Source organism: Etheostoma spectabile, chromosome 2, assembly GCF_008692095.1.
Source record: "Etheostoma spectabile isolate EspeVRDwgs_2016 chromosome 2, UIUC_Espe_1.0, whole genome shotgun sequence".
NCBI classification, from domain to species: domain Eukaryota; kingdom Metazoa; phylum Chordata; class Actinopteri; order Perciformes; family Percidae; genus Etheostoma; species Etheostoma spectabile.
The window spans coordinates 122,118-175,821 of NC_045734.1; the positions used below are offsets into that span (position 1 = coordinate 122,118).

The 53,704-nt window shown below is 39.7% G+C and overlaps 1 protein-coding gene and 1 long non-coding RNA gene across 2 annotated transcripts; one reads left to right on the forward strand and one right to left on the reverse strand.

The window, feature by feature from the left end:
* Positions 1–6,180: 6,180 nt before the first annotated feature.
* Positions 6,181–38,229, reverse strand: LOC116694584 (zinc finger protein 638-like). Its single transcript, XM_032524383.1, is given in 25 exon segments — positions 6,181–6,476; positions 7,604–7,692; positions 7,695–7,724; positions 7,831–7,956; positions 9,523–9,774; positions 11,222–11,738; positions 11,858–12,040; positions 12,141–12,590; positions 12,697–13,107; positions 13,274–13,435; positions 13,643–13,780; positions 15,004–15,045; positions 15,210–15,341; positions 17,305–17,424; positions 17,637–17,671; positions 18,385–18,431; positions 18,556–18,593; positions 18,707–18,805; positions 19,272–19,487; positions 22,774–22,967; positions 24,494–24,696; positions 26,781–26,810; positions 28,269–28,330; positions 32,412–34,072; positions 37,983–38,229. Coding segments are annotated over 24 exon segments (4,980 nt in total). The 5' UTR covers positions 33,759–34,072; positions 37,983–38,229; the 3' UTR covers positions 6,181–6,419.
* Positions 16,459–38,416, forward strand: LOC116694867 (uncharacterized). Its single transcript, XR_004333298.1, has 3 exons — positions 16,459–16,538; positions 21,939–21,944; positions 38,406–38,416. It is a non-coding gene; the product is annotated as an uncharacterized LOC116694867 (long non-coding RNA).
* The last annotated feature ends 15,288 nt before the right edge of the window (positions 38,417–53,704 follow it).

Consider the following 53,704-nt stretch of genomic DNA (forward strand, 5'->3'; position numbering starts at 1 on the left):
AGAGGAGTCATGGGAGAAAGTCATGTGGTCAAATGAGACCAAAATAGAACTTTTTGGTCATAATTCCACTAACCGTGTTTGGAGGATGAAGAATGATGAGTACCATCCCAAGAACACCATCCCTATTGTGAAGCATGGGGGTGGTAGCATCATGCTTTGGGGGTGTTTTACTGCACATGGGACAGTGCGACTGCACTTTATTAAGGAGAGGATGACCAGGGCCATGTATTGTGAGATTTTGGGAACAACCTCCTTCCCTCAGAGCATTGAAGATGGGTCGAGGCTGGGTCTTCCAACATGACAATGACCCAAAGCACACAGCCAGGATAACCAAGGAGGGGCTCTGTAAGAAGCATATCAAGGTTCTGGCGTGGCCTAGCCAGTCTCCAGACCTAAATTACAATAGAGAATCTTTGGAGGGAGCTCAAACTCCGTGTTTCTCAGCGACAGCCCAGAAACCTGACTGATCTAGAGAAGATCTGTGTGGAGGAGTGGGCCAAAATCCCTTCCACAGTGTGTGCAAACCTGGTGAAAAACTACAGGAAACGTTTGACTTCTGTAATTGCAAACAAAGGCTACTGTACCAAATATTTACATAGATTTTCTCAGTTGTTCAAATATTTATTTGCAGCTGTATCAAACAAATAAATATTTTAAAAATCATACATTGTGATTGTTTTTTTTAGATTTATGTCTCTCACAGTGGACATGCACCTACGATGACAATTTCAGACCCCTCCTTGATTTCTAGGTGGAGAACTTGCAAAATAGCAGGGTGTTCAAATACTTATTTTCCTCACTGTGAGCTGCAGGGGGGTTGTGACGCTGCTACCGGGTCTGGAGCTCTCCGTGTCCCACTGGAGATCCAATCACGTTGAGGTCGGCAGCGGAGCTTTCTAGGGATGTGCGCTCTCACATTTGCATCATATTTACCTTCATAGAAACAGAGACAAAGATGTGCTAGGTGTTCAGATTGGATCGGAGCTCTCCTTCATCTCTTGGTTGCAGAGACCGTCCATGCACACAACGACTGTAACATTGTCCTTCAGTGGAAATAATTTCCAGCGAAAAAAAGAGCATTTAATCAAGAATGGACAGATTCTTACATGTTTCTTCCCACGGGCGGTTCAAAACCGGTGGGCTATTTTTCATATGTTCAGAGACTGTCGTGATTATAAAAAGCAGCAATGTGAAGCACCACTATGAGACACAGCACAAATCTTTTGACCAAGCATAGGCCTACCCACTGACATCCGGACCAAGGGCACAGAAAATAAATTATCTAAATTTTAAGCCCAATATGATCAATCCAGCAGAATCCTAACGCATTCATTCACTGCTCAACAACGTGCTAATGAATGTTCCCTTAAAATTGCCTGGATTTTGGGTAAACATAAAAAAACATTGTCTGATGGAGGGGTTGTCAAGGAGAGCATGAGTGCTGTAGCTAAAACCTTACTTGAGGGAAAACAAAAAGAAGATTTTTTTGCGTCTGCAAAAGTTTAGGCATCGCCACCCCCTTTGGAAAGCTGAGACCTGACAGTGTCATGGATTGTTCTTCAATCATCAGGCTCGTTTGGGATGAACTGCGCCTCGCCTGTAAAGTGGACAAGAGCAGGCGGCAGCAGTCAGGGAGGGGACAAAAAGCTGTGGTAAAGTCGGACAGTTTCCAGCCGATTTCAGCAGCCTTCAGGCTGAACAGGAAGTGACAAAAACACTGTTGTGTGATTCCGATTCAATAAAATGTTTTCAGACCCACATATCAGCTTGTACACAGTCTCTAATTATGACAGAGTTGCTGCCAATGCTCTACATGCAATCTGTTGCTGATGTTAATTAACTAATGTAGATGGTCCGTGATCTGATCAGATTGTCTTTCTGACTTCTAAACGTTATCTGCCACATGTGTTCTGTACAGAATATGACTTTAAATCAGACAAATAGCAATTAAAATCCCTCCGATTCAAAAACAATAAAAAGTTTTTATAAAACGTCATCATGTTGAGCTGTTAACTCAGCTAAGAGGCCGGCGTTTCCCAGCATGCTCTGGGTCCGCCTGGGTCTTGCAGTCGGTGAAAAGCAACTGCGCTGTCTGCGTCTCAGAACTGCAGCCACCTTGCTCTCATGAGATTATCGTTGCCAACGTGTGCATGACATCAGAGCAACTCGGGATCAAGTCGGACACAAATCTAACCGGCATGCAATGGGCGCCAATCGCCTGGATCGATTCTGCGCAGACCTGGCTCATTTCGAACGAGTCTATTGTCTAGAAAGACCAGGTGATGTCAATCTTGAGGTTTTAAATGCCCAGACTCATCTGACCTCGCCCCAACAATCAGCACCATGGCTTCTTCTAAGCAGTTGGCTAGAAAACTGAAACTGAAAATAGCTGACGCTCACAAAGCAGGAGAAGGCTATAAGAAGATAGTGTAACCAGGCCCAATGGAGGGCTTAGCCAAACTTAACACTGGACAACGCCACCTTGGGACTTTCACCCAAAGAGTTTAAAATATGAATTCAGTTGTTACCAATCCCAGGGACTCCCACTAGACAGGCAAGGCCACATCAGAAATCAGAGACGTGGTTATGTAAAGCTATGGAAAATGATTTATTACAAACTAAAAAAAAAACATTTACTTAAACATAACTATAAAAGAACAATTAATTGGCCATACAATAGTAAAGAAAGCAAAACAAACAAATATTTAAGGCCCGGGAGGAGTGATGTTCGTTTAGTTGAAAGGTATTTAATAAATTTGAAGAAACTATTTAAAAAAAACTGGTTGCCACAGTTTTCACAGGTGGATTGTAAAACCGGATTGAAACAACAAATGAAACACCACATGCAATTTCCACCACACTAAAATCATGCAATATATTAATAAAATCAAATAGTTATATGTCACCACCTATTAACTACCAAATTAAGCACGTGACCAAATTTTAACCAACCAGTTACAATGGAAAGGTGTTTTCAGATGCCAATATCCTGTGTTTGGAATGTAATTAAGAAATGGCCGTCATCAGGAACTGTGGAAGTAAAGCAAGATCTGGAAGACCAAGAAAACATCAGACAGAACAGCTCGCAGGATTGTGAGAAAAGCAAGTCCAAACCCACGTTTGACTGCACGATCCATCCAGAAAGACCTGGCAAACACTGGAGTTGTGGTACACCATTCCACTATAAAGAGATACTTGTACAAATATGGTCTACATGGAAGCATCATCAGAAGAAAACCTCTTCTACGTCCTCACCACAAAAATCGGCATTTGAAGTTTGCAAAAAACACATAGACAAGCCTGATGCATTGCGGAAACAAGTTCTGTGGACCGATGAGGTAAAAATAGAACTATTTGGCCGAAATGAGCAAAGGTACATTTGTAGAATAAAGGGCACAGAATGTAATGAAAAGAACCTCTGTCCAACTGTTAAGAATGTTGTGGCGGATCAATCATGCTTTGGGGTTGTATTGCAGCCAGTGGCACAGGGATCATTTCATGAGTAGAAGGAAAAATGGATTCAATAAAATGTCAGCAAATCTTTCATGCTAACTTGATGCCATCTTTGAAAAAGCTCAAGTTAAAGAGAGGATGGCAGAAATAATATGATAATGATCCTAAACACACCTCAAAATCCACAGTGGATTACATCAAGAGGCGTAAACTAAAGGTTTTGCCATAGAAAATGGATAGACCTTAAAAGAGCAGTGTGAGACAGACAACCCAGAAATCTCAAAGAACTGGAAGACTTTTGCACAGAAGAATGGGCAAAGATACCTCAAACAAGAATTGAAAGACTCTTGGCTGGCTGCAAGAAGTGTTTCCAAGCTGTGCTACTTGCCAAAGGGGGCAGTACAAAGTATTAACTCAGAGATGCAGATGCCATTTTTTAGTTTGTTATTTTGAAAGTGTAAATGAAGGAAATACAATCCAGTTTTGTGACATATTTTACAAATAAGTAATCTGTAATATGAAGATTTTTCCATCTTTTCTTGGCTTCTTTTTTATGCACATTAATACAATACATTAATAATTTTTTACCTGGGATGCCCAAACCTTTGAGCCCCACTGTCAGCATCATCAGCCACAAATAAAACCAAAATATTAACCCAGGATGTGCTAGCTCAGCTGGATCAAGCCATTCACAAGGCACCATGCATAGGCTTAACTGTAGATGAGTCCACTGATGTGTCTGACAGTGCTCAGCTGTTTTTGAAAGGTTATTCAACAAGGACAAGGAAGAGTTCTGTGAAGATCTGTTAGGTGTCACACCCTTTCAGACCAGTACAAGAGGCCATAAAGGAGATGTTAACAAAGAGGGCAATAGAGCTGAATCAAGTGGTTTCAATAACCACAGATGGCACCCCTACCATGGTAGAGAGAGGAGGAGAGAGAGAGCGAGAGAGAGTAGCTGTGGCAAGAATGAAAGAGGACAATCCTCTTACCATTGCATAACTCATCAATCAGTCCTGTGCTCTGCCTTTTCAGACAAGTATGCTGAGATGATAAAGACGATGATTAGAATGATAAACTTTCTCAGAGCGTCCTCTTTCCATTGGCATTGCATTCTCAGGGCATTCCTCAGAGAAGTTAATGCAAATGCCGATGACCTTCTGCTATACAACAATGTAAGATGGCTCAGCAAAGATAGGGTGTTGGAGCGCTTTTGGTCCATCCGAGGTGAAATCACAGCTTTCTTGGCACAGCTGGTGCCAAGAAACACTGCTCTCACTAAGGAAGATAAAGTGGGGCAGTGGGATATAAAAAGGTAAAGAGAAAAAGGAGGTGTTAAAGCTTTTGAGATTATAAAATTTGTTAGGAACTTAGGATGTGCAAAGGAGTTAACTAAAAAGTAAAAGGGAAACTCAAGCTATGCTTATTTTTTATAAAATTAAGCACTTTATTTTGATCTTCTCTGTTGTTTTATGTATTTACAATTTGTTTTTAAATTAAAACATTTAATTATTTAAATTGATAAGTACTCTAATTATAAATTATTTATGATCCCACAGTTCAATATATAAACTGACAATGTTGAAATATTATTGAATTGTACTTTTATTTTGACAGTAGTTTGTTGATTGATACTTACATATTTTCATACAACTATTATTCTGTGGTACTGAATAGTAACGCAAATCAGTCATTGTGATGTTGTGAACCTTTGCTTGACGAAATCTTCTGACTGGACCTTAGAATTTTAATTGAATACCCTTGGACTAAACTATCTATGAAAGAGAACTGATAGACTGAAGACAATATGGTAAGATGGCATTTCTACCCAAATAAACATGCCTTACCTGTTCTGAGGAGTAAAGTGATTCCAGAGAATTTTTTTGGCAGGAAACAGATGCAGCATATTTCCAATACTTTCTCAGGCCAGACTGTCACACATATTTTATTATATCAATCACTGTGTCTGAAGATGGCAAATTCCTCTCCTTTTTCTTGCTTCTCCCCAAAACAAACAATCTTTACTTCTCTCTGTCCACACTTTTCTAGCACAGTGACAGTCCTCTGCTTTTTTTAAATCACTAGACCAGGCCAAAAAACACAGTAAATGATGCATGCACATAATTTACATATGAAAAGACGCAATTAAGAGAAGATATCAGAAGTAGGTTAAGCAAACTATTCTATGGGATTCCCTTCCAAATCGAGGGAAATTTTGAATCTATAGAGGATCTAAGAACTACTGAATTTTTTCTGGAAAAGGCAAATAAACTTCTTTTGTAATGGACACAATAGAATGAGATCAGATCAATTAACAATGACTGTAGAAAGTTTTAAAACTGTAGATAGTGAACAAAAAATGGAGTCAGCCTAAGTTACTCTTTAAATTGAGACATATACAACAAGACAAAAGCTGTGTGAAGGTAAACTCAAGTAAAATGTCAGCATGAACAAAAGGCAAATATAAAGCCACTGGTAGAAGAACATTTACCTTTACTACAGGTAGTTTCCTTAATCTGTTCAGGTAAAGTAGACAGTGAATGAAGTTGGTCAAAACAGCTGATTATGCCCCAACTGATTAACAATGCAGCATTGTGTGTAGTCAAAACTGCTATAAAAGTGGCTCCGTTCCTGAGCTGAGAAAGACAGACATGTTGAGCAGTGATGTTAAAAGCCCTTATTTATGTTGTTTCCGCATCAAAAATCTAATCATGCACCAAACAAAATTGGGAATAAGTGACAGACAATTTAGTATGTTTTATTGATTGTGCACACTTCCTACTGCCAGCCATCTTCCACTGTACACAGTTTCTACACATTTCTTAATTGTACATGAAAGTCTAGAACAGATATCCATTAAGACATGAGACTAACCTACAGAAATGATAATCTGGACCCTTTGTCAGAAATGAAGAGACAAAAACAGGAGGGGAATGGTGAATTCAGTCAATATTTCACATCTCTATTCAGATGGATTCAGGTTTGACTATCACATTCACTGTCTTCATGGTCTGCAAGTATTTCTAGAAGAAAATAAACAAGAAAACTGGATTAGACCTGAATACGGGCCTTTTTGTGGCCAAATGCGTGTCTAAAATATTTACACCTGTTATGGGGAATGCCCAATGGGGCATTTGACAGTAAAATATATGAATGAATTAACCTTAAACTTAAAGGATTGAAAAACTTCACATTTGCTTTGCTCACTCAATACTTATGGTGAAAAATTCCTCCAATTTCTTATTACATTGCAAAGTTCATGTATCAACCATACATGAACTATGCTACAAACTGACTTGTACAACCACCTCAGGTGCAGGTGTGTCCCAGTAAGGATGGGTATCGTTAGAACTGTAATAAAATATACAAATTTAAAGACATAAAAGGATAGTAGTGATGATATAATAGTTTATTTTTACTTTGTTGCAGAAATAAGTTGAATTCTTTCCTGAGTTTTCTGTATACAATAAGGGAAGAAATTGCTACGAAATTTGGTCTGACAGCTATACACAATACAACATTGTTTTTATTTGCATGTCAAAACAGTTCACACTAAGTTCAGCTGAGCAGCTCGTTACAAAAATGATAATAGCTGGTCCACCCACCTGAAGTTTGAGAGCCTGGACTACTTTAGCTTGTGGCTAACGTCAGGGCTAACCCCTAATTCAGCTGGGGGGAACTTGGCTTAGGTCTTGAAGGTTGTTTCAGTTTTTAATCAACAAAATAGACCACCCACCAACACCCACATCCCACACACGGTGAGTGCCCAGTGGCGTTACATAAGTACATTTTGTCTAGGAGGTTATCGATACTTCGGTATTGACCAGTCTGGAACAAGTACCAGTGGCCGGTTCTCAATACCCATCCCTTAACATCAGTAACTACACTTTAAAACCATAAACCTAATGACCACTTAGAGCCAAAACAGATATTTGGGAATACTTTTAGTGAAATGGTTACTAAAAGTTATTCAGAACATGTTTTTTTTTTTCTCCAGACACTATCAGAATCTGTAATGGCCCTGTTAAGAGTAAAGTGGTGTGTGTGTGTTTATGTTTGTTTGTGTGTGTGTGTGTGTGTGTGTGTGTGGGGTTGTGTGTGTGGTGTGTGTGTGTGGTGTGTGTGTGTGTGTGTGTGTGTGTGTCCTTACCTGTATGTTCTCGTAGTGTTTGAGCGTTTTGCAGTGGTTTATCTCTGCCTCTTTGGTTCCGCTAAAGAACCTATTACACACCTTACAGAGAAACCCGTCTTTGGGACCAAGAACTCTATACCTGTGGAGACACATAACACCTCAAGTGAACTGACGCAAGTGCAGATAAACACAATAGTGAAAATACAGTAGCAGACATAGTGAACAAAAAGGAAGGGAATTCTTACCAACTGGGCTGCTAGGATCAAAAGGAGGGAGGGAGTAGTCTGTACTTATGGGAGTGCCTGTTTTTAATGTCATCTTCACACTCTCCTCTTCAGTGTTTGTTTGATATTCAGACTTCTCACGCTTTACTGTGAAAAACAGAGTCAGCGGAGAATTAAATGGCAGTGTGTAAACCTGGCCCATTATATGAGAGAGAGAGCGAGAGAGCGAGAGAGAGAGAGACGAGAGAGAAGAGAGTGTGTCATATGGTTGTTAACCAGCAGAGGTGTTTATTTCCGTACAGGTTTAGTGGTTTGACTAAAATGCGGGGGTACTTTGGCAACAGTGACGTTATTAGTGGTGTAAGTTAACAGTAGACTTAATTAACCCGAACCAAGGTGAGGCTGGTGAAACTGCTGTGTCTGCCCGGTTCAGTTCTGAATATTGCATAGCGCTGTGAATGAATAATCTCTGATTATGTTACAGAGATGGAAATAAGTAGTTGATCCCCTGCTGATTTTGCCACTGATTTGGCCACTGACTAAGAAATTATCAGTGTATACTTTTAATGGTAGGTTAATTTAAATAGTGAGTGAAAGAATAACAACAACAAAATCCAGACAAACACATGCCAAATATGTAATAAATTGATTTGCATTTTAATGAGAGAAAAAAGGTATTTGACCCCTCTCAATCAGAAAGATGTCTGGCTCCAAGTAGTCCTTTCTGCAGGTAACAAGCTGAGATGAAATTAATGCTTCTAATCTAATTTTGTTACCTGTATAAAAGACACCCGTCTACAAAAGAAATCGATCAATCAGATTCCAAACTCTCCATGGCCAAGACCAAAGAGCTGTCCAAGGATGTCAGGGACAAGATTGTAGACCTACACAAGTGTGGAGTGTGCTACAAGACCATTGCCAAGCATCTTGGTGAGGAGGTGACAACAGTTATTGTGATTATTTGCAGTTGAAAGAAACACAAAAGAACTGTCAACATCCCTTGGTCTGGGGCTCTATGCAAGATCTCACCTTGTGGAGTTGCACTGATCATGAGAACAGTAAGGAATCAGCCCAGAACTACAAAGGAGAATCTTATCAATGATCTCAAGGCAGCTGGGACCATAGTCACCAAGAAAACAATTGGTAACACACTACGTCGTGAAAGACTGAAATTCTGCAGCACAAGCAAGAACCCCTGCTCAAGAAAGCACATATACATGCCCGTCTGAAGTTTGCCAATGAGGAATGCTGCCTATGAGCCCAAGAACACAATCCCCACCATTAAACATGGAGGTGGAAACATTATGCTTTGGGGGTGTTTTTCTGCTAAGAAGGCAGGAAAACTTCACTGCATCAAAGGAACGATGGACGGGGCCATGTACCATCAAATCTTGGGTGAAAACCTCCTTCCGTCAGCCAGTGCATTGAAAATGAGTTGTGGATACCCATCCAACAAAGGAGTGGCTCGAGAAAAAGCACATTAAGGTCCTGGAGTGGCCTAGCCAGTCTCCAGACCTTAATCCCGTTGAAAATCTGTGGAGCTGAAGGTTTGAGTTGACAAACGTCAGCCTCGAAACCTTAATGACTTGGAGAAGATCTGCAAAGAGGGGTAGAACAAAATCCCCCCCACAACAGTCACCAACCACACCCCCAAACACAGACAGACAGACAAACAGACACGTTTTATTTCAAACTAAATCAAACCAACCATACCTGTCCCCCCAGCTAGAGCTCCTGTCTCTTTGTCCTCTTCATCCTGCACCTTCTCCTTTTCCTCTGTTTTGTCTGACACCATCTCCTCTTTCTTAACCTGACTGTAATTAAGAGCATCTTTCTCCCTCTCGTTCTCTGAAGTCACTACTCCTGTTATTGGGCTGTTTGAGGAGGAGTCAGCTGGGTGAGCTGAAGCTGCAGGAGCAGGTTCAAAAAGGGGTTCAACCTCAGTGGTGGAGTCCAGGGTGGCTTCTAAAACATGACAGATTTCAGGCCAAAATGATTTACACACTCTCAAACAAAAAAGTAAAGAATACATATTTAATCCCTTTTCCTATCAAAATACAATGCAAGTAAAACAGTAGAAAGAGGAATTGAGGCCAGTGACAATATTACAGTTGTTACTAATGAGTTTCTTTCAAACTCAGTTCTGACTAATATGGAAAGATATTAAATAATCATATATTCATTTATATTCAATATTCAGAATACGTGGCCGAAATAGCATTGCATAAGGCCAGAAAAGGAACAAAAATTTGTAATAAAAAAATTGTTGTTCTGCAGTACTCAGACTGACAAAGCTGTGTACCAAGTTGACCCTCCCAGCTAATGCGTGCTAACTACTGTAGCCAATTAAAAACCTCTGTCTGCACTTTAAATAACTACCATATTTATTTTTATTATCTATTATCTTAGAGCCTGACCAGGCATAGCCTCTTTTCCTTCATCTCACTCAGAATTAGGCCTGCAGGATACTGGAAATATCTGACATTGTGATATTTTTTTCCCCTGCGATATGAAAAAAGAAAAAGTCCTTTTTAAAAGATGACATAAATAGCTCTATTTGGAAATAATAAATCATTCTCAGCTACCGTGGTGATTTTGTAGGGGAGGCATCTACATAGAAGAAAATAATTAAAAAGGATCTTTTCTAATGTGAACCATTTAATGCTTTGCAAACACCAAAGCAAGTAAGCGCTGTGACTAACTCTTCTGAAGTGGTTTTGGAGAGGGAAATTATGTAGAAATACGCTGGTTGATTAGCATGACACTATTGTATTCATATAATACTATCAATCCAGGCTAACGTGAATGACAGTGACTGCATGTTGCTTCCTCTAAATTTCAGGTTGTGGTCGATTAGCAGGGCCAGCTCGTTAGTGTGTGTGACATGCATGTCTGATCAATTTATCAAACTAGCAACAAACTCTGTGTATCCAAGAACAAATAAATCTGTGAAAATGACGTTAGATCAGACACAGACTTCTGTTGTAGATTAGTGTTACGTTTTCAGTGTCGCGGCTCCGAACCGTAATGTAAGTTGGGACAGAAGGACCCCTTGGTTCTTTAGGCTAACTATATTAGCTTTAGCCTGGCGGGTAGCAGCTTTCTGTGAGGGGAAATGGCCAGGAGACGTTGTGATTATGTTGCATTAATCAGGTGATTTAGTTTGTATTTGCAGCACTAAAACACTTGACTTATTGAGTGTCAATCACTGCTCATGCACACGCATTCATTCTCCCTTGTGGGGGGAGTGCCTTTAGAGAACATTTTGGGCTTTAGCAGAAAGGGGGGAGGGTCTGGGAAATTGTTGACGTTTAATTTTTTTGGCTAAATCCTGGATTTTCCCAATCTTACATACAGCACCTTTAAATTTCCTTCATTTCTTCTAAAAGATTAAATGAGTGTGAGGACATACCTGTGTCAGTTTCGATGTCAGTCTGAGGTGGGATCTCAGTCTGAGCGTGGATCTGAGTCTCAGTTTTGATCTTAGTCTGAGGTGGGATCTGAGTCTCAGTTTTTATCTCAGTCTGAGGTGGGATCTCAGTCTGAGGCCGGATCTGAGTCTCAGTTTTGATCTTAGTCTGAGGTGGGATCTGAGTCTCAGTTTTTATCTCAGTCTGAGGTGGGATCTCAGTCTGAGGCCGGATCTGAGTCTCAGTTTTGATGTCAGTCTGAAGTGGGACCCGAGGTGCTTCTGTTTGACATGTTGGCACACGTGTTTGGCTGGGTGAACAGTCAGCTTGTGATGCTGGAGAGGGGGATGTTGCAGCGATAAGGACCAGTCTGGGTTTTAAATCTGATGACACTAAACCATCTGAAGTCTCAGCAATCTGCACAGCCACAGGTTCAGACTCTGGTACGTGTTCAGACTTCACCAGGGTTGCTAGGGCATCTGACATTGGTGATTCTGGGGTAACCTCCATGGGTGTGTCCTACCAACAAGAGAACAGGAAGAGGACCATGATGACACTGCAATAACCATTCGGAAAAGATGTTTTATGAAAGAGACAGACAGACAGATAAATACTGTATATTAGATGCTAAATTGTACCCCTGAAGCGTTCTGTTGGAATGATGTGGGAGCGTCCTCCCCTCCATCTGTGGTTTCCATGGGAACAGAGGGAGAAGGAGAAGAGCCAGGAAGGTCAGTCACATCTCCAACTTCATCCACGGTCACAAAGTCACTCATGTTGAATGGGAAGTCATCAAACTCCTCCTCCTCTACCTTCTCTACCTGATAGGACAAAAAAAAATATCAACTGAGGATAAGAAAAAAAGAGAAGAGATTTAACTAGCCAGTTCCAACACTTTCTCACCAGACAGTGCCTTCTCACCATTTCTCTCTCCGCTTCAGAGTTATTGTACAGTTCTTCCATCCAGGAGCTTTGCTTGTACTCGTCCAACCTGCAAGACAACCTTGACCCTAACAAACTTTCCCTGTGTGTTCTCTTCCTCTCCCTCCTCTCCTCCTCCCTCTTCTCCCTCTCCCTTCTGGCTCGTTCCTCCCGTTCCCTCTGCCGTCTGTTCCTCTCCTCCTTTTCCCAAACTCTTCTCTCCCTCTCCTTTCTTGCTTCCCTTTCTTTTCGCTCCATCTCCCGCTTCTTCACCTCCTCAGTGTGGTTCTTTGCTGGCTCTTTTATCCCCTCTGTGGCTTTTTCACCCTGCTCTGTCTCCATTTGTGTCCCTCCCTGTTCTTTATTGGTGGAAGTGGCTGTGTTGTTGGGATTGCTAGCAGTTCTAGTTCGGCATTCCACAAGCAGTGCTTTAACCATCTCTTGAGTAACCTGTTAAAACAGAGATGTCAAAACTCATAGATATTAATATATGGGGTTTCTGACTTGGGGACAAACCACATTAAAAATCACAGAAGCAGATGTTGGGAATATTTACCTTAGGGAGCTCTTGAATGGCTGCTTGGCCATCAGAGCTAGATGGCTTTGTCTCTTCAACGGCAGGAGTCTTGTCATTTCCTTTTGTGGGAGCAGTGAAACATATGTTTTCTTCTGCGGTTTCCAAAACAGCTGGTTTGTCCCTTATGTCGGTCTCCGAATCTGCTCCTGGTTTGGCATGTGGTGCAGCCAATGAAAGATCAACAGCAAGCTTGTCTTTTGTTACCTTGTTGTCCTTGCTCCAGTAATCTTCCAAAGCTTTGCCTTCACCAACCGTCTTATCAATGTTCGTCTTCTCATCCTTCCTGTCACTGGCTTTTTCAATCGCCTCCAATGGATTTTCAGAATTCTCTTTGTCTGCAGATGCTGCTGCTGTTGCCGCTTGGCTGCCTTTGCCATTCACAGGTGTATCCTACAATCAGAGACAAAGAGGAGTTGATTGGCGTCACCTCAAACTGATGCATTCAGGTGTTTAATATGAGTTAAAGCTGCAGGAATATATGTCAACTGTAGATAAAGTGTGTCTAAATGGATGTCCCATTGATAACTATTGCAAACCACTTATTAAAGATACCCACCTCAGATGAAACAGGGTATGTAATGACTTTGATCTGTGTGTTAGCTTTGGGGTCAGGCTTGCGGGAGAAAAACAGAGGGTTGTTCTGGATGATGCATGGAAACATCTGGAAACGTTTGTAAACAGACAAGGCCATAGCAGCAGTTGCCATCTCACAAATGACCTGAGCAGGATGAGAAATATCATCATGTCAACAGCGTATGAGATGTATTAGCCTGATAAGTAAACAAGGTGAGACATGACAGATTTTGAGAAAATTCCTTGTCAAACCAGGCCATACGGTGACAGAAGGCACACATTCTCAGGACACAGCAAATTCAGGAGATAATGGATAAGCATGTTGGCAGCTGCACAGAGGAACAGCCCTCACCATATTGTTGAGCACAACGGTCTTGATGACAGTACCAAAGCGTCGCACCAATTTCTGGACCTCAGAAGCACCGGTTGGCGTGTTGGGAACATTACTGATGACCAACAGGCAATTCCAGCCTACTGGATCAGGACTCTCCTGCAGGAGGCAAATGAAAATTCTGTTACCTATTAGTAAGCGGACAATAACTCATCCATCACCAGTTTAGTGATGTCAGTCAATCAGTTGAAAGTATAGAGACTATTCGTGTATTCTTTATATCTAATGTGTGTCACTTCCTTAAATAAACGGAAGTGAGGCAACACTATATGCCTTATATGGGCGACAGCAAAGAGTAGAGAGTCGGAAAAGATAGTTATCCTCCAAGTCAAACTAGTCTAATGTGATCAAAGAGTATATAGTGAACAAGAGAGAAAACTACCATTTTACAGAGGAGAATGGCGTCACTGTTTTGAGATTTGGCATATATTTGGGCCTTTTTTGAAGAAATGTAAATAGTTTTTGCTTTATATGAGTTATGTTTATTATGTTTATTTTGCATATAGGATAACTGTTTTAGACAACACAAATGCTTGTGTAGCATTACTGTGGGTGTAATATCAATAAATATGACATTTTGATGTTGATTATTGGCATAAGTAAGTATGATATCAATATCTGAAAGATTAATGTTCCATTTTAATTTATTTATTTGTCTTTAAGGTCCTACAACCATTTATAACATTCAAGTGACCTCACTGCAGCACAGATATTCTAATAGCCCAGTTTGTCCTGAAAGAAATTATGTTCATATATTGACTGTAGACAACAGGGTTGATGTTTTACAAGCTTTTTTGGAAAATAAAACCAGACAAAGAATTGTAAAAATGACCTTAGGTCTCTGAGGGTTAAAGACTGCGCAGGAACCATGACTTAAGAAGAGGGTCTTTGCTTATCTACATCTAAAGAGAGTTTTCCAAAGGTTCTTTTAAACTGCTTAAGCCAAACAGTAAATAAAACACTGCATCACAGAGACAAATGACAGCTGAATAATTTAATGTTAAGCAGCTACAGGATGTGTTGTAGAGCACAGTCGCAGTGCAGTAGCTTTATTAAGGTTGGTTAGTGTACTAAGAATTTCATGTAAATTTAACTTTGGATCTACAAGACACACACAATTTTGTATGATTAATTAGCTGAACATTGTCAAGGGACTACAGATGAAAACTCCCTTTTGACTTACTTTGGCTCATTTACAGCTAGGTTTATGAATGTGCACCATCCCTGTTAAATCAACAAACCAAAAAGGAAAGGGGCTGTACTCTATATTCACCCCTTTAAAAATAAATTGGACAGAGAACTGTACTGGTAGAAATACTCACTAATGGGTCCACTGATCCCATCAGAAGGTTGTAGAGAGCCACCTGTGTAAAGAGTTTTTTGGTATTAATCTCACTGATCATTGTTCAGCACAGTACAATGTCAAAGAACCAACCTCTCAAAGATGAGCTCAAGGACAAAGAACATTAGACAGCAACAGAGAACAAAAGATTATTAATATACTGTGGGTAAGTGATGAGAGCCCTACCGGTGTGCTGAGACTGATACGCTGTTTGAGATGGATCATCTTCAGCTCGCAGTTGTTAATCTTCGCAGGCGTGAAGGTGTAGATTTTTACCATCTCTTGAGCAATCTCTATGTCTGGCACTGACACCAGTACCTAACATACAAAAATAATTTCACAATTTGTTGTAGGCATGTCAGCCTACTGTCTTAGTGTTTTTAACTAATACAGTTGTTTGCGTAAGTTTACACACCCATGCTTGAGTTGATTAAAAGGTGGAATAAAAGAAACATCTATTGGAAATTTATCTTAATGCCTTCCCCTTTGCAATTAAAATAGCCCCAAACGTCACATACCCTTCACAATACCTAGAGATTGGTATGGTTTTATTTCAATTAACCTAAAAGCCGTTTTGATTTGCATTGAGAGATGAACTTATGGAAAGTACCCCATGCCATTTGTGAAAATCAGTGTCCTTAAAGGTTGTATTTTTCCTAATTGTTTTAATTAAGGCAATTTCAATTTATTATTAGTCAACTTTAGCATGGGTGTGTACACTTAATGCAAACCCCTGTGTATCCTTTAATAGGAAATAGTCATCCAAAGACGAAGATCCATTAGCCACCCTGAAAAAGACATCCTGGGCACTTTTTCACTGTCAATCATTATTATTAATTATTAGGGCTTTCAAAATGGATGTACTAATAACGAGTCAACACAAATTCCTGTTTACGCCCCTAAACACGCAATTAACGCATGTACTGTACGTTCTGTGATTTTGCTCCGTAGATATAATGAAATCAAGAAGATGCACCAGTAACATTTTGGACAATGTTTTTCCTGCAAGATGTAGCAAATTTTTAAGACCCTCTTGGCAACTTATGAATGTATTATTTTCTATTGTCATTCATTTCCATGCACGCAGTCCACAGATCCTTAGACACTAAACAGCGCTGCTCTCCCACTTGACAAGCACCACAAGTCGGGTGGGGGGACGGGGCGTCCTGCAGGATGCAGTGGAGACGAGCAGCGGAGACAAGCAACGGATCAGGAGCGCGTCTTATAATAAATCTATGAATGGGAGTGGAGGGCTAGCAGAAACAAAGATCCTTAAGCAGAAATGGATAAAGAAAATGGTCTTTTAAATGACATGTTCAGTTTCAAAGACCTTCCAGTAGGTTCTGAAATCTGACATCCCTTTTGAAGTACATTTAGAACAGATTAAAAAAAAATATATATATATATATATATATATATATATATATATATATTACAACAGTCTTGTATAAAGTACTTGAAAGAAATACTTAAGTAAAAGTGTCTTAGCAGAAAAAGACTTTGGTAGAAGTTAAAGTCCCCTTTTAGAATATTACTTGAATGAAAGTCAAAGTATTTAATATTTACTTTAATTAAGTATCAAAAACTGATTCTCATGTTAAATGTACTTATAATTGAAAACAAAAATTAATTACGAACTTTATTGTGCCTCCTTAATGTAAAGCATAATAATCAGGGTTTCCAAACCTTCTTAAACAACTGATTCAAAGTCTGACATCAACAAAGAAAAAGGAAAAAAAACACAATTTTCACTTTTTTGTGAGGAAGAATCTTTCACTCCCATGTACAAAATAATTTCTTGCAATTACAGCCACAGTTGTGTAACGTTATCTTCATCAGTACAGCATTCACCACTGTAGTCGGGGTGGCCATCGTCTATGCTTCTTTAGTTTTAGTCTATGGTTTTGGCCCTTGGCAACAAAGCCATTATGTAACCAATTACAATTGAGTGTGCATTAACTTGCAATCTAGGAGCAATGATTTGCCAAACCTGTTTTTTTGCAGTCAATCAAATTTCTTCAGATTTTATTTTGTAGCAACAAGTAACAAAGATACTTCGGGGAAATATATCAAAGTAAACGTTATCAGAGATTTAAATAACTAAGTAAAGTAGAGAAAATTCTACTACAACACTAGTTGTTTGCACTGGTTTGTAGCCTTAACTTAAGTGAAAGCCAACAATCTTGCAAAAAGGACTCAGGACTTGCATTAGCTTACTGCTGTCCAATTGTCTTCTCCACGAAACAGTACAAGCTTCAGCTTAAAGTGTTTAAACACCAACCTTTCCGATTTGTGGTGCCTGGATGATGTCAGAGGGCGTTCCAAAGGGCTTGACTAGGTTGATGATATCATTCTCTGACCAGTCACTCTCAGGACAATCTGTGATCAAAACCAAGCCCTTCTGTAGGAGAAATTAGGATGTAAAAGGGAGTTTAAAATGTGCGATTACTGATATTTTGTTACTAGTGACAAAGCTCAACTTTAAACAGACATTTACCCTAACTGCAAATTTGATACAAAAAATTTGCAAATCTCATGTCCAATTAATCCCACATAGGCCCCAGGATATGGTTGACAACCCTCACCAGCCCTTTATACAATGTTTAAATGTACCTCATTATATGTCTTCTGGTCAGCGTCACCTCCTGCTGAGTTGGGGGGCAAAAGTGCAAGAAGAGCTACAATTAGTGTTTTGAAACCACAAGCACAAGCCATGACAACACAAACCTGTCTCCATGTGCTTTAGCTACAGAAGTGGCACATGAAGCCACTAGCCTGTGGGCCCACCACTTGCAGGAATAGGCACTGGGATCATTGTGAGTTGGATGGAAGGCAAAGGTGGGGACCTAGGTGTTTTACTTCTGGTAAACCCAAATGTAAATGTAGTGAACTGTTCTTATTCTTCTTAAAGACCATTCAAAGCGCTTTTATATAGTACAGGAACCATTCACCATTCACACACATTCATACAGTGTGGCTGAAGAACAGCCTTTTCTCACCTTCGAAACATTGACAAAATTAGAAACATTCCATCTCAAAACAATACTGAAAAACCAGTCCATGCATTTGTTACTTCCAGGCTGGACCATTGTAATTCCTTATTATCAGGATGCTCAGATAAAACCCTTTAGATTCTCCAGCTGATCCAGAATGCTGCAGCACGTGTTCTGACAAGAACTAAGAAAAGAATTCACTGTTTAATGGAAACCCTATGGCCAATCAGAATCGAGTGTTCACATAGACCATGGTTTAACACTTGATATAAAGAGCATTTCTTGAAAATTATAGATTTGGATATATTAACACTATGTTAGCATTTCATTAGTGACTATTGCAGACTCCCAGTTTCTTGGTTACCTACCAGGGTCTTCCCCAGTAGCACCTTTGTCCTGTCCTGAAGAAGGATTTCTGTGAAGACAGAAATATTAATAGTTGAGTGTAACCAGAGCAGTTTTTCAATTGGCAGGGTGACTGCACAGCATTCGGGGTTAAAAAAGGAAGGACGCTTGAGTGGATGATAACTGTGACAAACCTGTTGTTAGAGTCAGAGGACTGTCCTGCTTCAACTTTCTAAAACAGATAAATAAATAAGGTGTTAACTGAAAGTGTACATGAGACTACATAAATGTGGTACAAAAAAACAAAAGAAAAAGAGGCAGTTATTTTGTAATTTCGCATGGTACCTTGGCTTTTAAAGCAGTGATTTGTTGGTCTCTGATGGAGAGATTTGGGGAGTTAGCCAGAGCCTGGGCATCGTCAGCCTTCACCAAGCATACAGATGCCTGCAACAGTGGAGGATGACAAAGTTATAATGTGGGACTATGATGGTGTTCTGCAACACAGAACTGTTCCTGCTAGCATGTTATTTTGTTTTGCTAAATATATTAAATAAACAAACTTCAACAGTGGCATAAAACGCATTAAAACAAATTCTAAACTTTATTATTGTTATTTGTACTATTGCTACATAACAGCAGCATATTAACTTTACAAATGAATCAACAAAACAACTTTTGAATTGTGTTCATTCTAAAGTATGTATGTTTATGGGTTGTTAAACTCCGCCAAGAGTTGCCTCTACACTACACTGCCTGCAGGTTCTGTTCTTCTTATATCCAGCTTACCTTTAATGCAATGTATTATTTTATTATGTTTTCATTTTTTCATTTAAATTGAAATCTATCAAACCAAATCAAATAATTCCCTACATAATTCATCAATAATCAGTATATTACACTTAAATAGCACCTTTTGTCCTTCACCATTCTCACTCTCTTCCTCTGAGCATGGCATGAGGATCACGTTGTTGATCTTGCCAAAGGACCCCACCAAGTCAGTAACTTCCTGCTCAGACGCATCCTTTGGAATGCCCGTCAGATAAACCAGACGATCTCCAACAGATAAATCCTGGAAGGCTGGAGTCATCACTTTTTTCTTCTTCTTGGCTGGTGGAAGCTTGGCAGACTGGGAACCAACAGCATAGATTTAATGTTAGTTTTAGGCGAAATCATTTTGAGAACAAGCAAACCAGTGCAAAATTCTACTAATTTTGTCAAGTACTTATACAGTATGTACAATAAAATATGTAATTCTTCTGCTGCTAGGGGTCTCTCAACCAAAACAATAACAAAAGACAGACTTGATGACAATGAGACAATAAGGTAGCATGGAATAATGGGAGTGTTTTTCTTCTTTGTAAAACAACCACCATTTCCACTGTAGATCTATCAGACATGACTCAGACACAAATAATGTTTAAGGTCTAGTTAATGTATTAAAATTGTATTCCCATTACGTTTCATAGCGTTTATTTATGTCAACCTAATGAAATAGCTGTTTTCCCCACAGAATCAGATTTTATTTGGGTAGCAAGCTACGGTTACCAGGAAGCTGCAACTTAACAACTGCATGAATCTGCTGTTAGTTGCTTCGTAATGTTGGATAATAAAGTAATTTATAAACGAAAGGCTAGCCTATTTACCAGCCAGATGAGCCCCGGACGTATCAGTTGACGTTATCCACTCGAGACAGTATTTTGCTTCATTACTAGCTAGCAATTTGTCCGTGTTAGCAAACAAGCTATGAGCCATCGAAAACCACAATATAATGATATATTTCACATGCCAGTGTCTCCTCTAGGGGTTTTTGCAGGCTTGGTCTTGAATTGCCAGACCTATCTCCACAGCGCAAGGAGGATACAGACGTGAGAGATCAGCCACATTAACCTAACGATATACCAGACATTATATGTATTAGCTTAACTTAGAGAAATGTAGTTAGCCTAAAACATTTGGATATATAACTTGGTAACAAAATGCTTGCTGCTAATGTTATGTTGGGAATAGGGCTGGGGTAGTATGGATTATGGAAAGCATGAAGTTCCCATGGTAGTGCGGTATACCACGGTAGTGCGGTATACCACATGTACCACACATATTTCTACATGTGATCTGTTGCTGATGCTAATGCTGTTAAATCAGCATGCTCTGGGTCTGCCTGGGTCTTGCAGTCGGTGAAAACAACTGCGCTGTCTGCGTCTCAAACCTGCAGCCGCCTTGGTCTTGTGAGATTATCACTGCCCAGGTGTGCATGACATCAGAGCAATTCATGCAATAAAGGAGAGCCAAGAGTTGCTTCTACACTACATGGAGATAACTCAGCATATTCATATTAGGAATGGTCCAATGATAATTTGATAGGAGTCAAACAACATTTGACTTTCACCACCAGATTTTAATTAGTTTATTAAACTGCCATTAAACTCTAGGCCGAAGGTCAATGATCAATTTTATAATTGTTTCATCTGATCTAAGGCAGTATGTTTTGGACACTCAGGTGAAGAGAGGGGCGGAGCTGTCAACTGATCATCATCTGGTGGTGAGTTGGGTCAGGGGATTGGGGAAGACTCTGGACCAGGTAAGCCCAAACGGGTAGTGCGGGTAAATTGGTAATGTCTGGAGGAGGCCCCTGTTCGACAGAATTTCAACTCAACCTCCGGCGGAGCTTTTTGTGCATCCCTGTGGAGGTTGGGGCATTGAACCGGAGTGGACAATGTTCAAAGTTTTCATTGCTAAAGCTGCGGTGGAGAGCTGTGGTCTTAGGGTCTTAGGTGCCTCAAGGGGCGGTGACCCACAAACACCCTGGTGGACAACGGTGGTTAGGGAAGCTAAACTAAAAGGAGTCTTTACGGGATATGCTATCCCGGAGAGATCCAGTGGTAGTTGCAAGGTACCGAAAGGCCCGAAGGGCTGCAACCTCTGCTGTGAAAGAGGCAAAGCAGCGGGTGTGGGAGAAGTTCAGACAAGACACAGAGAAGGACTTTTTGTTGGCACCAAGGTGCTTCTGGAAAACCATTGGCCACCTCCGAAGGGGGAAAAGGGTAACCATCCAAGCTGTGTACATTAAGGATGGGATGCTGTTAACCTCAACTAAGGAGGTAATAGGGCGGTGGAAGGAGCATTTAAATCCAGCTAACGCCCTCTATGGTAGAGGCAGAGCTGGAGAATGATGGGGGATTGTCAATTTTCCTGGTGGAAGTCACTGAGGTAAACAACTCCACAGTGAAAAAGCTCAAAATGCTGAAAGCTCTGGGTGGGAAGGGGCTGTCTTGGTTGCCTCTTCAACATTGCGTGGAGGTCTGGGACGGTGCCTAGGAAGTGGCAGACCGGGGTGGTGGTTCCCCTCTTAAAAAAAGAGCCCAAAAAAACCAAAACAGTAATTTGGACTTGGAGGGTTGGCCTCCGCCAGGGCTTTGCTTTGTCACTAATCTTGTTTGTAGTATATATGGAGAGGATATCGAGGCGTAATCGGGGTGGGGAGGGGTTGTGGTTCGGAGGACTGGGCTTTTTGCGGATGATGTGTTCCTGATGGCATCATCGACCTGTGACCTTCAGCACTCACTGGATCGGTTTGCAGCCGAGCGTGAAGCAGTTGGGATGGGGATCAGCACCTCTAAAACTGAGGCCATGGTTCTCAGCAGGAAACCAAAGGAGTGCCTTCTTCAGGTAGGGAATGAGTCTGTACCCCAAGTGAAGGAGTATAAATACCTTAGGGTCTTGTTCTCGAGTGAGGGGACAATGGAGCGGGAGATTGGTCGGAGAATTGGCGCTGCAGTATTACATTCAATTTATTGCACTGTTGTGAGGAAAAGAGAGCTGAGCCAGAAGGCAAAGTTTTCGATCTACTGGTCAGTTTTCATTCCTACCCTCACCTATGGTCATGAAGGCTGGGTCATGACCGAAAGAACAAGATCCAGGGTACAAGTGGCCAAAATGGGTTTTAGGAGCTTGGTTCTGGTGCCTCCTGGGCGCCTCCCTATGGAGGTGTTCCAGGCACATCCAGCTGGGAGGAGGCCTCAGGGAAGACCCAGGACTAGGTGGCAGGATTATATCTCCAACCTGGCCTTTGGACCCCCTAGTTAGAGCTGGTTAATGTGGCTTGGGAAAGGAAGTTTGGGGTCCCCTGCTGGAGCTGCTCGATACAGAATAAGCGGACAAAGATGGATACATGGATGGATGGATGGAACTGCTATTTAATCAACAAAGTGGAACAAAGATACACTAGCAGGTGTTTTTTGTGGTTGTGTCAATTTTTGCGATGCTCACTCAACACATATTTAGGTGGAAAAGTGCTTGTCTAGATAGAACACAAAACATCACATTACTATTGTTGCCAAACACACAAAGGTTCTGAATTATCACACTTCAAAACATCTGTATCTGATGATTGCATTTTGGTCTAAAACACCCACTCTGTCAGCAGCCTTGGCAATTCCGATCTTAGTCGTCTTTGTTCCAGGCTTCTTCCCGCTCTTGACCATTTTGGATTGTAATGGTCCATGTTTGAAAGTATGACCCGCCTTAGAGGAGGATGGATGTCTTCTGATGTCAGTGGAGAACTTGGTTGAATCATATGGACGCTTAATACCACTGCGAGAAGACCCCCCTATGGAGAAGCCGTGAATCAGAAGGAGGATGGGGAGCAAATAGAAATGAAGACATTTTCAAAAATAGAAATTTAGTAAATTTACAATTATATAAAAACAATTAAATCCTTGTTTTTTTGGTTATTTAAAACCCTTGTGTGTCATTATGAAAAGTTCTACCTGACCCTGGCTTCTTCAAATTTGGGATGAAGTCCTATACAATTTTATGAAACCACGATATATTGTTTACTTCTGCAATCTCATTAAATGGGATAATCCATGTCACACATACCACATAATTGCAACATCCATGGTTTGATTCCAACTGGGGACCTTTGTTGCATGTCAAGCCACTTTTATCCACTGTTTCCTTTTGTTCTACACTATAAGCTCTCAAACTCAAAATGCCAACAAATAATCTTGAAATAAAAATCATCCACACTGACTAACCTGATGATTCCCTGTCCCTCCCTTCAGGCCAACGCTCTCTGAAGGCCACAGAAGTTAGATGTGAGCGAGGGCGACTGTAGTCCAGCTGATGGCTGTGGTCTTAGGAAAGCAAATGAAGATGGGTTTAATAGTGGACATACTAGAATAGACATTTTTTCTGATCAAAGTAACCTAATACCAAGTGCAATGCATGATTTCCAACATAATAATGCACAGTAGACGTATACCCTACTGTAAGCCTGTATCAAAATAAGCAATGCCATTCAAATTTAGCTATGCTTGAGAAATAGATTATTCTGTATTAAAAGGTGCAGTAAGTGATTCTGCGCAAAGATTGTTATTTGAACTCAACTGCCAAACAAATACAACCCCCCATTCAGAAGCTCCGTCTCCCAGTTCACAGACAGTACTACTGGTAGGCACATTAAAATGCTGGTTCCTGCCCTGCTGCCTCTACCATCAACTGTTGCTGCAAATAGTGCTTGGCTGTAATAGTGTTTTGTGGTTTGTGCACTCCTTTTCTGTTTGTTTTCCATTTAGTATTACCAGGACTGTTTATAAAGACCGTTTTTCTTTTCACACATAAAATAGAGAGCTGGGTGACCGTGTGAAGACATTCACTGAACATAATTTACCGCACCTTTAAGAACCTATAACCTGCATCAAATCTTATTAAGTAGTGTTCTACATCTGTGGAAAGAACTACCCTTATAAATCTGTTGATGCAAGAATATTGAAATACTTCACTTAATCCCTAGCATGAAGAATATACTGAATTATGTTAAAGTATTAAATAAAGTGCTTATTTGCATGTACCATTCCACTACTTACTGGTCACAATGTGCATTGAAAAACTGACACGATGACACATTTTTTACATCTGATGTACCTTCAGTACCAAGGTTTTCAATAAACAATGGATTGGTAATTTAATGGATTGTTATAATTGATTAAATATAATAAAGCCAATATCAAAACAGCCGGCCACTAGGATCCTAAATAAGGTCTGTCTAAGACCGCCTCCCATGTCATGTAATTAAGCTTTACATTTTCATACATTTTACATATTGTGCCTACTCTCTAGCATGTGGTCTACCTGTGTAGTGTTGGTGGCGAGGTTGATGAAGGTGAGAAGAGTAAGGCCTCGTGGAAAGCCTATGAGGGTGGGGGCGGCCCACCCTGTGTTTGCCATGAGGAGGGCTTGGGGTAGGAGAACAAGAGAGGGATCGAGAAGCAGAATGGGATGGAGAGTGATCCTTGGGATCCCACAGAGCACGGCTGCCGTATCGTCCACTCCGACTATATAAAAGATAAATCATTAACAAGACAAGTAGTAGTTCAAAAACCCTTCATTTGCATAGATCAGTGGCCTTGGTCATACCTGTCATTAAAATGTGTCTTTGGGGATACGATCACAGCGGACAGTGGACAGCCCTAAATATGTCAGTAATTGGGATCCCACTTGGGATTGGATCATACCTTAACCAATCTATCTGCACTTCATTGCTATTTGCATATATATCCTGCATGCATAATGAAACAGTTTGTTATTGTGTGTGTATCCATTTTAGTTGTTACCGTCCCATATATCATTAGGTATTACAGAAATGTGCAAAGACTAATTAAAAGCTCTGCCTACAGTTTGTGTGCGCTAAAGAGTATTTTTCTCTAGCCAACTGCAATTAAATTTTGTTCATATTATCAAATCATAAATAGTTATCTCAAGACACTTTATAGATACAGTAGGTTAGACATACACAAAAATGTACAAAGACCCAAAAATTAAACAATAATTCCCCCAAGGGCAAGCATTTAGTGCAACAGTGGCAATGAAAAACTGCCTTTGAAGGCCCTGACACATTAACCCGATAATCGGCTGTCGGGCTGGCACGGTCGTGACTCAAGTCTGTTTAGTGTGTTCCGTACCGTCGCATGGAGCCAGCGGCCTTCATTTTGGCCTTCCTGACATCTTTGGTTGAATGGCCGGCAGTCGGACTCAAATGACCAATCTGATTGGTAGAGTGCTAACCCATAAATGACGAGCGGGGTGAGCATGACTAGAGTCTCTCAAAATCTGACAAATGTTTTTAAACTGACCTTTGTCAATCTGAAATTAAGACAGACTGCATGTCCTATTTCTCGCTTAAAATGTTTTCAGAAACACGTTTTGGTGAACTATTTTAGTAAAATATGAGCTATGTTCTGAACAAGCCACCATGACAGTCTGCTTTGAATTTCCGGAGCAACCAGACCCACGTGAAGCGTTCATTCAATCAGCTGCCATCGGCAGTCTGCTTTGCTTCGGTGTGTTTCGAGGCACTTTATTTGACAGTCTCACTGCCTTTTCTGCCAACGATCAGCTGTCGGTTTAGTGTGTCAGGGCTCTAAGACAGAAAACTCAGTGTGGAAAAAAAAACAAAACTTAGTTTTAGGCAGAAACCTCAGACAGACCCAGGTTCTTAGTGGGCGGGCATCTGCCGGTGCCGGTTGGGGGTATGATGAACAGTGGCAATAATAGTGCGCGTGGGAACCTGACACCTTTGCGGCACAAAGAGCTTCAGGAATGTCAGATCTTTGCAGCGGAACAGAAACACCCACAGACAGGGATTTCTATGACATGCAAAAGTGTTTCAGAAATAGTGATGTTTAAAAATAAAACAGCTAAAATACACAGAACCACAAATGGCTCAGATGTCATGGACAAAGCCAGTCAATGAGTACATAGTTATGCTTACGCAGGAGAACATCAGTTGAGTAGGTGGTCCGATAATGTGGCCATGTGCAACCCAGACCGCCCCTAAGTTGAATGTGAGTGGTCAGATCTCAATGCGTCCTTAATGCGTTGTGAGTGCATTCACACATTTACTTAGAGCTGTCCACCTGTGATCAGATCACTGCTTGTTGATACCAGTGTTTTGTTTGTTTGTTTTGTTTTGTTTTTGGGCTGGCTGAGCAACATGGCTGGTTAAGATTTCAGGATTCTAAAATTCACAAACAACTGTTTAAAACTGTTGTAAATGTATTTACTTGCCCATATTCAGAAGCAGACCTTGAAACAAGCCATCATTGACTATTAGGTACAGACTATTAGGTAGCAAGCAAGTTGTATTGGAACAGGAGAATTAAAGAATATTTATTCATGAGTTTGTTATTGATATTGCAGGTTCTAAAACATGAACATTAACTATACTTACACGTTTACGCTCTATGAAGCCTAAGGTTTTACACATTTTATTCAAATGGAAAACCAACAAAACAATACAATCTGTGTCAGAGTGGCTGTATATGCACAGTCAAGTTATTTGAAATTTGTGAGACCTGCCAACTGACAGGAGTGACTTCCACTAGCTGCTAGTCACAGCTAAAAGCAGAGTCCAACTGACCTTGGTAGATTTGGTTTCCAGTCAGGGTACCTTCAGAGACGCACACAAAAACAGTGGTTAGAATCTCAATTAACATTTAACTACTCCTAAACTTAATAATTAAATGCAATTGTATATATCAATAAAAAGCTGTACCGTTTAAAATCTGCAATTTGTAGTTCCTACTCTGCAGCTCTATCCAGATTTACCCCTTTTCAGCTTGATTTGGTTCTACGGTATGGTTGACTCTCACTGATCATGCTAATTCCCCAACAGGGAATTGTGGTGGAATGTGTGTGTAGGCTAAATTATATGTTGAGATTTTCCTGTGCAGAGAGAAAGGCCTTTTTAGAAGTCTCTGTGTTTAAGTCCTGGTACTTTTGTTCCATAATGTTTGAACAAAACAAAGATGGACAAAAAACAAACCAGGACATATACAAACACACACTGCTAAAAGAATGTGGTCCTATGTGGCCTAGAGCACCTCTGAATGCTGTCTGAGTGATTGAATTGTAATGCATCCATTTTCCATTGCAGATTTAGTACCGGGTCATGCTTAAGGCAAGCTTGGCTGGTTGTCATAGCAACGCCGCAGGAAACTGTAGTGACCTAACGCTGTCCCTGCCCGATGCTAGTCGAGTGCAGATTTGAGTCACTTTGCGACAAGTAGCCTACAAGATGCTAACGAGAGATTTCTTTAATGTCAGTACAGTAAAAATGGACCTACTTAACAAAGTTTGGTCACAGCTTACAAGCTAGCAATCACAACGGTCAGGCTGTCCCCTGAATGGCGTTTTGAGCTAATGTTGGCAATCAAACCATCAGACAGCTAAAATGTTTTTGAAATTATTTCCATCTTCTGTTATTGTTTTATGGATTCACAAACTTCAGTATGACACGTTATGCCGTAAACCGTTTATATCTGAGCATGAGCAACTCACATCTGCAATTGACTCACACTGGGCGGTGACAAACGTTACACACACAAAACGCTGAAGGTGTAGTTTTTTATTCTGGGCATGTGGCTGTTGCCACAGCCAGAAGACCAATTTTGTTTTTTGACAAAAAGAACCTGGAGGCAGCAAAAAGACACCCCTGGGTAAATCAGTAGTCTGCTGGTTTACAAGTCACCTTTTGGTCTCGCCTCAGCTCGCTTGGAACCTCAAAGGGGATACTAAAAAAAAAGTACCTGTTAGCTAGTGCCAGATACTTTTTAACCGTAATGGAAAAACAAAAAAGGCGAGTAGGGTCGAGGCAAGTCAAGCAGGTACCATTTAATGGAAAAAACACCATTAGAGCTGTCCACTTCTGATCAGATCACTCAGGATGGATTTTAAAACCAGGTCTCAAACAGGCAAAATTCTTTATTGCACCTTATTTATGTCATATTTGACACTTTTTGACTATTAATAACTAAATGAACAATAGTTACCTAAGTAACTATGATGAAATACTGAAGATATACTGGAGGTGCAAGGCTTTAGAAGGACAAACAAAACAAGTCCTCACTTGTTACGCAGGTCTCTGCAGGCAGCAGTGTGGTTGACGGTGTTAATATGGTCAACCCAGTCCTGTAGAAAAACGACAAATGGGAGAGGAGGATATCACAATCAGATACAAATGGAATCAATCCTCAACAGAGTATGATGACAAACAGAACTAGCAAAATCTAAACAGTCATGTATCTACAATGAAGGGCTTAAGCTCAAGTGGATCTTTGCTTCCTGGTGTCATTTTTTAACACTGTCTGAAAACCCTGAACAAAAAGTTGAGGCCCAGTTATATGATGCCATATTCATGTCCACATTATGTTACAATTGCTAGAAGAAAAAAAATACAATGCTTAGACTTGCTTTGAATATCAGATTAATCGGGAAATAGAAAACCATTAACACACTATATATCAAGGGCAGAAACAAAAACAAAAAAAACTATATTCTTCTAGTCTTCTTATTGCAAGTGCTGTTCAGTTAACTTACTAAGTTATGTTCCAAAACCTAATAAGACAAACCATTTATTAAACCACTATCTGCTCACCTACCAAATCTGGTGCCTGTGCTTTATAGAATTCCTGTCACAACCCGTGGCGTGCTTCCCTATGGTCAACACACACAATATACCCTTGGCATATTTGAGAAATCAAGACAGTCACACTTGACTACAAAAAAATACTGTTAGAACACTGAAAAAGAGTCATTTTAAAACGTAGTTATTCCTCCATGTAGTCAAACACAACACCATTTGAGAACATGAGAAAGTCCATTCCAAAGCACAATATTTTCTCAAAGAACAATAGAATAGGAAGAAATATTTCTATTATGCTTTGATCAGTTAATACCAACTTTTTTGTATTATGTTTTTTTTTGTATATATTAATCATTTTTTAAAACTATATATATATATATATATATATATATATATATTTTAGGGCTGCACGATTATGGCCAAAATGATAATCACGATTATTTTGATCAAAATTTTGATCGCAATTATTCTCACGATTATTTGTTGATTTTAACCAAAACAAATTGTATTGTCACATAGGCTATTTATAACTGCGAGAGGGAGTGTGATGGACGCTACTCACAGAGAGACGGCTGATCATTATGAACGGGTCCAGCACGGGTCGAACTGCGGAGACACACGTCGTGTGTATGAAATGTCTGTATCGTCACTGCACAGCATTTTTATGATCTATGACATTCTGGCCATGGGTCACATCTCTGGTCCAGGTCCAGGAACTGGTCCAGGAGCTCCGTCTCACACGCTGTTACTCTACCAACTGAAGTTAGTTGCATTCAATAACTTCTCCTGTGATCTTTGCCGTGGCGGCCGCGATAGCAGAGTTACCCGCGGAAACACTGGCACAAATACAGGTTTACCCCTCATACTTAACAATACAGCTGTGTTAATAAAAAATTAAAACTGTAGACAAATGTCAGAAGTGTGGACCGGCGCTGTGTGGCCGGGCGCGGAGTAAGAGGAGAGATCCCACACAGGCACGGCTTTACAGACGAAATGGGTCATGTAACTGTAATTAAACCATATCGATATAACATTGCAGCGGATGCGAGGACATTAGCGCCGGTGCGTCCTAGGACCTAACAGCTAACAGACGCTCCTAGCACCGGTCACCGCTGTTGTCTGAAAAACAACGGACGGGACAAAATGTTGCGTTTACTGGTAAACTGGTAAACCTTGAGACCGACGTATGACCGACTGCTATCTGTTGAGTTTTCATCCCGTTACTCTGTCCTCTGTGACTGTCTACATCTAGAAACTAAAATGCGCGGTGCAGGGAACAACTGACTGGCACATGATTAGACGGTAGTAGCTGTAGATTGGTTATGCAAAAACCCGGAGCGTTCTATGAAATGATGCTTTTATAAAAATAATCGTTCGATCACGCAAATTTGATCGTGGGAAGTCAAAATCGTGATCGCGATTAAAATTCGATTAATTGTGCAGCCGTATATATATATATATATATATATATATATATATAAAATAGACAATATGGATATGAATACATGTAACTAAAGTATATAGTAAACAGTAACGTTTAAATTGAACTTAATCTTATAAACATAACCTAAAATGCCATGTGAAACACATATCAGTGAAAATTTAATTTATTATTTCAAGAAATAAAATTGAGTAAGTTTCCTTATTGTGCATTTCCTGTACACTGTAAAGAGGCCTGGTACTTCACAAATGTCATAATGCTGGATTTAATTATTTATTTAATAAGGAAAACAGCAACAAGTACTTTTCTTCTCTGCATATATGTGGTTATGTAAAAAAAGTTGAATAGACTTGCAAAAGAAACCTCTAGTTGAGAAACTGTAGTATGTGGGTAGTTCCAAAGTTGTTGCTTTTAATAGGGGGCACTTCCAACCTTTTTGGGACTCCATAAAAGTCTTACTAGTTTTACTTCACCAGACAGTTGTCTTTTGACAAACATCTTCTGAGGGGAATTTAGAAGCCTGGTTTATCTGCTTACTGTCAGTTCAGTCAGTAACTGAAGTCAAAACATTCTTATTTGGGCAAAGAGAAGAATACCTGGGTGGTAGAAAAGCTGGGTAGAAGAAAACCTGTGGTAGAATGAGCACATAATAACCCTTACCTCTGATGTCAGTCACTGTCAATCAAATAAACCACACCCCACATTATTCTTGTTTTTAATGAACAAGATGCATATGAGAAAGGAAATTAATTTACATTTCTAAAAGCCAATTTTTTTTGTAAAGCTCTGGAGTTTTTATTTTTGGTGAGGATTATTTGGACTACCCCCTATGGATTAGTCAAACTTTCTTAAAGGAGAATTCCGGTCGATTCCAACACATAGCTCTGATGTTTGTAAATTTGGAGTGCTATCAGTAGCAAGGAAAAATTTTAAAAAATTGGTGCAGCCTACACTGCGTTATACTCCTGGTAGCATTAGCACCCAACAGGCTTAAACAGGGCAAGTTTTAAATGTGTTTTTAGCCTCTTAACATGTCCAAAATGTAATTAAAATAACCTACCCATGTGCAATGATTCCTTCTCAGTGAACACAGTGAATCTGACTGCTGTAGATGTAAAGCTCTGTTTAGTTTCGGTGTTGAGACGGCAGTTAGAATGCTTTGAAATGGTCTACAAACTACAACACAGAAAAGAGATAAAACAAAAATATGTAGGCTACCAATTTAATGATTAAATAAGGGCGTCTCTAAACTTACATCAATTATCATTTGTCTCCTGCTAGTTATACTAAAGCATTTACTTTTAAAAACTAAGCATTTGCTTATTTTTGAAATTATTTGTTTGTACTTTTTTTCAGTGTTGTAGTTTGTAGACGTCCCGAAGCACTCCTTCCAGTATCAACTCCGGAACTAAACAGAGCTGAATTAGCACAACTTTCATGCCTTTCTTTCACATCTACTACAATCGGATTTCCTGTGTTCTCTCAGAAGGAATCACTGTGTAGGCACTTTTAATGACATTTTGAACATGTTAAGAGACTTAAAACACGTTTAAAACTTGCCCTGTTTAAGCCTTTTAGGTGCTAACTCTAGCAAAAGGATAACACGGTGTAGGCAGCGCCAATTGTTTTCATTTTTCTCTCTACTGACAGCATTCCAAATTTACAAACAACAGAGCTACGAGTTGAAATCAACCGGAATTCTCCTTTAAACTGTAATTCAGCCGGTAGCAGCTGCTATGACAAAACAAAAAACGATCATTGACATGATTGGCTCATTGACGATCGGCGGAAGAAAAAACAAAACGTTATCGGGGCATCGCTAGCTTTCAGCCAAAATGGGGAGTTTTGCCTGATGATAGTCTAGTACCGAAAAGTATTTTTCTGTTCTGGGTCACATGCATTTATTACAATGTGTAGTACAAGTATTTGGCTTGAAGATTTCAGAAGGAAAGTAGAATATGCATAGTTAGTAATCATTATTTTTTTTAATGGGTTTTGCTGGTTAGAAGTTAACCAGATCATATAAATTTACTCATTTCACTGAAAATTGCAAACCACTCCAAACACTACTTGACATCAGAATCACTCATGTGGACAACTGTCTGGTGAAGAAAGGCTGCAGACTTAAACTAAACATGGGAATGTACTCCTTTCAGACATTGTTACGAGGGCATGTTGGCACTCACCTTTTCCTGATCGCACTGTGTGTGGCACAGGGAGCAGGTATGGGGATACACCTTTGGAGACACAGCTGAGAAATCACTTATCATGGTGGGGGTAGGTAACTTCTTGCTGCTGCGTGGTTTTGAGCCAGACGAAGAGGAGAGAGACCGCCGCAAGGAAGCTTCGTTTTTGGTTTCAGATGAGGGCCTAGGTATGGGTCCTTCATGCCTGTAGTCTCGGTCTAGATAACGAGATTTGGATGATGGAAATTCTCTCCCAGGTGACCGACTGCTCTTGTGATGGCCGCTACTGGTCCTGCGATAGTCCTGGTCTCCGTGCTTGCTTGATTCAATATTTTCCAAACGAATCTGCCGCCTTTCAACTTTATCTATTTTTGGAGCTGATGAGGACGATGATGATGGGTACATTTTAACTGTCCTTTCACTGGACAGTGGCTCTCTTTTGAAAGTCTCTCTGGTACCACTCTCGTCCTTTGCCCGACTGGCATGACCATAGTCAATGACTTTACCTGCCGTCTGTGTAACGGTGAGAAGGCTGGGCACTTCTGGTGAGCGTGAACGGGCCAATGGTGAAGAGCGGGAAGGAGGCAGCGAAATATCATGGCTACGTGAGAACGACGAAGAGGAAGCTACAGTTTTCTGGTTGCCTGACTTGTTGATCTGGATGTCACGGAGTATGAATGGTAAAGTATCTGGTGTTAGCTGATCATCAGGGTAGTGACTCAGCACTTCTAAGTCCTCATTTGAAAGTCCAAAGCTAGCCAAGATGCTTCCTGCACTCTCTGGTGTGTACAAAGCCTGATTATCCCCCCCACAACCATGGGGGTGCCGGGATGGGAGTGATGCTGAGTCACTTCCGGGGGAAGTCCAGTTTTGGATGCTTGTTCCTGCTTGGCTGCTCTGTTGCTGCTGTTGAGGCCCCTGGTGTTGTGACTGGTGGCTTGCACTGGGTAGAGGATTTGCAAACAGTTTAGCTGGAGGTTGGTAGTTTGACCAGTCTACTCCTTGCTGGTGGCCAGGCTGATTATCAGAGGTGGGTGTTATTGAGTTAGAGTCGTAGCTTCCATGTTGACCGATCCCAGAACCTGAGCCTTGGTTCTGGTGTTGGTTTGGTTGGTTTGTATGGTCGATGAGGCGGTGATCCATGTCCCTAGCACCCCGTATAGCCAGGGCGGACTCTAGCTCATCAGGGAGCTGGGTGGGACGAGGAAACTGGAAACCCATCGCCTGAGACAGCACATTAGAGGGAGAACGAGTCTGATGTTGATTTGGAGATGGCTGTTGATGAGGAGGCCTGGAACCATTAGAAAATGGCTGTGGCCCTTGTTGCTGGGAGTGGTGGTGGTACATGGCAGCAGAAAGACTTTGTAGTGTGTTTCTGTAAGTTTTGCCGTTTGTGTCCACGTTAAACCCAGCAGCTGACCTGCTGTCTATTGAGAAGACTTAGGAGAGCCAGGTGAGTAAGCAATGCCACTGCAAATTTGTTGTTGATGTAAAACTAGTCGTCAACAGTTATGGTCAATCGGAGAGCTGTCACTGCAGCAGCAACAGGTCCAAATATGAAATGGGTCCCTCTGGTGCTGCTGACAACGGAGACTGTTGCACTGGGCTCCAAATGAAGGGTAGGAGCAAGGTGCAAATTACTGTCGGTGTGCACAGCGAGGCTGTGAGGTGGAAAGCAGAGATATACTATTACAGATGAACAATCTTTAATTTCTCATTTCAAAAGTAGTTTGAGTCCTTTTTTCCCCAACACACTTTTATTAAATAATAAATTGGCTTAATCTTCATTTTGTTTCTTGTTTCCTTCCTTTAAAATTATTTCAACCACTAAGAAATTGCTGTAAGACCTCTTTCCTGTAGTCCCACTGGGCTTTTCTTTCAGGACGGGAAAGCAAAGTAAAATGATGCAACACAGAATCAAAAAACAAAACAAAAAAACATGAAAATGTAAAATGCAAAATATGGATTTAACCTATACAACCTACAACGAACTGTAAAGCTCTTGGCTTCAAAGAATAATTATATTCCTGCTTCCAAAAAAACACTTTGCTAGCCTTTGCATTTTTCAACATTACAACACAGTGGACTTTGTCCAAACATGGCAGCCTCTTTGCCAAAATGTTCCAAAACATTTCTACAAAACATTGCCGTTTTTCCCTGAATATTTCCTGCAGGTAACATTATAGCATTACAATGCTAGCAATTCTAAATCACACTCACCGTGTCCTGGAAAATGTGAACTTTTCTTTGCATAAAGCTAGTAAAAGTTAACAACAAGGCATGTTGACATACTTTATACTGTTTGCAAGACCAAAAGAAGAAAGCATGTCTACTGAAGCTAGGCTATTTGCACATATCTTTAGTCACAGACTATCATTACAAATGTTAGACCATCTGATCGAAACATTTAGCTTGTTTTTGGTATAATTATCCATAAATGTACCAAAACATAATTTGGTGTGCACAATCAATTTGGTTCAGTCATTGAGGACATGTTTTCTTTTAACATACCAAGCCGAGCAACCTTTGACCAAATATTAGCTTATCAGAATGCTAGGCAAACTATACCATGACAAATAGATCATGTTATTGTTTTCATCAGCTCACCAGATGATGTTTAAGGTTAAGCTAAAAGGTCAAAGTAAAGCAAAGCAGCATTTAATTGAAGACGATATCACTTGCACGTTGACATAATTCCCAATACAAAAAAGGAGGGCAAACGTATGTCTGTAATATCATTATGTCTGACTCAAAATTCCTCGAAAGGGTCATGGCAGTTTGGTCATAATACCTTTACAGCTACTTCACATACATTTAACTAATGTTGAGTAACAGCTGCACAGACAATTCCCCAAATAGAAATGTCCCACATATTTGTATATTTCAACAGAAAAAAAGCAGTTGAAGCAACAACATCCAAGCCTCAGCATCTTGTCTTGTTATAAAAACTGAAGTGCTGACTCCTCACACTGCTTATTAATCTATTTCATCCATCTGCATGTTGCATTGTAAACATTCTCGTACAACTCAGACCGTTATACCGACGTACCTTGCTAATATTTAGAAAGATTCAGTTAAAAATCAAAACACAGTTGCAGCCGATTTAGAACAAAGTCACTCACTCCAGTTCTGAGGTATTTACACTGGCTTTGTGTCAAAGAATAGACTTCAAAATACTTGTTACTGTTGGTTTATAAAGCACTAGGGGTGGGGGAGACAATCGATACAGCATAGTATCGCAATACTTTAGGGGCTATACTGTATTGATACACAGGCACCAAGTATCGATCTTTTACTATACATGTGTTGGTCAATTTGTCTGCGTGACAATACCATTCTGTAGCAATAAAATTGAAGGGATGAACAAACAGAGAAATGTATCTTTTAAGATAAAACATTTGTTGACAAAGTTTCCTTTTGGGGACATCATTTGAAATTAGGAAAAATTTGAAATGGAAAAAAGGTAAGAAATTACAATATATTGCAGAATATTGCATTATGTTTAAAATAACAATATCGTATTTTGACATAAGTATACTGAGGCGTCTGGTGATTCCCACCCCTATAAAGCACTAAACGGTTTGGGCCCAAAATACGTTTCTGACCTGCTGCTTCAACCTCCCAGACCGCTCAGGTCATCTGGGATACGTCTGCTTTGTTTCCCCAGAATCAGAACTAAACTTATTATGCACCACATATCTGTAACAAACTCCCAGAAAACTGCAGGATCACTGCAACTCTGTTCTTTTTAACACACATGACTTCTTCAGGCATTTTTGTACATTTTTCTCATATTTTTGTCATTTTGTGATCCTTTTTGCTGTGCGACTGCTTATGGTATGAAATTTTATCAGAAACTTTATTTTTGGTCAATATTTTAAATGTATTGTTTTTTACTCTTACAAGTTTTTTTATACTTCATTGATTTATTTTGTACCCTTTGGACACCTTCGGGGGAAAAATATCCCAAAAAACTGATATTAATTCATCATATATCAATAATTCTTTCTGCTTTTTTTCATAAATCACATCTTCTAACTTGCTCCAAACTGCCAAACATTCAATCATTTTAAGGATTGTAACCCTTTAAATGTAAGTTTATTTATTAAAAGTATTTAATTATTTATTACAAAAAAAAAATATGAATTTTCTTTGTGAATAAATAATGTATTGTAATTAAAAAAATGTTCTTCCTTAAAATACATATTTGTATATAAGTATAAATGTAAAAGTAAATGTGCTGTATTTATATAGCGCTTTTCCAGTCTTAACAACTGCTCAAAGCGCTTTTACATCTACAGGATAACATTCACCATTCACACACATTCATACACTGTGGCCGGGGCTGCCGTACAAGGTGCCACCTGCTCATCAGATAAACACTCACACACATTCACACTCCGATGCGCAGCACCGGGGGCAACTCGGGGTTCAGTGTCTTGCCCAAGGACACTTCGACAATGACTGCAGGGGCGGGGATCGAACCACCAACCTTCCGATTGGCAGGCAACCGCTCTACCACTGAGCCACAGCAGCCCCTATGTTAAATTCCCATAGAGGCAGGCACATTTTTATTTTTAAATGTCAGTCATGGATCAGGATACTATACATAAAATAAAACACAATAAAACTAATTAGATTGCATTAGTTTTTTTAATGTAGTGCCAGATACTCCCTCTGGACACCTTTGTGGACAAAAATGCCTCATTGACTTCCATTAAAACCATGTTTTTATCTCACTGCCTTTACTGTGTAAAACCATGCATTCTGCGATATCAGATTTAATTTTGAATAAAAGTGGTGATTTGACATTTTTACTGTATTCCACCAGATTCAACCATTTTCCCTTTGTAGGCCAATGCATGAAATTATTGTATGTTTGCCAGTTAAATTGTGGAACCGTGTGTTTGGAACGTTTATGTTTTAGCAAGGTAGAAGTTGATTAAGTGATTTATGAAAAAACGCAAGAAAAAATATTGATATATGTTGATTTAATATCAGTTTTTTAGTGCGTGTACATTTTTGCCACGAAGGTGTCTGTAACTATGAGGAGGGTTAAAATCAAGGCTGAACCTTTTTTTAACGTTGCCTTACTTTAAAAAAAAAATGTATTTCTGTACTGTAATGTACATTATATTCTCGTATGTTATCTGTTTTTATATTTTTAATTGATTTAACTGATCTTTGATGTTTTATGTAAAGCACTTTGAATTGCCTTGTTGCTGAAATGTGCTATATGCCAACAAATAAAGCTGCCTTGCCTTGTTTTAAGTAGCCTACTGCGTGCATTTTGCGTGCATGCATCACACGAAGGTTGATACACTTCATACATATATACGCAATTGTTAATAGTATGACAAAATAAATGCCGTAATCCTTCCGACAAATCCTAATAAAAACCGGAGAGTAAACGACCACCCTACGTAGAACCACATACCAGCCATTTTGGGTGTTTTACTAATGTTATCTAGCTATTCAACGTTAGCTACAAGGCGGAAAGCATGTCAACATTTTCGTTACATTTACTGACCACTTGTGCTATTTTCGAGTGCATAACACATTCATAAATACCTTTCGCAATGAATCAAAGTGTGCCTTTGTTGTTACTGGAAAGTCTTAATTCCTTTTCAGACCGTGGTCATGTATCTGAATTCCGCCATCAGAAAACAACATATTCCTAACATTCTTCTTTTGGTTTACGGACGAATTGCAACGGGTTGCAGCAGTTACTAGGTGCATACCGCCACCTATTGTACCGGAGTATGTAGTAAGCTACATTATCCTTGAATTGGAGACGGGTATGGCTGCAGTCCGGAGCGTCCCATGTCATCCTTCCCGTCTCATGCGGTCTCGTCTCATGCGAGGTGTGTCCAACGGTAAATCCAGCGGGTCAAAATTACAATATCGCGAATAATTTTCCAGATGGAGTCACGGGTAAATTCGTGACCACAGTTGTTGCAATCAATTGAAAAACGTAAAAAAAAACTGTTAAAGTAACACTTTTTCCATAGCCTACATGTAGTTTGCTCATTTCTGAATGTTATGCTTGTGTTGTTCCATATTAACGTAGCTACATCTGATGAAACCTGCATCAGCGTTTCTGCCAACTAACAGCAGGACCTCCTGAGGAGGAATAACAATCTACGATCTGCACACACAACAAGACTGCAAAAATAAACATGTTCCACACTTTCCAAGACTTTTTAATTGTATATTCACACTATTGTTTTCACACTTCACTGGGACATTGCTGCAAATACTGCTTATCAGCATGGTGAGAGCGACTGTCGGCCTCGGCTGTCGGCTCTCTGGGACCCGGGACAGAATGCTGTCGGGTCCCTCGTACCCGGGACAGAATGCTGTCGGGTTTCTGGTACCCGGGACAGAATGCTGTCAGGTCTCTGGGACCCGGGGCAGAATGTTATCGGGCCTCTGGGACCCGGGGCAGAATGTTATCGGGCCTCTGGGACCCGGGGCAGAATGTTATCGGGTCTCTGGGACCCGGGGCAGAATGTTATCGGAATGTAATGTAATGCGGTTCTATTTTTCTACTACCGCGGCATCGGCTTTGGGTCTCTGGGACCCGTCCTGAATTTGACTGCGTATCTCTGCTGCCACGGTCTTGGGCCAGGATGCGATGGAATTTTCTTCCACTTCCGCCAGCGGTTCTATTGTATTTTGTGTTGTATTGTATGAAAGGGGGACATTTTTTTTAAAACAAAACCAAATGCTTGAACTCTAGTCGGGAGAGAAATTCCTTCTATAGCTGCAACTTTGATCCAAGTTGCAGCCATAGAAGGAATTTTTTTAGTTTGCCTATCATCTGCATTTATTTTAGAGACGGACATATATTTTTAAATATTTAAAAACACACAACATATTTCATTCATTAGCATGATAGTTGACGTGAGCTTTTACTTTGAAAAGTAAGAGAGATTCTAGTATTTTATTCCAGATGCAAGCTTTTATTTTGAAAAGTAGAAACTCGGGGATGGCAGAAGGATTTTTTTAGTTTGCCTATAATCTGCATTTATTTTATAGACAAACATATATTTTAAGTGTTTTTATTCATCAGTATGATAGTCTGCATTTATCTTATAGACATGTTTAGTTAAACATACTTTACATACATCGCGATTTTGCATTTTTGACCCTCTGGATTTACCGTTGGACACGCCTCCGCATGAGACGAGACCGCATGAGACGGGACGGATGACATGGGATGCTCCAAGCTGCAGCCATATACTCTTTACATTATTAAATAAAATAACGTACTGGGGAGAGCAGCAACTACACAAGGTTTAGCGAGCTAGTATGTAAAGCAGAAATTCCCCACAGGGAGCTAGGCTGAGGTGGTGGATATGTCAAAACAAGACTTTCACCCAGGAGACCGGGGTTCGTCTCCCGCGTGGCATCTTCCCTAAAGTTGCTTTCTTCTTTAACCGTCCCGTGTATTATTCATAGACGGGTAGGGAAACGTAAACCCACCCACAACCTTTTACTAAACCCAACTGTTTTGTTCTTCCCGCGTGTCACGGAAACGTAAACCCACCCACGACCTTTTCCTGAACCCAACCAAACCTGTTTCTGCGTGTCACGGAAACGTAAAGCCACCCATGACCTTTTCCTTAACAGGGTGGCGTGCCAAGATGGCCGAGTGAGTAGACGCTTTCTACCGAGCTCTGCAAACGAAAGTTTTGGAAACGGTAACACTCAATGTATTTCCTCGCCAGGCACCAAACCTTGTTTTGATAAATACAACAGCACTCATAAGACGAACTACTGAGCAATCTCGAACCAACGAGAAAGAAAAAGAGGTCAAGAGCGCGTGGACGGAAGCTAATTCCGAATGCTAGCAATGTTACTCTCAAAGCTAGCAATGCTCTAATTGACAATTGTCACGATTATGCCTCCTCTCCCCTGTCTCTCACCACTGCTGAAGACTTCATGGGTGAATTTCCACCGCTACCTGTCACTCCCTGTACGTCGCCAGCACCGAAGAAAATGATGTACACAGCTGGGTCTGAGCAAACCAACGCCAACGATATTATAGCTAGCCTCTCAACGCGGTCAGACAACATTGAAAGCATGGTCAGTGCCAATGCACTTAAAATTGCATGACTTAAAAAGACTATTGACTTTGTGTGCGCAGAGATTAAGGAGGTAAAAAGCAAAGTGTGTACACTTGAGGGAAAAATGGCAAAAGAAGAAATACGAGTAGACACATGTCAGCAAAGGGTCTCGGAGTTAGAAAGATACTCCAGGAGATAGAACCTGAGACTTTATGGAGTTGAAGAATCAGAAAAAAAACATACGAGCAAACTGTGGCCAGTGATAAAAAATGCTTGAGAGGAGGGCAAACTAGCCTTCTTCATTTTTATCAACGGGTCAGAAGTCCCCCTGCCCCCCTAAGAAACAGACTCGCCTGCTGGTTGACATCACTAGGTCACCTACTGGTTTGATTTGCACTTCTTTCAGAGTTGATTTTGTGATGTTATAGTTTTTGTTGTGCTGTAACTAAGATGTTACAAAGACACTTTAATTTAAAAAAAATGCTGCCATTTCTGTTATATGTTCTACCTTTTAAGGCCGTTTAATACCCAAGGCAGCTGTTTAGGAGTGCTGTGTTTAGGAGCTAGTCGAGACTATTTCCTTTCCCCTTTACCGTTATTTTTCTTGTAGAAGCAGCACTCTGTCCCCTTATCCAGTCATACATGCTTAACTGTTATTAATCACTTTCTAGTTTATTCTTTGTTCATGTTTGTTAATAACTTTGTCTTTAAAAATACTTTCACTGGTGATGTCTTACACTCAGACTGTGACTCCCTAGGACACTACTTATGTATGATAATTAGAGTTGACAATATTTCTATCATAGTTATTAACCTTTACGGTTATAATAACAAGCTTGAGAATGACAAGTTACTTGATTCAATAGAGGAAAGAATTACATTTTGGCTCACCAAATACCCAAACTCTCTTCTTTTAATTGGTGGAGACTTCAATATTGCCTTAGATAATGCTGTTGACAGGTGGCCCCCAAGGCGGCCCTCCTCCCTCAGCACAAACCTTAAAACACTTATGGGTCGATTTAACATTGTAGATGTATGGAGAGAGACATTTCCTGAAGACAGATCCTTCACTTGGAGTAATAGTTCAGGATTCAGCCAGTCTCGCATAGATTTTTGGCTGTTATCCAATAGCATTATAAAGAGAAAATTACCGTAAATAATAAATATCCTTGCCACACCCCTCACTGACCATAGAGCAATTCATATAAGCATTCAATTTAGTGCATCTAATACAATCCATAAACCTTGCTACTGGAACAACAAACAATAAATTAAACAATAATAATAAACAATAAATAAATTAAACAATTCCCTGTTAAAGCATGAAAAGGTTAAGACTGAAATTATTAAGTTAATTACTCTTTTTTCCGAAAAGGCTAGAAAAGAAAAATCCTACAACAATAACTGGGAACTATTTAAGTTTGAGTCTGGAAAATTCTTAAGACATTATGGAACCTCTGTTGCCAAAGCTAAAAGAGCAGAAGAAGAAGAAGTTATGAGTACAATTTCCTAATTTTTTCAAAGACCCCCTGGCGAAGTTTCAGAGGAGGATAAATTACTTCTTTTGCAACTCAAAAACAAATTAGATGACTTATATCGACAAAAAGCAGAAGGAGCTTTTGTAAGGTCTAGGAAGAGATGGCTGGAGGAGGGGGAGCAAAATTCTGCATATTTTTTCCGCCTTGAAAGATACCGTGCCAAAATCAAATCTATCCATAATTTAAATATTAATGGAATAATTACTGATGACGCTAAATTAATTTCAGACTTTTCTTCAAAATTTTATGGCAATCTATACAGCTCAAAATATAATGAAGAAGTTACGTCTCAGTTTCTTAACTCGGTAAATAATGTAAGAAAGATTAATGTGGCAGACAGAGATTATTGTGACACCCCTCTTACAATGACAGAGGTCACTGATTCGATTACTTTACTCAAAAACAATAAATCCCCCGGCACTGACGGTTTAACTGCAGAGTTTTACAAAGCGTTGTCAGATCACTTGGCCCCTTTTTTACTACAGGTTTTTATGGAGAGTATAGAGAATAATGCCCTTCCTCCTAGCCTCACTCAAGGGCTGATCACATTGATTTCCAAACCTAGGAAAGACGTGCTTCTTATTGATAGCAGGAGACCCATCTGTCTGCCAAACAATGATTACAAAAGTATGGCTTTGATGTTTGCCAGGAGAATTAAAGAAACTCTTGACTCAATAATAGATGAGGCTTCATGAGGAATAGGCACATCTCTAACAATATTAGACTAGTTTTAGATATTCTTGACTACTCTGACTTGATATCTGAAGATGGCTTCATCCTTTTCTTAGATGTCTATATGGCCTTTGATACAGTAGAACTCCAATTTATTTTTCTGTCTTTAGAAAAATTTGGTTTGGGGGATTTTTTTCTGCAAAGCAATTAAAACTTTATACATTAATGGCAACAGCTCTATCAAATTGAAAAATGGAACTTCCACAAGATTTAATGTGAAACAGGACATTCGTCAGGGATGCCCGATTTCCCCTTATCTGTTCTTACCTTGTACACAAATTCTCTCAACTCATGTCGGTAACAGCGTTATACAAGGAATGTCTGTCGCGGGTAGGGATATTATCATCAGTCAGCTTGCTGACGATACCACCATATTTTTGAAAAATGCAAGCCAGGTACCTGTCGCCATTCAAGTAATTAGCCAGTTCTCAGAGGCCTCTGGTCTGTGCTTAAATATTAATAAATGTGAACTGCTACCTTTAAGAGATTGTAATATACAAACTATTTGCAACATTCCAATCAAGGTATAAATTACGTACTTAGGCATTATTATCTCTAAAGATCAGAAAGTGAGATGTTCAGTAAACTTCTCACCAATCATTAAAAAAACTTGGAACAAATTGAACCTGTGATTGCAAAGGGACTTATCTCTAAAAGGCCGAGTGTTACTTAACAAGGCTGAAGGGATATCCTGGCTTACATACGCAGCTCTCTCTTTACACCTGGACAATAACATTTGTAAAGATATTGATAGAATGCTTTTTGACTTCATCTGGAAAAATCCTACCCATTATATAAAAAAAAGTGTTGTCATGAATACTTATGAATCTGGTGGGCTCAACTTTTTAGACTTCAATACTCTAAATAATACTTTTAAGATTAACTGGGCTAAGCATTTTCTTAAAATCCCTGTCTCGATCTGGAATTTTATTCCCCACTATATATTCTCTCGCTTCAGTGGTCTGAGTTTTATGTAAACAAACTCCCTGTGAAACTGTCCACCTTCCACAAGCAGGTCCTTTTAGCATGGTGTCTAATTTATAAGCATAACTTCTCACCTCACAGATACCTGATCTGGAATAACAGAGATATATTATATAAAAACAAATCACTCTTCTTTGAGAGTTGGGTACTTAATCAGATTCTGCTGGTAGATCAGCTGTTTAATGGAAAGGGGCAACAATTCACCTACAGTGAGTTTTTATCAACATATAATATTCCTGTTACGCCGAGAGAATTCGCAATTGTATTTGACGCCATTCCTTCAGGCACAATAATGCTTTTCAGATATGCTGGAAGACTTCCTCCTACCTCTGTCTCCCTCCCCGATGTGGCTGAATCACCAGTTGGAAAAATCGTTTTTTCCCAACTTCCTCAAAATAATAAGAACGTCCGTGCCTTGTTTCAGAAAGAAATTGTTTCTACTCCAAATGTTACATTTATTGGAACCAATTTGTTAATGACATTGACTGGAAAAAGGTTTGGATGATTCCTCACAAATACATGATAGTGAACAAGGTGAAAGAAGTGTCGTTTAGAATAATTCACAGATACTACCCTGAGAATCATTACATGCTAAATTTAAAAGAGACATCAATTCAAACTGTGCTTTCTGTGAAGATCACCCAGAAACTGTTTTACACCTTTTTTGGTATTGTTCACACACCAGGAGATTTTGGCAAAACCTCAGCAGATTCATCATTGACCATATCTATAAAGACTTTGCCTTATTGTGGGCGAATGTTGTATTTTGTTTTTATAGAACTCAAAGTAAAGAAAATATGTTTTTTTAATAAATTTAATAATCCTTTTGGCAAAGTTTCACATTCACAAATGTAAATTCAGCTCTAAAAAACCTTTTTTTACACATTACTTCCATGAAGTTGTACTTTATATGAATTGGATTTCCAGCTCCAACAACAAGAAGGCAATTAAAACTGTCAACATGTGGTCCTCTTTATCTTTGTAATGACCTTTTAAGCTTCCCCTGGCTAAATTGTATTGTATTATGTTTTTTATGTTTGTATTATATACTTTCATATGTCATTAATGTTCTGTTTCCTATTTTTGCAATAAAGATGACATTAAAAAAAAAACGTTTCCTTAACAGCGTCAAAAGGGTCAATAGTCCCAATCAAGCGTGTTTAGATAAGACGCTAAAGGAGATTTTTAGCGTCAATAATAACAACAAAGGCACTTGACTATGCGTCCGTATTTTACGAGATGGGAGTCAGATTGTGTTGCAACAACATGGCGCTCCCTGCGTCTGTGCAAACCAAAGCTGCAGGTGGGAGATCAAGAGCGTCGGTACCTGAACTTTAAGCATGCTCTAAAAGCTAACTGTGACTGCCGCCATTAGCCTAGAAATCTAGACGCACCTTTGCGGCAGCAAATGTAATTTGCAGCTAGGGTGGAGAGTCTCCACAAAGCCGGTAATATCTGCAAATATCTGGAATTCTGCTATAAACTGAGTGATGTAGGATTTTCAATAGAGAGGTATTAACAAGCCAGCTAACAGACAGTCTAGGTGACAGAGCAAAAACCTCCCTTGTGCCAATGGAAGTAACACAGCTTTATTTACTGAATGAAATAATTGAGGGGATGAAAAAAGAAAATCTATTCTGGAAAAAGATTTATGTTTACCTGAGAAAAAGGAGTAGTCCTGACAAGTGAAACTGTATATCAAATATCTATAAGCCCCAAGCGGTTGACTTCAAAGCATTCGTGGCTTGAGCCTGGACACTCGTGACCTTTGCATTTTGTCCGGTCAATATTTGGAGCCCATACAGTATTGAAGTCAGCACCACCAACAAAAGAGCAGTCCGTAAACTCCATAGACAGTTAAAGAAATGGACCAACAGATCCCATTGCTCTAGACGGAGACCAGTGAAGGTTATTAGAAGCACTTTTCAGGTAAGTGCTGAGCGTTACTGCGCAGCCTCTACTGACCTTGACAACATAGATGGGATGTGAGCAACGTGTCTGAAAGTTGTAAGTCTTCTGGTAGCTGTGCCAAGAAAAATCTTAATCATTCCCAATCTTGCAAAGACGGAGAGCTTAGGTAGCCTACATGTGAGGAAATAACACACAGGCTAACTATTGCTAACTAAAATGCTAGTTAACAGTAGTAATTTAACCCAAACAGCTAATGTAAGTCAAAACTGTCTGGGAGCTTCTCCTGACAATCCGGTGATTTGTCGACTGTGCAACAGCAAGTCGCTTTGTAATGACACATTTGTTAGTTTATTTTTACAAAAACGCCTGCTACGGAGCTATAACGTGAGGTATAAGGTAATGGAGCCTTTTATACATTGTTGTTTCTTTAGAAGTAAACAATGGACAACTTAAGTTTTTAAACGCTTCAGAATACAGTCAGAATATGGCCATGGCCATTAAGAATACTTAAGTTGCTTTCCACTGTAGTTTTTAGATCTGATATAGCCAAGAGTTGCAGTCAGAGATGCTAGCTGAGCATGAATAGCAGCTAGCTTTACCATGTTGTTGTCTCCCACCTGTTTGAGACAGGATGTTCCTAATTTTGGCAATGTTTCGAAGGGGAAAAAAGGCTGTTCTTGAGGTTGTTTTAAGTTGGTGTTAAAGAATATATCCTGATCAAAAATAACTGATTTCTGACAACTCATTGATTTCTGTAGGCCAGGGCAATGCCATCCAGAGTAGCTTTATCTTTAGATAATGAGGTTCGGAGGTATTTAGTGCCCAGCACAATAACATCAGTTTTGTCCGAGTTTAATAATTGAGAGAAATTTAATTAATGCATGCTTGAAGTTTAGCTAACTGCCTGGTTTCGTCTGGCTTGATTGATAGGTATAATTGGGTTATCCGCATAACAGTGAAAATTGTGTTTCCTAATAATATTGCCTAAAGGAAGCATTTAGAAGGTGAATAGAATTGGTCCAAGCACTGAGCCATGGCTAACTTTAGCAGTTGTTTGACATTAACAACTGAGATTGATCAGATAAATAGATAACACAAAATGTTCCAGTCTCTGTAACAGGGTGGTATGGTCAACAGTGCTGAATGCAGCACTAATATCTGGTAAGACAAGCATGGAGACAAGTCCTTCATCTGAAGCAGTAAGAAGGTTGTTAGAAAATTTCACCAGTGCCGTCTCTGTGCTATGATGCTTTCTAAATCCTGACTGAAAATCCTCAAATAAACTATTGCTATGTAGAAAGTCACATGACAGATTAGTGACTCAGGATCTAGGGTGTTTTTTTTCAGAAGAGGAATTTATCACAGCTACTTTAAATGACTGTGGTACATAACCTGTTAATATCTTAACCACAATGATCATATTTAGTAATAAAGTGTTAACCACGGGTAACGCTTCTTTAAGTAGCCCAGTTGGGTTGGGGTCTAAGAAACAGGTAGATGGGTAGCTGAAGAGAATTTACATTAATTGTTGAAGGTCATAAGCAGGGCCGGCCTGTGGCTTAGGCAGTATAGGCAAATGCTAAGGGCGCAAACCACCAGGGGGCGCCCGGCCTGTGCTGTACCTGTAACGTAGGGTGACCAGACGTCCCCGGTTTCCGGGGACAGTCCCTTATTTTGGCTACCTGTCCCCGGCTGGATCTGTCCCCGGAAATGTCCCTGGTTTTCACTGAAAGACCCGAAATTGGAATGAAAGAAAAAACGTAGCCGATAATCGCACACCCAACACACGCAGGCTCCAGACCGCCAGAGCCAGCGGTGCTCAGAGAGGTTTTAGAAGCCGTATTTTACGATGCTAAAAAGCACTGATTATTACATGGAGTCTGGTGCGTTTAGCGAACGCAATTTCGCGGACTTTTATGTTTTAAAAAGGATCTTAATCTTTAACAGAAAGGTCGACCTCCTTAGAAATCCTTTCCATAATGTTGTCAGACACTTAGAATATTAATCTGAGTCTGTTAGCAGCTAAACAAGCGCTTTTATGAACGTAAATACAAGCTGGACAATTATCCTATTAACTTACATTGCAGGGATCTCGTTTAATACTGCATCAATGTCAAAGGAAATATGTCCTCAGTAGTTTTTATTGTATCTGATTCTCAATGAGCTGTTGCAGAAACAAGCCTTGAGCAGTAAAGCAAAAGCTGTCAGATAAATGTAGTTCAGTAAACATTACAACATTATGAAATATTGAGACTTTCTATCTTGAAATATTAAGACTTTCTATCTTGAAATATTAGGACTATAAGGACTTTCTATCTTGAAATATTAGGACTTTCTATCTTGAAATATTAGGACTATAAGGACTTTCTATCTTGAAATATTAAGACTTTCTATCTTGAAATATTAGGACTATAAGGACTTTCTATCTTGAAATATTAGGACCATTAGGACTTTATATTTTGAAATATTAAGACTTTCTATCTTTAAATATTAGGACTTTTTATCTTGAAGTATAAGGATGGATTTTTTATCTTGAAATATAAGGACTTTCTAGCTTGAAATATAAGGACTTTTTATCTTGAAATATTTGGGCCTTTTTATCTTGAAATATTAGGATTTTCTATCTTGAGGTGTAGTGGAGTGGAGTAGGAACTAGCAGCAGGGGTGGGTCTAGGATGATACCTTGGGGGGGCTCAGCCCCTAATGAGAACAGTCTAGGTCTAGTGTCCCCGTTTTAAGTTTTACAAAAATAAAAACATTACGTGTTTTGGAGGTAAATACGCTTCTGAGCTGAAAATGTCCCCGGATTTTGTCTGAGAAATCTGGTCACCTTACTATAACGTCACCTTAATTAAAAAAACAAGCCCGACTTCTTTTACCTGCATCTAAATCTCATAATGTCAAAGCGTCCTAAACTGTCTGGTGCCCAGGGGAGGAAAAAAAGAAAAGTAGAGGAGGAAAAACGTGACAAAGACAGAGGTAATGTTACAGTAAAGTTGATGATGATAATGATATTATTTTGCTGTTGCAGAACAATGATCGATAATAGCATTAGCCGTTAGCATGACATAGTTGGCTAATCAATAAATAGCGAGCGCTATCTGTTAGTTTTAACATCAGTTAACTGTACAGTGATGCAAGGGGGCGCCACCTAAAATCTTGCCTAGGGCACCAAATTGTTTAGGGCCGGGCCTGGTCATAAGGACATAAATATACACCCCCCTATGTTAAATCCCCATAGAGGTAGGCAGATTATGATTATTAAAGGCCAGTTGTGATGGATGAGGAGGAAGGACCCAAATGCAGAGACAAGACGGCAGGCAATAGAAGGGTTCTTGTGGCTTTATTTTAAACAGTTCACACCACAGGGAGCACAGAACAAAGCATTCTCAGAATGTCCAAACCAGGTAATGTGCAGGCGGTAGTCCAGGAACACCAGATCCAATAACGGCACCAGGGAAGGTGAACACGGGAAAAAACTCACAGAGGGACACAGGGAAAGCCAGGCGCTGGAAGAGGCAAAGCTCAGGCAGGAAGGTGAGCACAGGGTAACGCTCACCAAAAACACAGGGAAATCCAGGCACTGGACAGGCGAAGCTTCGGCAGGACATGGAGACTGGAACGCCACACTGACAAAACGATCTGACACAAGACAAAAGGAACACAGGGGTTAAATACATGAGGTAATGAGGCAACGGGCAACCGGTGAGACGTCAGGTGAAGCACATTAGGGCGGGGCAGGACAATCAGACAAGCCAAAGTAAAGCTAGACAAGACTAGACAAGACAGGAAACTAAATAAAACAGACAGTAAAACAAACAGACACAGGGGAACAAGACAGGACCAGCAACACAGGACCACGGAGAAAACAGACAAAAACACACAGAGGCCAAAGAAAGGGAAACATAAACCAAAACCAAAACCCCAAACCACAACACCAGTTATTTCATGGATCCAGAACACAATGCATCCTGATAAAGCTACCTTGGCCTTCGGAATTAAACTAACTCCACATCATCACATACCATTCACCATACCTAGAGATGGCATAGTGTTATTTCAGTTAGCTTAATAGTTGGTTTGATTTGCACTGAGAGATGATCTTATGGAAAGTTCCCCATGCCTGTCTCTATGTATTTGTAATAAATAAATTGCAGTTCTAAAATCTTGGCTTTTATTTGTATAGGCCATAATCACTATTACTTCTGGGTCACTTTACCCTCCTGTCTTTCTTTTAATGTAGATCTTCAAGCGGAGAAATGAAAATAGGAATTAAAAAAAAAAAAACGGACCGTTATTTGAATTTGGTTTAGTCGTTTTTCGTTTTTGGAATCTGAAACCAAAACAAGAGAACGGCTCTTTTTTTTTTTTTACCGTTTCATTATTTTTGGTTTGAAACGACAGACAAAAATAGGTGGGTTTCTCCTTATTTAGTTTTGTGGTTGTTTTGTGTTTCAAACAAACAAACAAAACAAAAAAAACTATCAAAACGTACACGGACCAGGTCAGTTCTCAAATTTCACTTTATAAATGTGAGATGAATTATTAAATTAATTCATATCTGTAGTTTTAGAATGTATCCACAGTGCAGTTATTGGCCCTTGATTCCTGGGTGAATGTAAATGTGCTGTATTTATATAGCGCTTTTCTAGTCTTAACAACTACTCAAAGCGCTTTTACATCGTAAAGGAAACATTCACCATTCACACACATTCATACACTGTGGCCGAGGCTGCCGTATAAGGTGCCACCTGCTCATCAGATACACACACGCACGCACGCACGCACGCACGCGCGCACACACGCGCACAACTCGGGGTTCAGTGTCTTGCCCAAGGACACTTCGACAATGGCTGCAGGGGCGGGGATCGAACCACCAACCTTCCAATTGGTAGGCAACCGCTCTACCACTGAGCCACAGCCGCCCCGGGGTAGTGCCCCGTTTGATTATTTGTTAATTTAATAAAGTTATTAATACACATTAATTACTTAGAATTAGTATTGATAACATTTCTTTTATAATTGCTTATAATAGTAACACTGCTTGTCTGAAAACTATGTGAGTGAGGCAATCCGGTACATTTTCGAGGGACAGTCTCTACAGTTTTATAAGGTGCATTTACATGAAACTCAATAGTCCACGAATAATCCGAAAATTAGCCTAATCAGAATAAAACTGCCTCATGTATCCCCGTCAATCAGAAGAGACTGACTAGCTCTTGGAATTTTCAACCGGGTTTAGGGGGTTGGTGTAAATCTTTGATATTCTGACCTAGCTGCACTGTACCCTGACTTGGGCAGTAGTTGTGGGAAAGTAGCGTTGCACCAGACTGCTGTCAGACAAAGAAAATCCATGCATGTAGTTCCAAATGATGAAACTCTTTTGAAATCAATCTGCAAAATCACAATAAAAAAAATCAATCAAAAATGGATTTATATAGCACTTTACAACAACCAGCAGGTATCCAAAGTGCTTAACAAAATGAGTAAAATCACAACAGACAATAGAAAGAGTGAACATAGAAACAGTTAAATCAGAAAAGGTTACAAAGAAACAAAAGAATGAAATTGTCACACCAGACTAAAAGCCAGACTGAACAGATATGTTTTGAGTTTGGACCTAAAAAGAGCGACATCTGTAACCGTACGTATATTGGGGGGTAAATTGTTCCAGAGTTTTGGGGCAGCAACTGCAAAAGCCTGATCACCCCACCGTTTATACCTGGACCTTGTGACTTCTAAAACCAACTGATTAGAAGACCGTAAAGACCGGTTGTGCTCCCGCAAAGTTAGAATTTCAGACAAATACTCTGGGGCAAGACCATTTAGCTTTAAAAACAAACGATAAAATCTTAAAATATATTCTAAAACCCACCGGGAGCAAATTCAGGGTGCAGAGAAAGGGAGTGATGTTTGCACGTCTAGATGTATTTGTTAAAAAGCGAGCAGCAGCATTTTGCATTTTAGTTGAAGGCGTGAGATGGACGTCTGATTCAGTCCAACATAGAGAGCATTACAGTAGTCCAACCTTGAACTGATAAAAGCATGATTAGCCTTTTCTAGGTCGTGGAAAAAGCTAATTTCAACAACATTACTGATCTGCTTATCAAATTTAATGCAGCAATCAAAAGTTCTTGACTACTGATCTTGTGCAAGATGCCAGAGCAGTGCAGCAGAACAACTAAGGCTTTCCTTGGGAAAAAGTTCTGATGGCAGTAAATCAGATCACATCAGCGAGAATTTCTTTCACAATCAAATCATGAGTGCAGTGAAGTTTCACACCCCTACTGACTAGCTAGTCTTTTAAAGGAAGCATCAAAGCAGCATTTAAGCAGTAAATGTACTTTTTTTCTTCTGTGTGATGTAGCAAAACATTGAGTTCACAGGAGGGATCATAAGAAATAAGAGTCACCCTATGTAATATAAATGTGATTTAACAGAAAATTGTATGACCTTGTATAGTCTACATATGAATCCATACTTTATTGACAATAAGTAAGACAAATGGTATAGTCTTCTGAGCTGAGGATGATGTATAGTGGCAGGACACAGTCAGAAAACAGAGCACCACAAATAAACGATCAACAAGTTTAAACAAACAGCTTTGATAGCAGTGCAGCAGAACCAGCCTTATAATAGCGGAAAGAGAGACAGAGCAGGGACCCCCTACAAATGTTATAGAAAAATGTAATTGCATATTAAATTGGGACATATTAATGAACATGGATGGATGGATATACATAATATAACTTATACATCATGTTTTAATGTTGCACAGTGTATCCTTACAGATACCTGGGTGTCAACATCTACAGCAGGCTGAACTGGAAGGTCAACAGCACTGCTGTTTACAAGAAGGGGATGAGCAGACTCTATTTCCTGAGGAAGCTGAGATCCTTCAATGTGTGCAGCAGAATGTTGGAGATCTTCTACCAGCGCTCTGTTCTCCTAAGCCATCTGCTGGGGCAGAAGTTGCACATTTTGTTTTCCCATCCTGTATAGATTTAAATCTTTGTTCTTATATTTTCTTCTTCTTATTATTATTATTATTTAATGTATACTGTATGTTTGTATATTTTTTCCTAGTATCTCATTTATAGTTATATTCTGTGCTTTGTGACTGATTTTGCTGCTGTAACACCGTAATTTCCCATTTTTTGGGGATCAATAAATATCTATCGATCTGTCTATCTATCTATCTATCTATCTATCTATCTATCTATCTATCTATCTATCTATCTATCTATCTATCTATCTATCTCTATCTTAAGCTTAACTGTATCTGTGGATGGCTACCACAGTTGTTACCTAAGGACTTTTTTTTTTTTTTACAAATAGGTTGACTCATCTTTGCTAATATGTTACATTAATGGTTAAAATTTTTTATATAATAGTATATTTTTAGACACATTTGCAGACTGACGAGTCAAACTGCATGAATAATCATAATATTAGCCCTGTCAGATTAAATTTACTGACCTTGGAAGCCAGAGCTAGGAATTTAATCACACCAGAGTTGACTGCATTTAACAAGTTAGATCCCAAGTGAGGTTAGCTCTAGCCAGGTTAGCCATTGTTAGCAATACCATTTGATTCAACGCATTAGGCTGTTTTGTGTGAATACAAATAGTGTAACATGTCCATCAATAGAAGTTGGAAAGGACTATGTACAATTTATTTAGACAAATAAGAGTGCTAATAAACTGTATTTTACTTCAACTTTTATTGCTTTTGATGCAGCCATGTTGGTTTTTGAGCTTGGGGTACTGCTACTGTCCAACTTCCCAACTTCCAACTATGACCTCGGAAATTTCTACTTTTGAGTCCAAATGGAAGGCACTACAACCAATCTCCACCTCAATCAGAAGAGACTGACCCAATCAAAAGGAATTTTCAACCGGGTTGAGAGGGCGGGTTTAAAAAATCGAAAAAATGTTAGTGCCCAATAAACATGTAAATACTTATTTGCATGGCTGACACAACTTTTAGTTGGTACCTAAGTGTTAGCCTTAAATTTTAACAAGCAGAACCACTTCTACTCATTCTATACTCCAAG